At 50.5% G+C, this 57,447-nt stretch overlaps 3 protein-coding genes across 4 annotated transcripts; all 3 read right to left on the bottom strand.

Moving 5' to 3' along the window:
- Positions 1-28,007: 28,007 nt before the first annotated feature.
- LOC133340337 (centriole and centriolar satellite protein ofd1-like) lies at positions 28,008-33,665 on the bottom strand. The gene is made up of 6 exons (XM_061548480.1): positions 33,197-33,665; positions 32,637-32,787; positions 31,699-31,852; positions 30,858-31,025; positions 29,625-29,777; positions 28,008-29,172 (listed from the first exon to the last, which is right to left on the bottom strand). The coding sequence occupies exons 1-6, from the start codon at positions 33,312-33,314 to the stop codon at positions 29,053-29,055; spliced, it is 864 nt and encodes a 287-aa protein (XP_061404464.1). The 5' UTR covers positions 33,315-33,665; the 3' UTR covers positions 28,008-29,052.
- A 2,804-nt stretch (positions 33,666-36,469) lies between these two features.
- LOC133340233 (restin homolog) lies at positions 36,470-46,517 on the bottom strand. Of its 2 annotated transcripts, none has more exons than XM_061548263.1 (9): positions 46,397-46,517; positions 44,052-44,228; positions 42,410-42,694; positions 41,745-41,991; positions 41,185-41,335; positions 40,247-40,400; positions 39,406-39,573; positions 38,173-38,325; positions 36,470-37,720 (listed from the first exon to the last, which is right to left on the bottom strand). In XM_061548263.1, the coding sequence occupies exons 1-9, from the start codon at positions 46,463-46,465 to the stop codon at positions 37,601-37,603; spliced, it is 1,524 nt and encodes a 507-aa protein (XP_061404247.1). In that variant the 5' UTR covers positions 46,466-46,517; the 3' UTR covers positions 36,470-37,600. The 2 variants fall into 2 exon arrangements, with proteins under 2 accessions (XP_061404247.1, XP_061404248.1); XM_061548264.1 differs by having other exon boundaries at positions 44,052-44,222; positions 46,397-46,492.
- A 592-nt stretch (positions 46,518-47,109) lies between these two features.
- LOC133340232 (dehydrogenase/reductase SDR family member 4-like) lies at positions 47,110-56,732 on the bottom strand. Its single transcript, XM_061548262.1, has 8 exons — positions 56,491-56,732; positions 54,005-54,182; positions 52,624-52,725; positions 52,093-52,163; positions 51,232-51,283; positions 50,270-50,404; positions 49,947-50,002; positions 47,110-49,498 (listed from the first exon to the last, which is right to left on the bottom strand). Exons 1-8 carry the CDS (start codon positions 56,577-56,579, stop codon positions 49,384-49,386), a joined length of 798 nt encoding a protein of 265 aa, XP_061404246.1. The 5' UTR covers positions 56,580-56,732; the 3' UTR covers positions 47,110-49,383.
- Positions 56,733-57,447: the final 715 nt, after the last annotated feature.

The raw sequence follows: 57,447 nt of genomic DNA, 5'->3' as shown, positions 1-57,447 counted from the left end.
TTCCTCCTACAACATCAGTGGAGCGTCACATTAAATGCGCACTACAATGACAATAATTTAAAGTGATTGAAACATGTTTTATTTTCAAAATGGAAATATGTTTTGGGGGGGGGGGCAGAGCTTTGTGACGTCATATTTTGAGGGGGTCTGACTTTTGTGACGCCGTGTGACGAGAGGGGGGGGGTACATAATCGCCCAAAATCGCGTGACGTCATTTATGGACGGCCCCTAAGTCAAGATTAGTAATGTAATTACCAGCCAAACGTCGTACTCAAATTCTTAATGTGGTGGATTCACTCTTCAAACACACCGGTGGGCTGAAGAAGTAACTAATTGGCGTTTTGTTAACGTGACACATTTTTTACTGATTGGCCGTGTCGGGTGGTGGAGGGTTACGACACAATTATAATAACGCGATCTCACCCAAAAACCGATATGAATGACGTAACAGACATTGCAGTGGTGACGTCATTGGCTCCACCCTATGTGGGCGGAGCCAACCCTATATGGGCGGAGCCTATGGCTCGTCCTTATCGCGTCACCAAATGCCACGTGACCCCCAGGCACAGCTGCTGGACGACGGCAGTTGGTCCGAGATGCTGTCACCATGGCAACGCAAACAAGGACCACCTTGCCCAGAAAAGCTCCTTCCGACTAAAATCCTTGTTGAAACTCTCAATCTGTGATATTAAACTATGAACCTCCTTACCTACGTATCAAGCGTTCAATTTTAAAGTGAAACTTAAAAAAAAATCGTTATATATTTTTTTCTCGATATGATCACGGTATTTAATTCGTATAACTCCGATGCCGCTGAAAGGCAACAGGTGGCGCCACTCACCTCTACTGTTGACGAATTCGAAGTCTCCAGCGTCGCTTGCAACTGCTGCGCTCTCTTGAAGAACCTCATAGTTCCTGTTGGGGGCGCAAGAGATAGAAGCAGCCGCTCAGCTCGCTCGCTCTGTCGGAGTGACGTCAAAGCCGGAGGTGACGTCATTGGCCCCGTCTACTGTGGGCGGAGCCAGATCACGTGAACCCCGCCCCCCCCCCAGGCACCCAATGGGGGCAGAGGAAGCTCCCTGCGACTTGAGACTCGGAGCCTCCTCGCCACGTGTCGAGAGTTCAATGTCGCAGTGAAATTCACTCACGAGGCGACTGTCTCTGATCTTGGTGTGCTCCTTTGACTGTCGGTGTTTTGCCGTCTTGCCCAAGCTTGGATATGATGTTGACAAATCTACAGGGAGGTATGTGCTGCACAGTTTGTTTTTGCACTACATATTTATTTGTGACTTGATTACATTTCATCACTATGGGAACCTCATTTGCCAGTAAAAATATGATAATTGTTTTTTTACCCTTCTATCTGGCAACAAAACTGACACCTTTTTACAAGGAGTCATGTTTGCATGGACCGCAATACCTGCAGTCATAATACGAAAGACATAACTCTGATAATGTGCACTGTCCTTGAAGTTGATTGGTCCACACCCGAGACAGCTTTCCTTAGAGCCTAGTCTCACTCGCTAATGCCCCCCCGCGCGCGTTCACATTTCTCGTCGAAACCATACGAGGCTACGATTAGTTAATGATTTATTATCCGCTACCTACGAATTGCTGTTAAATCAGTGTGGATCGACAAGGCTGGCCTACGCTAACGCCCGAGGGTCTATTCCCGGTTTACATAATTCGATACGCTCTAAGCGGGTTTGGATACTCTTTCACCTCTTTACTCACGGTTGGATGTGCTCGGCGTTCCGTTGGTCTCCTCTCCGCTCACCTCGACACATCGCACGGATGTTCAGGTGGTCGAGCTGGTAGCCGTCTCGAGCGCTGACTTTTTGCAGTAAGAGCACGTTTACCTCTCTGCGTCCCCTTTTTATCCCCCATCTACATCAAAGAATGCCAACCCGAGCGCCTTCTCTGCCAATCAGGTCGTCACGCTCGTTCAGCCCCATTCCCGATTGCTCTAACAATGAGCCCGTCCACACCCGCGGCGCCTTTTGTTATGCCAATCAGCAGTGGCTTCCGTAACAAAGGCTCGCTGTGGGCGGCTTCGCGCCGGCGGTTCCCGAGCACATCGTCCCCGCTAATCAGCCGCATTCCAAGGTTTCCCTAACAATGGGTTTGTTGGCTTGACTGCGGCGCTGGTGGCGGTCCATGGCGCCTTTGTTCTGCCAATCAGCCGCCACCCCCCCCTTCCCGGCTTCTCCCTTCTTTCGTGGCTGTGGGCCCCTGTCTGCCTTGTCGATATGTGTGTGTGGGGGGGTGCGTTTCAACCTCGTCGTGACCATGTAATTTCTCCTCGAGTCACGATGCCACGGTGTGCGTTAGCGTCGGAGGAGACCGTCTTATTCCCTGGCCGCAGGAAACCATGAAGATTATCCCTATACGAGGGCTTCCGGGTTAAAACCTGTCAGCCAGGGGATCTCTTCTCACGCTCTATGTGTGGGGGGAATGCATGAGTGTGTGTTTAGGTGGGGGGTGGTGAAGGGGAAGCAGCATCGGCCTCGCCGCTCGGGGCGGCGAGATCGTAGGGTGGGGGCACCCGCCGATCGGCTCCGTGGCGGTGGTATCACATAGCCCCCCGAGGTGCCAGTCCCCGTCCTGGGTTGACTGGAACACCTCGCCTGGGCCGCACCCACGAGGGAGCGCTACTTGGTCCGGGGGATCTGTCCGGACCTCGTGGCTGGTCTCGGGTTGGGTGGCTCTGTCCTCTGGGGTTCCTGCGGCGGTCTTCTCCTCCACTCGAACGGCTCTCCCCATCCCTCTGCACCTGCGGGCTGGGGCACAAACTCGGCAGCAGAAAGGCCGCCGTCCCCTGGCGGGGCTGGAACGCCTCTGGGCCGGGGGTTCAGCGGGGCCCATGTAGCGCGCGAGGCCCCCGAGCCCGGGTGGTGTGGGGGCCCCGTGGGTTCGCGGTACTCGGGCGGCGGGGTTCTCCCCCGCCGGGGCTGCCCTCCATGGTTTTAAGCGGCGGACGTTGACCACCGTTTCTCGGCCCCTCTCTCCACCCTGAATTAATACCGTCCAGGGGGAGATCTGCCGCACCACGGTCCAGGGTCCCCGCCAGTAGGTCGTTAGCTTCCCCACCAGTCCGGCCCCGACGCGATGGGTGTGTAGCCACACCTTTTCGCCTGTCGAGAAGAGGGGGGGCTCCACGCGGGGTCGGGTGCCCTGCTCCTGTCGCCGATGCGCGGCCTCCCCTTGCGGGTAGGCCCGGTCCCGGGCCCCTCGTAGGGTCTCCATCAGATGTTCCACAGGGCAGCTCTCTTCCTCCGTTTGGGGTGGGGGACCGCCGAACAGCAGGTCTGCGGGTAAAAGAGACTCACGACCAAACATCATTAGGAACGGGGTTTGTCCCGTCGATGTGTGTACAGTGGTGGCATAGGCGAACAGGGCGTAGGGGAGGTGTTCGTCCCAATGCTGTTGATTTGTGGCCGCCATACGTTTGAGCTTCCCCGCTAAGGTCTGATTCATGCGCTCCACCATACCGTTCGCTTGGGGGTGGTACGCTGTGGTTCGGTCCTTCTGGATTCCGAACTCTCGGCACAGCGCCTGGAACAGCTCGGCCTCGAACTTGCTACCCTGGTCGGTGAGGACTCGTTCCGGGATCCCATGCTTAAGTACGTAATGCTCCACGAAGGCCCGGGCCACTACAAGGGCCGTTTTATCGGGGATGGCTACCGCCACGGGGTAGCGGGTGAAGTATTCGACTGCTGCTACGAGGATTTCGCGGTTGCCCTGGTGCGATCGTGGAAACGACCCCTGGAGATCGATGCCGACCAACTGGTTCGTCCGACTGACGCGGAACGGCCTTAGGGGTACCTGGTATCGTGCCGGTTTTGGCCCGCATTGTTGACAAGCGCGTCAGCCTTGTACCCAGGCGGCCACGTCTTGTGCCAATTTGGGCCAGAGATACTGGCGACGCAGGGTCTCCCGAGTGCGCCGTTCCCCGTCATGGCCCCCGAGCGGGTGGTCGTGCACCAGCCGCAGCAGCTGGGGTCGCACCTGGGCGGGAACACAGATGCACCCCGGCTGGCCGGCCTCGGTTAACTCTCATACCGCCCCGTTCTGCATACACAACCGGGCATACAAACCGCTCCAGGGCCCTGGTAGGGTGCTCTTCCCCTCCCGCAGGGCCGCTTCCACCGTCGCCAGATCCGGATCTCGCTGCTGGGTCTGTCTCAGCTGCTCGTCGTTCAGGCCCGGGAAGGTGCAGCCGACGTCCTCCTGGATCTGCCGGGTCCCGAGTCATGGGTTCCGCGCTTGCCGGGCGGTCGACTGGATCCTCGGCTCCACCTGTGAGGGTCTCCGTGGCGCATACCGCATTCTCTCTCGCCGGGGGGGGGGGGGGGGTCAGGCTCAGCGGGTTCCCGGGAGTCCGTTGTCTGTCGGCAACGTCCCCCCGTGAAGTACGGGCAGGCCTCCTCCGCCCTCGTCTCGGCACACACCGCGGGTCGCCTCGATAAGGCGTTTGTGTGCGTCCGCCCGGCCCGGTACTCGATCTGCAAGTTGTATTCCTGCAGCTGCGCCAGCCACCTGGCCATCTGTCCCCACGGCTGCTTGAAGGTGAGGAGGAACTGCAGAGCATAATGTTCTGTGCGCACTCGACATTTCCGGCCGTACAAATATGGTCGGAACTGTTTACACGCGAAGATCACAGCGTACAATTCCTGACGGGTCACGCAGTAGTTCAGCTCGGCCCCGCTCAGGGTCCGGCTGGTGTACGCAATAACCCGTTCTGTCCCTTCCTGCACCTGCGACAACACCGCGCCCAGTCCGCTGCTGCAGGCGTCGGTGTCCAAAATAAAATCGGTGGTAAAATCGGGGAAAGCCAGGGTGGGGGCGTGGGTGAGGTGGTCTTTGAGAGTGGTGTAGGCCATCTGGCAGACCCCTGTCCACTGATAGGGGTTCTTAGGGGAAGTGAGTTGGGTGAGGGGGCGTGCAATCTCGCTGAATCCCTTTACATATCGACGATAATAGGTGGCGAGCCCCAAAAATGATCTGATCTCCACCAGGTTCCTTGGCCGTGGCCAATTCACTATGGCGCGTACCTTGTCCGGATCGGTGCGCACCCCTGCCTCGCTGACGCGATGCCCGAGGTACCCCACCTCGCGCTGTGCGATGTAACACTTACGCGGCTTGAGCCTGAGATGAGCCGCTGGCAGTCGCTGGAACACCTCCCGTAACCTGGACCAGTGCTCAGACAGAGATCTACTGAACACTATCACATTATCCAGGTAAATCAGGCATTGTTCCCATTGCAAGCCCCGCATCACCAACTCCATCAGCCGCTGGAACGTCGCGGGCGCGCTGGTGAGTCCGAACGGGAGTACTCGAAACTCGAATAGTCCCATTGGGGTGGTGAATGTGGTTTTCGGCCGATCCTCCTCCGCCATCTCCACCTGCCAGTACCCGGACGCAAGATCGAGGGTGGAAAAATATCGCGCTCCGGCGAGGCTGTCAAAAGTGTCGTCGATGCGGGGTATGGGGAAGGCGTCGCCGAGGGTGACTGCGTTCAATTTACGGTAATCGACGCAGAACCGGGTTGACCCATCCTTTTTCGTTACTAGTGTAATAAAGGACTCTGCAGGCGATGTAAGTCTCCGTCCTTTATTTGGGTTCTTGTTCTCCGCACCCCGCTGGCCTCCTCCTCGGACCAGCGTCATCTCTCACGCACCCCGCGCACTCCCTGCTCGCCCCTCCGCTAGCCCCGTGCACCCCGCATGCTTCGCTAGCCACTCCGCTAGCCCCGTGCACCCCGCACGCTCCGCTAGCCACTCCGCCAGCTCCGTGTGCCCCGCACACTCCGCTAGCCACCCCGCTAGCCCCGTGTGCCCCGCACACTCTTCTCTCGCTCCGCACACCCTGGCCGACGGTGCGCCAAGCCCTCATCAGCCACGTGGCTGATGGCGTGGTGGCCACCCAACGTGGTCCCACCTCTTCACTCCATCGACTGGCCTCGATCCCTTCCGGGCTCCCCTCTCTAACCCCTCTCTCACGTGACCCTGACTCCTCCCTTCCAGATCGTCAGATCCGCTCTTCTCTTACTGCCCTGCTGGCTCCACCTCCAATACCCCGGGTCGTGTGATTGGGCTAGAATCCAGCAGCAACCTCATTCACGCTCGCATTACACTAGTACCACCGGGGCCAACCAGGGGCTCGCCGAGGGCTGAATTATGTTATCCCGGAGCATGTCCCCAACCGCCTCTTTAATCTGGGTGCGTTCGGGTGCGCTCACTCGGTACGCAGGGAGTTTTATGGGTCGGGCGGCACCGGTGTCGATTTGGTGCTTAACGAGATCTATCCGACCCACGTCCGAGTCGTGTTCACTGAACACGTCGGCGTACTCCCGCAGTAACCCGCGTAGCTGATCGGACTCCCCCCTCGGTAAATCCGGCCAAGGTACGTGCAATGCGTCAATAGGCCGCTGTCGGTAGCCTAAAAGAGGCCTAGAAATAGGGTTTCGTTCCACCAAGTGGGGCACTACCTACTTTTTATATTTAACATCATAAATATATAGAGATTCCTTAGGAAAAAGTTCTCCGCACACAACCTTGCAAAAATTATGCTAAAGGTGCCCATTTTGAAAAAAAGGGAAACCATAGGGAATTTCGCACTTTCAAACCTGTTTATCATATAAACCCAAAAATGCAGAATTACCACTTGAAGTACAAAATTAACCAGTTTGAAATGTGTGATATACCTGAAGTTGCTATCTATGCACAGTAAACATGATAAGATTATCAAGAAAACTTCTACTGTAGCATTAACATCCCAATTGCTTCTCATTATGTTGTTCCAATTCAAAGGTAATATTTGAGGTAAAATCTGAATAACAAATAGAATTAAGCCAAAATATAATATATAAAAAAACACTTTTTAAAATAACACATTTAATGGTGAATTGTCAATTCGCATACACGAGCAGTAACTGCACTACATGTGTAGTATCTTGAAGGAGACGGAGACTTCTTCAGAGGCCACAAGCTTTTTATTCAATAACAGCTAGACATTCTGACGCACTGGGGAATAGCCTAACCACACAACCTAGGGAGATACAGCCTCCGATCTATTCTAACTACTCTCCTTCCCTTACCCTACGGCTCCTTAGCCTAGGGAAGCTTAACGCCCCACCCGCAGCCCACTCAGTCCCGGCTCGGCGGCATCCTCAGGGCTTGGGGTCCAGGATCTCCGGCGGCACCTTCCTTCAGCTTCAGATGAGATGGACTGACTCCCGCTCTCCGGGAGCCGTCTTATATATCCCCTCTCTGAGGGGCGGGGGTGTCTCGGGGCCCCGGCTCTCGCCAGCCCCCTCCCCTCAGAGCGGTTCCAACCGCCTCTCTGCCCGACCGGTCTGGACCAGTCCAAACCGGTACGTACCCCTCCCCTAGGTTGTGTAACCTGTGTCAACCTTGACCACCACATCACCCCCCCCCCCTATACAGCACGCAGCCGTCCCGGCTGCATCACTATTCACAACCCCAACCTTAATCGCAAACCAGGAACTCGGAACGCGACGGTAACAATGCGTGAGCCTCAACACAACAATAACAATCCAACACAAGAACAACAAGAACAAACCCCAATAATTTACCCCAACCCCCCTGTACATAAGAACACTGCGGACACACCACACCCAAGAACAGGGTGAACCGAACACCCACGCCCCGAGAGGAGGCAGTGTATATGCGTCAGGTCTCAAGAGAACCTGAGACCCTTCGAACGAGTCCGTGTTCCCTGCGGAGGGTCAGGAGGGGCCAGACGATGGGCGTCCGGCACGTCCCGAGGGGCCGGGGACAAAGCCCGTGAGCCGTCTTCCTGCAGGCCAGGTGGTCGGGCAGCTCCCCGCTCCTCCGGTGGCCACCCTTGGTGGACTCACACCTGCAGCATCCGAAAGAGTGGCAGGGGGTTGCGGAACAACAACGGGATCAGGAGACCCCTCCTCCAGCCTGCCGGACACATCACGCGGCCTGCCCCTGCGAGATGAAGATGTATGAGTGCGCGGTGCGACATAGGGTTTCAGGCACGAGGGGTGAACGTACCAAGAGCGCCGTCCGCACGCGACCCTAACACACTGGTCCCAAACGACCCGAACAATGTCGACCGGGCCCCGCCAGGGCCTGAGCAATTTGGATGACGTCGACAGCAGCACCTGCGGGCAGTGCAGCCACGCCTTATCCCCTACTGCCCATTTGTGCACCGCAACCCGGCGATCATACAGACGCTCATTCGCCCGTTGCCTTGCCCCGGAATTTTCCTGCGCGGCTACCCTCGCCTCGACCAACTTTCGAATATTGAACTGAACGTGTTCGGACAGTTTCGAGCGCGACGCCGCAGTCTTGACCCGCAATTGCACCTCCAGGTATCCGCAGGTCCCAATCCAATTGTGTGTCATTTACCTAATGGCACAACATTGAGGTAATGGTACGGTGTAGACGCTCGACCATACCATCAGTCTGCGGGTGGTAGGGGGAAGTTCGGACCTTCTGCGTACCCAAAAGGTCACAAACCTTCCGCAGAAGATTGGACGAAAAGTTCTTTCCCTGGTCGGTCAGCAGCCGTTCCGGGGCGCCCTTATCCAGGATGTAGCCCTGGAGAAATGCCTCCGCAACGGCTGCTGCCGACTGGTTGGGGAGGGGCCAGGCCATAGGCCAACGGGTGAAATACTCAACCCCAACCAGCTGGTACTTGTTACCCTGAGCGGTGACAGGGAAAGGACCCAGAATGTCAAGTGCCACCAACTCGTTAACCCGGGACACCTGAATTGACTGAAGGGGCGGGCAAGCCGCCCTACCCAGGTGTTTCCGGCGCGCACACTGCGTACAACTATTCAACAGGTTGGCGACATCGCGCGCCATTCTAGGCCAAAAAAAATTCAATTGCAGGGTAGCGAGCGTTTTGTGAATGCCCAAATGCAGGATGCGTTCGTGCGCCGCCCACACGGCTCTGCCCCGCAGAGCGGTGGGGACGACGATTTTGTAACGCCGTGAGCTGGCGTCCCATGACATGAGACCTTCCCGCAACATGACAGTACCAACACCCTCCTGGCAATTTCCCCCTCGCTCCACACGACGGCGTAACCTAAGGAGGGAACTGTCCTCCATCTGAAACCGTCCCCATTCATCCAGGGGCAGATCGAGGAGCGAGTCGCGAGCGACCGACTCCTGCGAGTCCCCCACGGGGATAGGTTCCACGTCGACCTCCCCTGTCGCCGCCGCCATGGGAGAAGCCGGTGCAGTCCCCGTGCCCGATTTGCATCTCCCCGAGCCCATAAAACACGCACACCCATCACCCGGAGGAAGGCGCGACAAGCCATCCGCGTTTGAATGTTGCGTACCCTTCCGGTACGTCACCGTGAACGTGTAGTCCTGTAGGACCTTGAGCCATCGTGACAGCTGGCCGGATGGCTGGTCTATTTTTAGCGCATACTGCAGCGCCGCATGATCGGAACGAACCGTAAAATGCCTGCAGTACAGGTACGAACGATATTGTTGAACAAATATGACAATAGCGAGCAGTTCACGGCGAGTGACGCAATAACGTTGTTCCGCCGGAGATAGGACTCTACTGCCGTAGGCAACGACCCGTTCGACCCCGTTGACAACCTGTGAAAGCACCGCGCCGATGCCGGTATTGCTGGCATCGGTGTCCAGGATGACGCAAAGCCTATAAAGCTGCGGACTTCCCCTACAGACGTGGGCATGGCCCACGTTCTAACACAGTCAATTTTAGCGGGGTCGGTGGCTATACCCGTAGAACTGACAACGTGCCCGAGGTACCGCACCGATTCCCGCAACAGGAAACACTTCTGGGGTTTGAATTTAAGGTTAGCGGACCGCACCCTAAGAAACACAGCCCTCAGTCTGTCCAGATGTTCATCAAACGTACGGCTGAAAATAATTACGTCGTCCAAATAGATAAGACAGGAGTCCCACTGCAAGCCAGCGAGGACCAGCTCCATCAACCTCTGGAACGTCGCTGGAGCTGAGTACAATCCCATGCGTAACCGATTAAATTGATAAAGGCCCTGTGGTGTACGGAACGCGGTCTTAGGTTTGGATGCCTCATCAAAGGGCAGTTGCCAAAACCCGGATAAAAGGTCCAAGGTGGAAAAGTACCGCGCCCCTGCCAAGGCATCGAGCGACTCGTCCATGCGAGGAAGCGGATACGCGTCCACCAGCGAAACCTTGTTGAGTTTTCGAAAATCCATACAAAATCTCAAACTGCCATCATGCTTTTTAACGAGCACAATCGGCGCATCCCATGGGCTGTTGGAGGGAGCCACAATGTCCGCGGCAAGCATGTCGTTCACCGTCAACCGGACATGTTCTTTCTCTGCCGGACTCAATCGGAACGGATTTTGCCGAATGGGAGCGGAATCTTCCGTATCAATGTGGTGTTTCAATAGATTAGTGCACCCAACATCAAATTTGTGCTTGCTAAAAACATCAGGGAATTCACGAAGTAACATGCGCAGTTTTAATCGCTGGGACTCGGAAAGATTTTCAGCCCCTGAACAGAGAGAATCTATCCAACCCTCATCGACACCCGACTGCGTCCCGGACCCCGGCGCATCACTGACATGAGCCGCAACGGAGTCAGTGTGGAGCGGCAACGACGCATGTGCAATTACAGCCCCTTGGTGCACGACCTTCATCCGCAACCCTGCATTCAACACCTGAATGAAGGGCTGCCCCTCCGTAGGCACCAGCGTTTGTGCCCCCACCAGCTCCAACCCTCGTACGGCCGTATTAGAGGGAGCCAGTAAAACCCCCGACGTAGTGTCTGCCCCCAGTGGTTTCCGTAACTGAAGCGGAATTAGCATTTGCGCACCCAGCGGAATTCGCACGGTTTGAGACGCCATAGCCGGAACAGTTGCGCAAGCCGTGCGCAGCCGGGTTAGTGAGGGCAGGAATGCCATCCGGCGACCCGAAGGGAGCTCAATGCAGCCTTTGTCGATTAAAATTTTGATGGGCATTCTTCCCCAGCAAACAGGGAACGGCAAGGGCTTCGGAGACCAAATTGGGACCCGTTAATTTAATGTCGCCAATGGAAATTTGCGCGGATATTTGCCCATTAATCCCCAAGGAACCCCCATTCGCCGCAAAGCAAGAGACGGAGACCGGTGCGAGCGCCTGACATCTCTTGGGCAGCACGTTGTATATGAGGTCCGAAATTATAGTAGCCGAAGCACCCGTATCGACCAACAATCGAAATTCAACCCCCTCAATGACCCCGATAATAACCGACGAGCCCATAGCCGCGGCAACGACCCTGTGGGCCAACTCCGACCACTGAACCCTGTGGAGCGGCCCCCGAACGTCAACCCCCTCCCGGCTCAGACCGCTTGACGCAACGCAACTGAGCGGCGCGCGAATCCGCGGTGTATGAGATGCGGGCAGGGATCGTGTGCGTGAGGTGTCGCGACATGCCTGGGGTTCTTGTGGAGCGGCAGGCGGACGGGTGGACGATGGCGGTCGACCCGGAGCACGGCGTCGGGGTGCTGGGCAGCCCGATGCCAGGTGACCCTGCTGGCCACAGTTGTAACACGTCACGCGGGCCCACGCCCGCGGGGATCCGTGTCTCCGCCGGGGTTCACATTGGCGAGGCCGGTCGGCCCCCCTCCTAATGGCGGCCCGCTGCGACGCGAAGGCCTGGTTATCCAGGACCTCGTCTTCCCTTGCAGTGACCCGCGTGGCACATGCCGCCACCTGCCCATCCCGCTGGAGGAGCAACTCCGTGTGCAGATAATGGGCAGCGCCCAGCGAGGAAAGGTTTGCTTCGTCTTTAACGTGGACGGCGATTCTCAGCTCTCGAGCCAGCAGCAGCAACTTCTCGAGTACGATGGAGTCCAGGCCCACATCGTCCATTCGAGGGAGGCCGCTTGAGCCAACGCCATCAGCGCGCTCTGATAGGCAAGGGGTGTCACGTCCGCTTCCCTCCGACTTGCGAAACGATGTCTTGTTTCTGATGGAGGCCCATACACCAAGGCCATCCGATCGAGGGCCTCCTGCAAAGTGGAGCGAGCCTTCTGTGGAATAAGGAGGAACGTAGCCAGAGCCACGTCGTCCAAGGCGGAAGGCAAGGCTCGGAGAGCGATGTCTGCAGACCACCCCGCAGTCTCGGCGTTGGCCACGAAACGTCGTGAAAAAGCAGCCCAGTCCCACCCCTTTGCCGCGAAAACTTGCAGAGATGGTAAGTGCTGTTGCAGTGCCGGGATGTAGTCTCCCCCTGAAGCCAGCAGTGTCCCGAGTTTTGCATTCGAAGCGTCGTCCGGTGACAGAATGTCCGCCTGAAGCGGCGGTCGCCTTTCTGAAGACGCCGCTGCTCCTGGTAGAAGACCTCCGATGCCGGAAGTGATGCGCGCCTCCTGGGCCCCGTGACTTCCTGGTCGGTTGACTTTATTTCCCCCAGAAGCGGCGAAACCCCCGGCGGAAGTGACGTCATCTCCGGCGGCAGCATTCCCGGCGGAAGTGATGTCCCCCTCCCGGAGGTGACGTCAAAATTTTGCACGGGAATCCTGCGTTTTTCGGTGGGAACGGCTCCCATCCTCCGGCCTGGTCCTCCAGTCGCCGCTCCCGCTCCCCCCAGCGTGAGCTCGTCGAGGATGGAGGCAGCGGCATGGAGGAGATCAGCCAGCCGGGCGTGGGCCGATTGGATCGCCCATCCCGACGATGGCGGACTCCTGGAGGGGCCCGGAGAACCCGAGCCCGCCGCCGCGGACCCGTCCCCCGGAAATGGCGATCCCTCCTCCGGCTCAATGTCGCCCTCAACGTCTTTGTCCTGGCCCCTGGTGAGCGCCTTTTGTCTGGTTTCCATATCGGCGAGATTCTTTGGCCGCTTCTGACACCAGTTGTAGTATCTTGAAGGAGACGGAGACTTCTTTAGAGCCTCCGATCTATCTCCGATCTATTCTAACTACTCTCCTTCCCTTACCCTACGGCTCCTTAGCCTAGGGAAGCTTAACGCCCCACCCGCAGCCCACTCAGTCCCGGCTCGGCGGCATCCTCGGGGCTTGGGGTCCAGGATCTCCGGCGGCACCTTCCTTCAGCTTCAGATGAGATGGACTGACTCCCGCTCTCCGGGAGTCGTCTTATATCCCTCTCTAAGGGGCGGGAGTGTCTCGGGGCCCCGGCTCTTGCCAGCCCCCTCCCCTCAGAGCGGTTCCAACCGCCTCCCCTATGTTGTGTTACCTGTGTCAACCTTGACCACCACACATGTACATATTCACAGGAATGATTATTGTAAACAAGATTTAATTTTGATAGATTTATACTAAATATATATGTCCTATATTAATTTTATTATCATATACACATCACTAAATATCAAGATCACTGTCCTCACTATCAGATTCACATGAAACAATATCCTCAGTTAATCTCACATTGTCACAATGAACACATTTACATAGGTCAGTGCAGGCCAGGTCAGCCTTGTGGCATGAGCACCTTCTACCTGTACAAGTACCAGACTTACACCCACAGTGGAGTGACCCCAAAATCTGTTGAGGAGATGGATCTTTAGTCATCCATGATATGATGAGATCATCATCCTTGACAATCCATCCAAAGCCGTCTGGACTGGGAGCATTTATAAAAGGATCCAATGCTCTCCTGTGGATTGCAGCTTGGTAGTTAGCACCAGAGGTGGGACAAAGTCATTGTTATGCAAGTCCAAGTCGAGTCTGAAGTCATCAAATTCATGACTCGAGTCTGACTCGAGTCCAAGTCACATGACTCGAGTCCACACCTCTGAGGTGGGACAAAGTCATTGTTATGCAAGTCCAAGTCGAGTCTGAAGTCATCAAATTCATGACTCGAGTCTGACTCGAGTCCAAGTCACATGACTCGAGTCCACACCTCTGGTTAGCACGCTTGAAGTGTTCTGTAAGTGCATCTTTTGTTGGAGGTAATGCCTGTTCGGAAGAGGCCTGGACACAGAACCTATTGTATCTGGCCAAATTAACTTTTCTCCATACAGTTCACACACAAAACGTTCTATGGTCACAAATGTGGTGCTGTCCATTTCAAATTGCCTCCCAAGAGCAACAAATGCACTGATGTACTCTGCATTTCCAGACACTATATTTAGTGGTTTCTCTTCTCCTTTCCCATAAAAGGAACTAGTTGAGTCACAGCCAGTTAATGTGTGTAGTCCTATCAGTGCCTCTATTAGTGAAGGACCCAAAGCAGAACCAATAGCCTGGAGATCTGACATTCTTTGCCTGTCTTTTGTTCCTGTCAGAAAGTACATCTTTGCTGAGGGAAGCTTAGCAATTATTGAAAGTGAAATGATAGCAACATCAGTGTCAGGACTCTGGATGATTATCTTATTATAAAGTTCACTCCAGGCATGTTTTGCATGAAGTAGGAGCCTCGTGTCAGCTTCTTCATGGTCACAAGTCAAAGATTCTACCTCTTTGACAAACATAATGCCATCTTTAAGAGTGAGTTGATGACATACATTTTTGTGTGCTACAAAGATAGCTATGTCTTTTCCAGCTGCTTGTAAAGGCACAGTTCTCCATGTCTCAAAGAGGAAGTCTGTCAAGGCTTCTTTATTTTCATCACTGGCTAGAAACTTGGTCCACTGACTTGGAGTCTTCTGCTTGATGCTGTATATTTGCAGTAATTGTTGTCCAGCAACAGCACGTCTTGATCGTGAAGCATTTTTGATGCTCACTGTCGGGTCGCGATCAATGACAAAATCGACCCTTGGACAACTGAACTTTCTACCCATCGTAATCATAAGTTGAAGAAGATCATCAGCAAGCTCACCGAATGTGTCTGGTATATTCTTGAGACTCCTGATCAATGCCATGCCATCTATCAATAGGGCACCATTATCACCAACAGTCTTGTTCACATGACAGTCCTTGTTCTTTGATTCTAAACAAGCTAGAAGAGCAGCCTTATTTGTTTTGGCTAATGAACCATTAGTGCTTGCTAGCAGGGATGAAATATTGCCAAGTGAATATGTCAGAATTTCTTTCAAGTTTACAGACCGGCATTGACTTATCACTAACAGTCGTGCCAAGAGTCTCCTGTCATTTTTTAGAATGACTTGATTTCCATCTTTTGTCTTGGATGATTTCTTCATTTGATCCCCAAACGTAGTGAGCTTCAAGGACTTTATTGGAGAGAAGAAGTCTGTTTTTGATGACTGGACTCGATCTTGGATGAAAATTTTCAGAGCTGTTTCATCTTTATCACAAGCACTTTGTATGTCATCTCTGACAGTCTTTGTAGCAACAACACCAGAGCTAATACATATGTAATGCGAGCAAGGACAGGGTGGGTGCTGCCTCCGTGCCACTCACACGGGCCGGAGTATTGGGGAGACGGAGCCTGGTCGACGGGGTGAGTGGGAGGAGCCACTGCTCACCTCGGCTCCAATGGGGGTCGGGGTGAGTAGGGGCGGAGATAGGGGCAGTTCGGGAAGGAGGAGTCAGGGTCACGTGAGAAGAAGGATATAGGGCGAGAGCCGGAAGAGATCTGGGAATCGGGAGAGAGTGGAAATAGGGGAGAGCCACGCTGGGTGGTGGCGGGAGAAGTGGCGCCATTTGCCACGTGGTCGGAGTCACGGCACCGTCGGCCAGCGGTGTACGTGGAGTAGCAGTAGCTAGCGGAGTGTGTGGAGCTAGCGGGGAGTGAGGAGATAGAAGAGTGTGCGGGGCACACAGAGCAGCAGTGTGGCTGCAGAGTGTGCGGGGCACACGGAGCAACAGTGTGGCTGCAGAGTGTGCGGGGCACACGGAGCAGCGGTGTGGCTGCGGGGTGTGTGGAGCACGCGACATGTGCGCGGGGCGCACGACAGAAGAGGCGCGGGTTCAAAACGAGGACATCGCGGGGTGCGAGACAAGAACCCAAATAAAGGACAAATGGAGACCTACATCGCCTAAAGAGTCCTTTATTACACATACAAGATCTTCACGAGGCAGGAAGGGATTGATCATAGACTCAACCGCTGAAACCAAAGATATAACAGCAGCATTGTCTTTTGCAATTCTTGTTGCATCCAACTCTTTATGACCTCTCTCTTCATGTTGCATTCCAGCCATCATTTCACACTGCCTTGTGATTGCAGAACCTTCAGGATGAGACAGTATCCATCGCTGGACGGCACCTCTGTTCAATGTTATCCTAGTTATGCCGCCTTTGGTCTTTGAATCACGGTTGCAGGTTTGTTCTATTGCTTGGTCACAAGCTATGGATGAGAACCTGTTAGCATCCTTACGCTGTACTGTCCAGTTTCCTTTTGCAGTAACTTCTTCATAGCAGTGTGGATGAGTCTTTGGAAGATTGATCATCTCGACCCAATATGCTGATAGGTACCTTGCATAATTTTGGCGGTCATATGCAAAATACCATGCCAGCATACGTCTCACTGTTGCTAAGTGAAGGCTCCAGTCAGAGTCTCTGGTTGCTCTAATGAAACTCAGTAACAGTTGAACCATTTCAATGTATGAGCTCCAAAGTCCAAAGGTGGGATTAACAGAGTTCATCTCATGTACATATCTATCATAGCAGGACAGCATATTTGATAATATGTCAGACACTGAGTTAGATGAAATTCCTGCCTCAGACTTATACTCTCGTACTAGATCTTCTATGGCTGATATGTAACGAGTGTGCTGTTGCTCAGGAAGGGACTGAAGAAATTACCTCAACCGCAAGATAAGCATTGCCTCAAATAGGAGTTTGTGTGCACGAATGCTACGGTTGTAGTGATGTCCACTAATGACTCAATTTATTGAACCAACAGCTACCACATTTGATTCAATCAGCATATCCTGTAGTCCTGCTTCTTTGAAACGTTTGCCTATCATTGCCATAAAGGACATGGCTGTGTGGAACTCACCTAGTCTTGGGATGATACGCTGCATCAGATTTTGGTCTTTTCACCTTATTTGCTGCGCTTTAGCGTATATAGCCTGGTCATACACAGTGACAATACTCTCCAACTCTAGTCGATCAGCAATTTCCACACTTCTAGTGAGTATGGTGTTTACAGTGGTCATTTCTGTAGGGGAAGCCTCTATAACTGGTAGATAGTAGAGAGCAGATTTTGGCAGTGAGCTAGTCTGAATAGAACAATTAAACCCAGTGCATCCTGGAAGAGAAGTGTCTGCTACTGCATGACAGCTATATTTTAGCAGCACATAGATTGTATCAGTTTTTTGTGCCAGCTCCATAGATGGGACAGTATTATACTCCAGCAGAGGAACATTTAGCTCTTGAGGGCCCTGTCTCTTGGTATGAATGTATAGGTCCAGAACACTCTTTTGTGGTTGCAGTGTCCTCACACCTTTTATGATGAACACAGTCCTCCTATGGTTTTCGCTTTTCATTTTACTCTGAACCATTATACCATTGGTGTGGTGGATAGTACCTCGTCCAGACATGATCTCCTCCCCAAAGTCAATGTTATCCCACACCAAAACGTTTGGATGCTGCTTTGACATACACTTTGGTATATCTGTTCCGGTAGCCAGCTGATATTCGGCTAAGGCTGTCTCAAAACCAATGGTACTTGATGTTGATATGCAGTGTCCAAGTCTGCTCAGAATATCTAACAATTGGGAAGAGCCGGTTAAGTGCCTAACGGTCAGTCCTAATGCAAGGGATTTAGGTGTAGGCTTTTTACCACTTGATGCCAGGTATACTATGTCTTGGCAGATGGACAGTAATCTCCTGTTGGTATCCTCAGGCAACTGTACTTTCTTATCAAACATAGGTTCATCTGATGCTCCAGTACACCAGGCAATCAGATTGTACAGCTCCACAGGTACCATGGTATCTGCTGCATAAATATTCAGATCTGTTGACAGTGGTGGCCATGGAATTGTCATACCAGAAGTACCTCGCATAGCTTGTTGCACTAGGATGCCAGCAGAGAACAAAGTATGCTTTCTGTCTGAACTGTAGACCTCATGTGTTGTGTAAGGTGCAGTGTCACGAGAGAGTTCACCGATATCTTCTGCACTGTCACTATCTTTTTCAGTCTCAGTACTTGAGGTCGACATTGGCTCCATAAAGTCTGTAGCTGACTGTCCTTCACAAAACACCATCTCGCTGAGATTCCGTCTCACAGGTTTATGGAAGAGTATTTGTGGATAATCTCGCTGTAGGAAACGCTTCAGCAGATCGGACCTGTAAAATAGAGATACCGTTTTAGTGACTTAATTGTGGGTGAATAAAATATTTTTCAATTTCACATTTAACCAGGAGCACGAGATACGAGGTATAAGAGTTTTTGTCATAGAAGAAAACAATACAACAATTCATAATTTCACAGAAAACAAATCACTGTTCTAACTTGGGTTTTTATAGCCAACATTTATGTGGGAACACAAACTTCACAATTGTATAATTATTACCTGTGTAGTAAGTTGCAGGAGGCTCGGACGACGTCGTTGGAGGCACACGTATTTATTAACACCAACGTATTTACAGAGCCGGGGATACACAACACTTGAAGGGGTATCGGCCCCTTCACCCGTCTAACAGGGAGGCCCCACGTCTACCCCGGCTAGCCTGCTCCCAGGTCCTCCACTACAGAACTAAGGGAGGCTATCTATCCCAGCCCTGGTCAAGCTGGGATTCCCGGCACCCTGAGTCTCCAGACCGGCTCTTATAAGAACATCAGTCTGGGCTCTCGGGGCCACGCCACCGGCTTTCCCTGGTCGGTCCTGACAAGGACAGCGAGCCAGGGGAGTTCCGGGGCCTACTCTAGCTGGTCTTCACTCTTCGCTGGTTAAAGCTAACACTCGACCTCGAGCCCTCCGGCTCACCACCTTTTATAGCAATCGCCCCCCCCCTCCCGGGGGGGGCCGTGGCGGATGCAGGTGCGGACGTCGGTGTGAGCACCTTTTCTGTGTACGGCCATAACCCCGCCCCTTGTGTTTGTTACCCATTCGCGCCAATACACCTTTACAATTACACCTCTACAGCTGTATGATCTAACGTCATATCCTTCTTCTTTTATAGCCTTACAAAACAACTGCACACGCCTCGTCATCTGGAGAATTTCTTGCTTCTCGATTAGGCAATCCTCAATCACTGTTTTGCAGAATGCTTTGTAGCCTCTCTGATACTGCAGGACATTTGAGTAACGTGCTCTGAAATAGGAAAACAGAAAGTCATAATGAGTCACCTGCAAAGCAACTATTCTCTGATAGGCAAATGAAAACATGTACAATATGTCAGGATGAATGAGTTTGTGTGTTTTAGAGTGTGAGTGCGGGTAAACAGATGCAAATTAGTCCATGAATACAATCCGTGTGGCGTGTTTACATGTGTAGTTGGTTCCAGGAGACTTGGACGACGTAGTTGGAGGCACACTTATTTATTAAACACAAAGTACATAACAGGCCGAGATGTACAACACTCGAAGGGGTATCGGCCCCTTCACCCGTCTAACAGGGAGATCAACAACCTATGTCACAGCTAGCCTACTCCTAGGTCCTCCACTACAGGGCTAGGGGAGGCTAGCTAACCCAGCTCTGGTTAAGCTGGGATTACGGCACCCTGAGTCCCCAGACCGGCTCTTGCAAGAGCATCGGCTCTGGGCTCTTGGGGCCACGCCACTGGCTTGCCCTGGTCGGTCCTGAGAAGGACAGCGATCCAGGGGAGTCCCAGGGCCTATATAGCAGGTCTTCTTGCTTCGCTGGTTAAGGCTGAACACTGAACCCCGAGCCCTCTGGCTCACCGCCTTATATAGCAACTCCCCCATTGAGGGGTGGGGCCGTGGGGGATCCCAGCGCCGTGTTAGCCCCCCAGGCTAAACGGTGCGGACGTGGATGTAAGCACCTCTCGGCATACGGGCATAATCACGCCCAGTGTGTTTGCCCTCCGTAACACCTCTACACATGCATGAGTCTGATGTATGTTAACCTCTTAACCCCCACCTGAACCGAGCACATTTTCTCCAGTTTGGCCACCCAAAACATAAAAGCTTAAAAAAAAGCATCAAAATAACGACGAAAAACAGGATGAAAACTGCAGCAAAAAAGTGACAAAAACAAGGCGAAAACATGACAAAAAAGCAATGAAAATAAGCAATGAAAAAGCAACAAAAAAACGACAAACATGACAAAAAGCCACAAAAAAGTGACACAAAAACGTGACGAAAACGCAACAAAAATGTGACAAAAACGCGGCAACAATGTGACAACAAAGTAACAATCACTTTAGTAGGTCATAGCTTGCAAATGAGGCATTACGCTGAGAGTGCCTTGGTTTCTATGTTTTTTGAGGCATTACACTGTTGCTCTCCAGTGAGAAGATTTTAGATTTGGGTAAAGCCAAAATGGAAAAAATGCACTCGGTTCAGGCAGGGGGTAAGAGATTAATTAACATGCATTGTCACGACCAAACAAACAAGTAATTAATTAAATTTGAATATCAGATGTCACTGAAATTTAATTTGAAATAGTCTTGGTCCTTTTATATGTATAGAAAAATGTGAAGGGCACCAAGAGCATTAGATAGGACATGTATATTTAAAGCCCTACCTTCTATAGAGAAATAATTTGAATTATGGAATTACATTACATTCACACGCAATATGTAAATGTAATTGGAGTGACCCTACAGATTTGTGAACAAACATTTTTTTTGTACCTACCTATCTGTTTTTCAGTTTTGCTGAGAAATCTTGTGTAATCTCGATAGCAGGATTTGTGGTATCGGACCTCGATTGCAAAACAGTCTTTCCCACGAATGTGTGTCAGAATGCTCTCATCTGATTTCATTTGAGCTGCCTCACGAAGAAGTCCTATATTAAAGATATGAAGAATAAATTATAAACCCAGTTGGCAATATATTAGCTTGCATAACATTCAATTCAAGTGAGTAAACATACCTGCATTTTCTGTCTCGGACTGCACCAACTTGTCAAGCTGGCGCTTTCTGTTGATTGTAATAAACCGATCAAACATTTTGCAAATTATGCACAATTTAGGCAGAACAGAACATGCTGGCTTGTTGATGGCTTTGAAGAAGTGGTTGTTGTGGTAGGGGTAACCTTCATCAAGCTGTACTTGGAACGCAGCGTCTTTGGCGAAACTGTTTCAGAGCTTTCAACCGGCGTTACAAGTCTTTTCAACCGTTCAGTCTTATCTTGACGCTTTAGTGCACAAGTCAAGCGTTTTTTGTCTATAAAACGCCGATAGCAGGCCGGGTGAAACCCGTAGTTTGTTGGGACATCAGAGACCGGTTTGTCCAGGAGAGCAACATGTTTATTAGCAATAGCTAGCTCCGTAGTGTCCGACGTTTTGAGCCATTCCTTCGCACATTGCTTGATTTTTTTCCATCGGACTTCAGTAAAGGGCTGCAGACCTTTCCCACCATCTTTTCCGACATGAAGAATACACTTTACGGGTGTTAATCGAGCTTGATCGCCGCTATCAGATGAAGCTGCGCTGCTTACGTCCTCCTCCATGTTTACATGTGCGTAGTGATATTGGCTTGATCTTGGCTCTGACCTACTTACATTTTCGATGCTGATTGGTTGAAACTCTAACTCGACAGTTTTATATTTCTCAATATGCAGTCAATATAGTGTGCCAATAAATTACACTTTTCTCATTAACTGCAGGATAATGCGTGGAGAACTTTTTGCTTGGATACCTTTTATTAACGTTGAACATATTGAGCAAAAGAAAAAGTAGTGCCCCGTTTGTCGGAACGAAACTGTCTTGAGCAATGCGACCTCAATAAAACTAGGACAGGTGGACATTTTAATTAGCACAAGGGGACAAACAGGGGTTGGAGTCATGTTCTTCGTATGGCCGACATTGATGTAGAGCAAAAACTATATTGCATTGAGGTAGTTGAGCCAGATAATTACATAAGGAGTAGAGGAGTGGTGCATCGCTGTGATGATGCCTCCTTCGAATTTGAATCGGAAATTGAATTATCATATGTTCCATAGTCTGTTCAGGCTTTGAGTTAGGGATAGGGCTACAGATTCGCTGCAGAAATATTTTTCAGAGCGTCAGTGTTTAGCACTACATGTAGAGCATATTAGGCAAACATGACAATTTGAGCATCATCCTAATTTTATATATGTATATGGGATATCATTATGAAGGTAATTATTGCTTCATAAATTAATTCGATCTAAATCTCATGGTTGAAATACTTTGTCCAAGGTGAAGTAACTGTTCGATTATGGGAATGAGTATCCACGTTTGCCTGAGATCGTGGAACCGCTCTCCAGCGCCGCCGCTCACATCAGGGGACGCAGGAACGACGATGGTTCCTGGTTCCACTGTGGCCAACTAGTTTATTCATGGACATCTCCTCCTCCTGACCATCCTAAATTGCCACAACCATCCCCACCTCCACAACCTTGTGCTTGTCGCCCCCTACGCAAGCTGTGCAAACCCCTTGGAGGGCTGGCATTTCCGAAGGAACACAGAACTCTGCCTCACATGTGGTTTCTAGAAGCTCCGCAACAGCCACACTGTGGACTTAGCCCTTAGCATGGGAAATGTGAGCCGTTCGCGTGTCCCAGACATTCAAAAGCATTGAGACGAGGAGATACTATTAAATACAAACCTTTATTATGTAAACGCAACGCCCTGTAAGGAAGAAGGGGAGGTGCTGGTGGGGGTGGGTGGTGATAATCTATATATATAAAAGGGAAATTTGTGAATACGTGTGTCTGTTCGAAATATTCTTAGGTTTTTTTTTCGGTAAAGTCACGTAACTTTACCAAAAAAACCTAAGAATATGAATCATTGCAGTCACGAAAGCTTCAAATCTGTTAGAAATGTTTAACATACTTCCCAATATGCAAAACTTGAAATTTGGCACGTGGGTAGTGTGGGGGCCGTTGGCCCCCGGGGTCTCCCCCGCCTCCATCTCCGGGCTTGTTTGCGTTACTGCACCGCCCTGCCCTTCACCGAGAAAAGAGAACTCTCCCCGGGGTCCCCGCCAGCATCTCCGGGCTCATTTGCATTACCGCACCGCCCTGCGCAGCACTCACACGCTGCGAGCGCACGTACACCCAGCACCGCGCGCGTTCACACTTCTCGTCGAAACCGCACGAGGCTACGATTACTTGTTAATGATTTATTATCCGCTACCTGTGATTTGCTGTTAAATCAGTGTGGATCGACAAGGCTGACCTACGCTAACGCCCAAGGGTCTATTCCCGGTTTACCTAATTCGATACGCTCTAAGCGGATTTGGATACTCTTTCACATCTTTACTCACGGTTGGATGCGCTCGGCGTTCCGTTGGTCTCCTCGCCGCTCACCTCGACGCGTCGCACGGACGTTCGGGTGGCCGAGCTGGTAGCCATCTCGAGCGCTGACTTTTTGGAGTAAGAGCACGTTTACCTCTCTGCGTCCCCTTTTTATCCCCCATCTACATCAAAGAATGCCGACCCGAGCGCCTTCTCGGCCAATCAGGTCGTCACGCTCGTTCAGCCCCATTCCCGATTGCTCTAACAATGAGCCCGTCCACGCCCGCGGCGCCTTTTGTTATGCCAATCAGCCGCGGCTTCCGTAACAAAGGTTCGGTGTGGGCGGCTTCGTGCCGGCGGTTCCCGAGCACAACGTACCCGCTAATCAGCTGGCTTGACTGGGGCGCTGGCGGCGGTCCATGGCGCCTTTGTTCTGCTAATCAGCCGCCCCCCACCTCCCCCCTGGCTTCTCCCTTCTTTCGTGGCTGCGCGCACCTGTCTGCCTTGTCGATATGTGTGTGTGGGGGGTGCGTTTCAACCGTGGTGGCGGGACAGCCCCGTCGTGATCATGTAATTTCCACTCGAGTCACGACGCCGCGGTGTGCGTTAGCGTCGGAGGAGACCGTCTAATTCCCTGGCCGCAGGAAACCGTGAAGATTATCCCTATACCAGGGCTTCCGGGTTAAAACCTGTCAGCCAGGGGATCTCTTCTCGCGCTCTATGTGTGGGGGGAATGCGTGAGTGTGTGTTTAGGTGGGAGGTGGTGAGGGGGAAGCAGCGTCGCCCTCGCCGCTCGGGGCGGCGAGATCGTAGGAGGGGGCACCCGCCGATCGACTCCGTAGTGGTGGCATCACAGTAGCTTCCCGACTGTACACAATGAAAAAATATTAAAATAGACTTTTGTATTTTTTTTGGGGGGGGGGTGGGCGCAATAATGGATATATTTTGCACGGCAAGTCAGCGGTGACGTCACATCTGTGATGTCACCCACATGCGAAAGCGTTACACAGTGTGACTGCTGACGTCATGCATCCACGCCCCCCAACCCTCCGCGTAGGCCAGTGTATTAATCCAAGACAAGAATCCAAGTCTCGGGCGATGCTGGGTAGTAAAGCTTGTACTGGTAGGAACCTCCTTGTTACACCAGCCCACAAGGGATTATTGTGTCCGTCCGTCCAAAAATGGTAGGGGTGGGGCTGGGTGGAGAGGGGAGGGTGGGGAGGGGCTGGGTGGGACTGGGTGGAGGGTGGGCCAAATTTACGGAATACACCACGCCGCCGTTGACCCTGGCCATTGACCGAGCAACCCAACGTTCTTACCAGCTCCCTCCACAGGAATATGTTTATTAAACCGCAACGCCCTGTTAGGAAGAAGGGGAGGTGCTGGTGGGGGTGGGTTGTGATAATACCTTGGAAATCTAAAAATATTTTAGTTTGTATGCTGACAACTAATATTTCGAAAATTGGTCAGTCTTAATATATTTATTATTGTGTCTAAGTTCTTGTCTGCGTGTGAGTCCATGTGCGTGTCTGCCACCATGTGTGTGTGTCTCAGTCGATGTGTGTGCCAGTCGATGTGTGTGTGTTAAATCTCGATTTGAAGTTTTAGTGACTGCAGGGATCTTTGGTTATTTCGGTAAAGTCACGTAGGTATAAAATAAAATAAATAAAATCATGACGTTTCGGGCGCAAGACAAGCGTCCGTCATCAGGTGGGACAACCACAGCAAGAAACAATTGCTGAAGTGGGCAAAAGGGCTGTCGTGACAAGAGGCTATATAGGTAAGAGAGTGGGGAGGAGCCAGGGAGGAGAGATAGAGAGGGGGGTGTGGGGTAGGGGAAGTGGAGCGCTGCTAGAGGGATTAGGAGCAAGGAAAAAAATGCCAGGGTTGGGAGGGGAAGTGGGCGGGGCTCGGAGTGGGAGGATTAGAAAATTGGAGATGCGGATATGAAGGCAGGCCAAAAGCAGTTATGGTTTTACCTGGTTAATAACATCCTTCCAATGATTGCTCAATCTGTATCCATCTTCCTGGTTGAAGTTATGTCTATGTTTATATATCTGGATGGCTTCATGAACAAACCTTTGATAGTTGCCCGAAGGTTTGCAGAGCACCTTGGTCTCGGAAAAAACAATATCATGAGAGCCCACAGCGTTATAGCAATGGTCAGCCACGGCGGAGGTATTAGTTGGTGTTTCAGATTTGCCTTGTGCTCGCGAACATGGTCCGAGACATGACGTTTCGTTTCCCCATCACCACAGGTACAACTTATGATAATTGGTTCTTTACCCTTCTATCTGGCAACAAAACTGACACCTTTTTGCAAGGAGTCATGTTTGCATAGACCGCAATACCTGCAGTCATAATACAAACAAAAGAACATAACTCTGATAATGTGCACTGTCCCTGAAGTTGATTGGTCCACACCCGAGACAGCTTTCCTTCGAGCCTAGTCTCATATGGGTTGGACCAGATGACGCCAAAAGGCGTCATCAGATAGGAATCACACAGATAGAAGGGTAAAGAACCAATTATCATATTTTTATTGGCAAATGAGGTCCCCATAGGTACAACTTAGTTTGTAGACTCCAGGATATTGCATGTCAGGAATGGCATCCTTCACAGATGGGATTAGATCACGAATTTTGTTTACTGTCCTGAATCGGACCTAGATCTTGTGTTTTTTTAAGATTTTGGAAATGGTTTTGGTAACGCCTGCTATGTATGGTAACGTGATGGTTTTGATCGGCGTCTCAGGGGGTTGTTTCTCCATGGTTGGAGAAACAGCTTTGCAGATAATGCGGTCCGAATATCCATTCATCTTAAGGACCTGGTGTACGTGTTCCAGTTCACTGGCTAGGTGGTGTTGGTCAGAAATGCAGTGGGCCCTATGGTGTAGTGTTTTGATGAGGGAATTCTTCTGTGCCAGATGGTGGTGGAAATCAGGTTTCAGATAGGAATCACACAGATTTCACTCGTCGGGACAAGGGGGCTCTCTAGTCGGGGGCAACGATCGATTGGTCAATGCAGGGGTGGCCAAACTCGCGCACGCAATGGTGACAGCTGGCATGCAGAGTGGCACGTCGGTTATCGTCGGGCGTGTACAAGGGGTGGACGTTCGGGTTCTGGTTGACACGGGCGCCTCGGCTACTATCATATCGGAGGTTGTTTTCGAAACGTTGCCTTTTGCAAATCGTCGTGCGGCGCCGGTGGTTGACGTGTGCGTGGCGGCGTACGGGAGAAGTATGGGTGTTGTAGGTCAAATAGATGCTCACATTTCATTGGGGGAGATTGAGATACCAGGGCCAGTATTAATTTAGAAAACATTAGCGGTTCCCTGCCTTTTGGGCACGGATTTCTTTTAGTAGGATGCCCCTACTGATTTTCACCGAACAGGTTTGTGTTCAGATGCCGTCAGGGCGGCGGTTTTTTTTTGTATTCCCCACATAGACGCGAAATACAGGGGTTGTCGGTCCAGGCTCTGGTTAAGGAAATTTTGGAGAGTCCGCCCAGTACTCAAGATTTGGTCTCGCTGCGTTACCGTAGACGGTTGGACCTGTCTGACCTGGAGGCAGGTGTCCTCCTTATCCCGTCTAAGGCGGTATCCCGGGGGCTTACATTGGTGGGTGCGTTGACGCTGTGGGGAGGCGGTCAGGAGCTGTTCTTACAAGTCCTTAATGTTGGGGTGGAGCCGGTGGTGGTTCAGGCGGGAACGGTGTTAGCCCATGCGACGTTGACGCAGGCAACAGTACAGGCCTTACCTGCACGGTAGGGAATTCGTGGTCCACACGGACCACGCGGCTCTTCAATACTCCTTGCGTGTGGATCGACCTTCGGGCCAACTGTCACGTTGGTTGGAGATATTACAGGAATTTTAATTTTAGGTGATTTAACGAAAAGGGTTGCGGCATAGTAATGCAGACACATTATCCCGAATGCCGACGGGGGAGGGCTGTGCTTGTTCAACGGGCGCAGGACGATGTAAGCCACGGGGCGCAAAGCCATCCGGGGTAGTGACGTCAGTGGAGAGCGCAGCACCCATTGGTAACTTTGCGCCGGTAGATGGAACGCTGGGCCTCACGCTTGCCGAATGGGGTCGGTTGCAAACGGATGACGCGTCCTTGTTGCGACTCCGGGGGCGTGCGGAGCAGAAACGAACGAACCCTAGCTCGGCGAAGTCCTCAAAGATTGTGCTGAGGGACGGGTTGCTTATGAGATGGAATGAGGGGTTTCAACACTACGGCCTGGTGGTTCTTACGGTTTTACGGGGTGCGTTGACTCGAGAGGTACACGAAACCAAATTATTACATCTCGGCGTTCGGAAGCCGTTATTGACGTTGCAAAGGGGGGGTGTTGTAATGACAGTGCGGGGCGATAGCGGACGGTGGGGCTCCCCGGGACCATAGTTACTAATGGAAGGGTTACCGGGACCATGGTTGCTAATGAGTTCATGAGCATTCACGCGACGAGAGCCAATGGTAGGGAAGGACGAGTTAATAAGCATTCCTTAGATGGGAACCAATTGGATTAAGGCATAGGGTGTGGTCGGGCCCGGTGAGGATAAGTAGCAGTGTGAGTGAAGGTTCAGGGCACTGCTTGGTGTGGGGGAACTACGCCGTCGTGATCTGGGACCAGGCCGTCTTCATCGTCCGCGAGTTGTCTTACAAGAAGAGGTTATGTTATCCCAGAATCGTGTCGTGTGAAACACCCATGTGTATATAGTCACTCGCAGTTGCACATTGAGTTATTGGTTGATATTTATTTGATAATAAACAAACAGAAGAGAGACGCCGTCTCTGCGAGCAATATTACATGTGTCAGTCGATATGTGTGTACGTCGATGTGTATGTGTGTGTGATGAGTCCATATGTGTGCGAGTCGATGTGTGTGTGTACGTTTACGTGTGTGTGTGGGGAGCGGTAGTGTAGTGGTTAGCGCGCTGCGCTGTGAACCCGGCGACCCGAGTTCGATTCCCGCTCATGGCCAACACCGGTGACGGTTATCAGAACCGGTCCTTGGCCTCCCCTAGGTCGACTCAGCCTAAAATGAGTACCTGGTGCGGTGTGTAAACATCGCCACTAGGGAGACAAAGGCGGCCAGGCGTGGTGTTGGCCACCCAACCCCTCGTGTGCCGTGCCTGCCTTCATAGGTGCTCGCTAACAGCACTTGCCCCTACAGTCTGTTAAGGCTACACGGGGGATATTTGTCTATTTGTGTGGGGAGCGGTAGTGTAGCAGTTAGCTCGCTGCGCTATGAATCTGGCGACCCGGGTTCGATTCCCGCTCACGGCCAACACCAGTGACGATTATCTGAACCAGTCCTGGGCCTCCCCTAGGTCGACTCAGCCTGAAATGAGTACCTGGTGCGGTGCATAAACATCGCCACTGGGGAGACAAAGGCGGTCGGGCGTGGTGCTGGCCACCCACCCCCTCGTGTGCCGTTCCGGCCTTTATAGGTGCTCGCTAACAGCACTTACCCCTACAGTCTGTTAAGGCTATACGGGGGATCTTTGTCTTTGTGTGTATCTAAAGTCGATGTCTGTGTGTGTGAGTCCATATGTGTATGTGTGTGTAGGGCAGTGTGTGTGTGTGAGTCGATGTGTGTGTGTCAGTCTGTGTGTGTGTCAGTCGATGTGTGTGCGGGGGTCCATGTGTGTGTGTCTTAGTCGATATGTGTGTGTATAAGTCCGTATAAAATTGTGTGTGTAAGTCCATGTGTGTGTGTGAGTCGGTGTGTGTGTGTGTAAGTCCATATGTGTGTGTAAGTCCATGTGTGTTTAGGTCCATGCATGTGTGTGAGTCGATGTATATTTGTAAGTCGATATGTGTGTTTGTCAGTCGATATGTGTGTGTGTTAGTCAATGTGAGAGGCGCGGAGGGTGTTGGAGGCCTTGGGGGGCAGGTCTTGGGAGGCTTCTTGAACGCCGGGCTCCAGTGAGCAGATTGAGATGTCCTCTTCCTCAACCGTAGGAAGCTGTGGACAAACCGACCCATTATACACTACACACAACTAAGTACATATACGAGCTCAACTGGGATTACACACAACAATCAGCACCCCCTACTGGCAGACAAATGCCAATTTCACGCCAGGTGCTGAGTCACCTTGTGCCCACAGGGACATCTGTCATTGAGGGTTCCCTTTCAAACGTGTTGAGATGAGATGTGATGTAAAGCACTCTGAGATGCCCCGGTGTACAGAAAGGTGCTAAATCATTCTTATCGTTATCATTGTTTACAGCAATAATGGAATTGTGTCTATAGATAGATAATCTGTATTTGTAAATGAGGACCATGACGACTTAACGAGATGGTTAGACCAGCTCATTATCATCATACACTGAATCGTGTGTATGAATATATTATTTACGTTTAACGCAAATTATATACTTGTGTGTGTGCGACGCACGAGTGCTGTGTGCTCACCTCCACCTCGCTCTGCAGACGCTGCTGCTCTGAGTGTGTGCTCTGGCTGTTGTCGCGGTAGGGCGCCAACTCGGCGTGCAGCTCCACCACCACACGTTCATACCACTGAATCTCTGCCTGCAGAGATTCCAGCTGCCAATTCCTGTCAATGAGCTGTGTGGGCCATGGGCAAACGGCGGCAAAGAAACAGAAAAGCATTTTAACGATTGCGTGCGGTTATTGTATAACATACAGATGCAACAACAGACACATCGAATCGGAATCTTTATTTATAATTGAGCAATGTAATGAGCTATGAAGCTCTTTTACACAGATGTCCATACACCACCTATGACCAAATTACCAGAATGCACCCAATCACCTCAGATCTTGGAAGAAAAGCATGGCTGAACTTCCATAGTGCTTGGATGGACTACCACCATCCATACAACCCAAGAGAACACCTATAAAAGCCCACATATATGAATTAACCCAAAAGCTGCATTAAAATCTCAGATTAAAATGGCTTTCCAACCAAAAACAGGGAGGGAGATGCATGTAGCAGAGGGAAGCAGATGGTCTCGTAGTAGTAGGTACTTCTACTAGAGGTGGGATGGTGGATCGTAACGTGGTACAGTTCCAAAACAGAGGATGCTCAGTAACCCAGTGCGCATCCATACTGTACAATCAGTATGAAAAAGAAGTGTATACAGGCAGTCATCAACTTACGGATATCCGACTGACGAACCTGTTTCCATGAAATGTATTAATTTTCGGTTACCATTGACTTAAAATGCAAACTCGCATTTGCAAACTGAACCGTGGAACTATTTTGTTCATTGCAGCGATCCTCCATGAGATGTCATGAGTCAGCCTCGTGCTGGAAGTGAAAGTGGGTGTGCACACACACGTGTGTGTATGTGAAATTGAGTGCGTGGGGAGCGGCACTTTAGCAGTTTGCGCGCTGCGCTACGAACCCAGCGACCCGAGTTAAATTCTCACTCATGGCCAACACTAGTGACAATTTTCTGAATCGTTCCTAGGCCTCCCCTAGGTCGATTCAGCCTCAAATGAGCACCTAGACGGTGTGTAAACATCACCACTTGGGATACACAGGCAGATGGGTATGGTGCTGGTCACACATCCCCTCGCATGCTGTGCCGGCCTTCATAGGTGCTCGCTAACAGCACTTGCCCCAATAGTCTATTAAGGCTATACAGGGGATCTTTGTGACGCCAAATGCTGTGCGCTCACCTTCGCCTCGCTCTGCTGGTGCACCACTTGCAGATCCTGGAGCTGTACGTGCAAGCTCTGCAAGTTTTCGTGGGATGGCGCCAGCGCAGCATGCAGCTCCGCCACCATGCGCTGGTAGCCCAGAATCCCCGCCTGCAGGGATCCCGTCTGATTGTTGTTCTCAATGAGCTGTGTGGGCCACGGCCATAAAGCAGCAGAGGGATACGGCAAAGCATTTTAATGACTGCGTGCAGTTACTATAGAACATTCAGATACAACGAAGACATACAGAACCAGTATCTTTATTTTAAATATAGGAATCTGAACAGCTATGAAACTCTTTTTCACATATGTCCATACATCATACCACCCATGACCAAATGACCCAAAATACACCCAATATTATATTTTAGAAGAAAAGCACGGTTTAACTTTGATGGTGCTTGGATGGGCGACCACCATCCATACAACCCAAAATAACACCTATAAAAGCCCATATATATGAATCAATTAACCCAAAAGGTGCATTAAAAGGTAAAATTAAGGGATGGGATCGAGATGCACGTAGCAACAGGGAGATTGTCTAGTAGTAGTAGGTACTTCTACTAGAGGTGGGATGATGGATTGTAACGTGGTACAGTCCCTAAACGGAGGATGTTCAGTAACCCAGCGCGCATCTATACATCAGTGTGAAAAATAAGTGTATATAGGCAGTCCTCGGCTTACGAACACCGGACTTACGAACATTCGTACTTAAGAACCTGCTTCCATGAAATATATATATTTTTTAACATTGACTTTAAACGCGAACTCACGTGCACACAAATAGAGGTGTGGGACTGCAGCTTAAGCCTCTGGTTACCTGGTGCTGCAGCCCGTCGATCTGGCCGCGCATGAAATTCATCTCAGCATCCGCGTGATGAATTGTGTACTGCAGCCGCACCACTTCCTGTGCCGTCGTGGCCTCCTCTGCCCTGGAGACTCCCAGCTCGGCCTTGATGAACTCCATCTTGCCCCTGTACAACACCACAAGGAGGCAGCACGGCGTCAAGCACGGGCACTCCCACGCTCACTAACTCGCTCGCTCACTCGCACTGAGAATCCAACACCGAACCATGGAAGATCTCACACTGCACTATCCTATATATCTAATCTAATTGTATATTTATAGAGCGACTTAATTCAAAGCGTTTGACATATTTAAAAAAAGTGACAGAATTTAATCATTTAGATGGTAGGGGCATACAAGGGTTAAAGAATGAGAGACCGCGACATAGGGTACTTCGGGATCACGAATGGGTAGGGGAGGTAAAGGAAAGAGCGGGGCAAGGGGAGTGAAGAGGAAGAGAATGAGCATTCGAGAAGCGGTAAGCTGAAGGCCACGGTGCATATGTGCAGATCACCAAATCTCAGTAAAAGCAATTGCATGGCCATGGTACGACTGGTGCTACAAGAAGAGCAGCCTGGGAACTTTTTCAAACGTGGATTGTATTACAAATTGTTCCTTGATTTTCTACTTTCCCATATGTCCATCACTCAACCTCAGTTACCCTGTGTTCTGCTCTTCGGAAGCACACGCTCGCACATGCGTGATCTGAACACCTTGGACGTTGCACGTATTTGTCCTTCTCGTGCCATGACTCCTTGATGTGACTCTACCGCCATTCCACCACCGCTCACCTCTGCCACCTCGCTACGGACCGCCATTCCATCACTCCCACACCCACCGAGCACCCTCCTAAACACGCCCCCCATGCCCCCAATCTCACCGTCGCTGCCACCGGTGCCTGCGCTACGCACCTGGTGTTGTCGAGCTCTTCCTGGGCACGGCGCTTCTCATTCTGCAGCATCCGCTCGCTCTCCACCTTGTGCTCGCCTAGCCGTGCCTGCATCGCCACCAGATCTGCCTGAGACAGCTCCGCACGCTCATGCTGTTGCTTCAGAGAATTGGCTGCCGAAAGGGACACAAAACCACGGCGATGAAGACAGTATAGCCACCAGCGGCAGCAGGTGGAGAAAGAGCAGCAAGCATCAGGAGGAAGAGTAACAGCAGCGGGAGTAGTAGCAGAGACTCGGGGCTAAGAGGGATTAGGTACCTCAGACTTATTCACCAGCTTGCATTCAAACAGGGTCCAAAATAATAATACATGCACAGGAAGGACTTAGCGAGAGAGCATTTAGTAAACCCAGTGCAGTCCTACTATGTTAGGCAATGGAAGTGGTCCACGTGTGAAATGTTTCTAGGACTTAGACTCGTTCAAACTCGTGAAAATAAGTTATTGGTGCATAGTGGTCTACAAAAATGAGTGTTCAATGGGTCCGTGGATTTAGAAAGATTGGGAGCACAGGCCCCGACCCACCGGTCTCCTCGAAGCAAGTGTTGGTCTCCTGCAGCCGTTGCTGCAACTCCAGCGCTTCATCCCGCAGGGTGTCCACCTCAGTTTGCTGCACCTCTTGGTTGGCATAGAGGTCACGCATGGTCACACTCAGCTCCGCGGCCTCGGCGCCCAGCCGCTCGGCTTCAGTGCCACGCTCTCGTGCCACTTCCTGTGCCACCACCAGGTCGGCCTCAGAGCGCCGCAGCAGCTCGTCACGCTCCTTCAGCTCCTGCGGGCGGAGGACAGGCAGTATCTATATTACACATAATTACATGTAATTTGAATACATTCATAATTCTTTTCATCGCTCACCCAATATATTGAGAAAATTAAGTGGGCTTGGGCAGGATACATTGCTCAAGGGGATGACGGATGGTCAGCCTGGGAATGGAGCGATGGAATCTGATTGTGTGCAGGTACTAAGTGGATTGTTATCATTGCAAGATTGTGAGAGGTGGTGGTGGCTTAAGGGAGACCTTCATCCAGCAATGAATATGCCTTGGCCAATTATGAAAAGAGCTCTAAGTGATTATGTGGCTTATCAAGTATTTTCCAGGACACCAATCAATGGCCCCGAATGACAAGGGAGCTAGAGTGTGGGTAGGGGGAGGGTAGGGGGGTGGCTGTTGCGAGAGTGGAGGGGGGTGTGGGGTAGGGGAAGTGGAGCGCTGCTAGAGGGATTAGGAGCAAGGAAAAAAATGCCAGGGTTGGGAGGGGAAGTGGGCGGGGCTCGGAGTGGGAGGATTAGAAAATTGGAGATGCGGATATGAAGGCAGGCCAAAAGCAGTTATGGTTTTACCTGGTTAATAACATCCTTCCAATGATTGCTCAATCTGTATCCATCTTCCTGGTTGAAGTTATGTCTATGTTTATATATCTGGATGGCTTCATGAACAAACCTTTGATAGTTGCCCGAAGGTTTGCAGAGCACCTTGGTCTCGGAAAAAACAATATCATGAGAGCCCACAGCGTTATAGCAATGGTCAGCCACGGCGGAGGTATTAGTTGGTGTTTCAGATTTGCCTTGTGCTCGCGAACATGGTCCGAGACATGACGTTTCGTTTCCCCATCACCACAGGTACAACTTAGTTTGTAGACTCCAGGATATTGCATGTCAGGAATGGCATCCTTCACAGATGGGATTAGATCACGAATTTTGTTTACTGTCCTGAATCGGACCTAGATCTTGTGTTTTTTTAAGATTTTGGAAATGGTTTTGGTAACGCCTGCTATGTATGGTAACGTGATGGTTTTGATCGGCGTCTCAGGGGGTTGTTTCTCCATGGTTGGAGAAACAGCTTTGCAGATAATGCGGTCCGAATATCCATTCATCTTAAGGACCTGGTGTACGTGTTCCAGTTCACTGGCTAGGCGGTGTTGGTCAGAAATGCAGTGGGCCCTATGGTGTAGTGTTTTGATGAGGGAATTCTTCTGTGCCAGATGGTGGTGGAAATCAGGTTTCAGATAGGAATCACACAGATTTCACTCGTCGGGACAAGGGGGCTCTCTAGTCGGGGGCAACGATCGATTGGTCAATGCAGGGGTGGCCAAACTCGCGCACGCAATGGTGACAGCTGGCATGCAGAGTGGCACGTCGGTTATCGTCGGGCGTGTACAAGGGGTGGACGTTCGGGTTCTGGTTGACACGGGCGCCTCGGCTACTATCATATCGGAGGTTGTTTTCGAAACGTTGCCTTTTGCAAATCGTCGTGCGGCGCCGGTGGTTGACGTGTGCGTGGCGGCGTACGGGAGAAGTATGGGTGTTGTAGGTCAAATAGATGCTCACATTTCATTGGGGGAGATTGAGATACCAGGGCCAGTATTAATTTAGAAAACATTAGCGGTTCCCTGCCTTTTGGGCACGGATTTCTTTTAGTAGGATGCCCCTACTGATTTTCACCGAACAGGTTTGTGTTCAGATGCCGTCAGGGCGGCGGTTTTTTTTGTATTCCCCACATAGACGCGAAATACAGGGGTTGTCGGTCCAGGCTCTGGTTAAGGAAATTTTGGAGAGTCCGCCCAGTACTCAAGATTTGGTCTCGCTGCGTTACCGTAGACGGTTGGACCTGTCTGACCTGGAGGCAGGTGTCCTCCTTATCCCGTCTAAGGCGGTATCCCGGGGGCTTACATTGGTGGGTGCGTTGACGCTGTGGGGAGGCGGTCAGGAGCTGTTCTTACAAGTCCTTAATGTTGGGGTGGAGCCGGTGGTGGTTCAGGCGGGAACGGTGTTAGCCCATGCGACGTTGACGCAGGCAACAGTACAGGCCTTACCTGCACGGTAGGGAATTCGTGGTCCACACGGACCACGCGGCCCTTCAATACTCCTTGCGTGTGGATCGACCTTCGGGCCAACTGTCACGTTGGTTGGAGATATTACAGGAATTTTTATTTTAGGTGATTTAACGAAAAGGGTTGCGGCATAGTAATGCAGACACATTATCCCGAATGCCGACGGGGGAGGGCTGTGCTTGTTCAACGGGCGCAGGACGATGTAAGCCACGGGGCGCAAAGCCATCCGGGGTAGTGACGTCAGTGGAGAGCGCAGCACCCATTGGTAACTTTGCGCCGGTAGATGGAACGCTGGGCCTCACGCTTGCCGAATGGGGTCGGTTGCAAACGGATGACGCGTCCTTGTTGCGACTCCGGGGGCGTGCGGAGCAGAAACGAACGAACCCTAGCTCGGCGAAGTCCTCAAAGATTGTGCTGAGGGACGGGTTGCTTATGAGATGGAATGAGGGGTTTCAACACTACGGCCTGGTGGTTCTTACGGTTTTACGGGGTGCGTTGACTCGAGAGGTACACGAAACCAAATTATTACATCTCGGCGTTCGGAAGCCGTTATTGACGTTGCAAAGGGGGGGTGTTGTAATGACAGTGCGGGGCGATAGCGGACGGTGGGGCTCCCCGGGACCATAGTTACTAATGGAAGGGTTACCGGGACCATGGTTGCTAATGAGTTCATGAGCATTCACGCGACGAGAGCCAATGGTAGGGAAGGACGAGTTAATAAGCATTCCTTAGATGGGAACCAATTGGATTAAGGCATAGGGTGTGGTCGGGCCCGGTGAGGATAAGTAGCAGTGTGAGTGAAGGTTCAGGGCACTGCTTGGTGTGGGGGAACTACGCCGTCGTGATCTGGGACCAGGCCGTCTTCATCGTCCGCGAGTTGTCTTACAAGAAGAGGTTATGTTATCCCAGAATCGTGTCGTGTGAAACACCCATGTGTATATAGTCACTCGCAGTTGCACATTGAGTTATTGGTTGATATTTATTTGATAATAAACAAACAGAAGAGAGACGCCGTCTCTGCGAGCAATATTACATGTGTCAGTCGATATGTGTGTACGTCGATGTGTATGTGTGTGTGATGAGTCCATATGTGTGCGAGTCGATGTGTGTGTGTACGTTTACGTGTGTGTGAGTGTGTGGGGAGCGGTAGTGTAGTGGTTAGCGCGCTGCGCTGTGAACCCGGCGACCCGAGTTCGATTCCCGCTCATGGCCAACACCGGTGACGGTTATCAGAACCGGTCCTTGGCCTCCCCTAGGTCGACTCAGCCTAAAATGAGTACCTGGTGCGGTGTGTAAACATCGCCACTAGGGAGACAAAGGCGGCCAGGCGTGGTGTTGGCCACCCAACCCCTCGTGTGCCGTGCCTGCCTTCATAGGTGCTCGCTAACAGCACTTGCCCCTACAGTCTGTTAAGGCTACACGGGGGATATTTGTCTATTTGTGTGGGGAGCGGTAGTGTAGCAGTTAGCTCGCTGCGCTATGAATCTGGCGACCCGGGTTCGATTCCCGCTCACGGCCAACACCAGTGACGATTATCTGAACCAGTCCTGGGCCTCCCCTAGGTCGACTCAGCCTGAAATGAGTACCTGGTGCGGTGCATAAACATCGCCACTGGGGAGACAAAGGCGGTCGGGCGTGGTGCTGGCCACCCACCCCCTCGTGTGCCGTTCCGGCCTTTATAGGTGCTCGCTAACAGCACTTACCCCTACAGTCTGTTAAGGCTATACGGGGGATCTTTGTCTTTGTGTGTATCTAAAGTCGATGTCTGTGTGTGTGAGTCCATATGTGTATGTGTGTGTAGGGCAGTGTGTGTGTGTGAGTCGATGTGTGTGTGTCAGTCTGTGTGTGTGTCAGTCGATGTGTGTGCGGGGGTCCATGTGTGTGTGTAGTCCACGTGTGTGTGTCTTAGTCGATATGTGTGTGTATAAGTCCGTATAAAATTGTGTGTGTAAGTCCATGTGTGTGTGTGAGTCGGTGTGTGTGTGTGTAAGTCCATATGTGTGTGTAAGTCCATGTGTGTTTAGGTCCATGCATGTGTGTGAGTCGATGTATATTTGTAAGTCGATATGTGTGTTTGTCAGTCGATATGTGTGTGTGTTAGTCAATGTGAGAGGCGCGGAGGGTGTTGGAGGCCTTGGGGGGCAGGTCTTGGGAGGCTTCTTGAACGCCGGGCTCCAGTGAGCAGATTGAGATGTCCTCTTCCTCAACCGTAGGAAGCTGTGGACAAACCGACCCATTATACACTACACACAACTAAGTACATATACGAGCTCAACTGGGATTACACACAACAATCAGCACCCCCTACTGGCAGACAAATGCCAATTTCACGCCAGGTGCTGAGTCACCTTGTGCCCACAGGGACATCTGTCATTGAGGGTTCCCTTTCAAACACTCTGAGATGAGATGTGATGTAAAGCACTCTGAGATGCCCCGGTGTACAGAAAGGTGCTAAATCATTCTTATCGTTATCATTGTTTACAGCAATAATGGAATTGTGTCTATAGATAGATAATCTGTATTTGTAAATGAGGACCATGACGACTTAACGAGATGGTTAGACCAGCTCATTATCATCATACACTGAATCGTGTGTATGAATATATTATTTACGTTTAACGCAAATTATATACTTGTGTGTGTGCGACGCACGAGTGCTGTGTGCTCACCTCCACCTCGCTCTGCAGACGCTGCTGCTCTGAGTGTGTGCTCTGGCTGTTGTCGCGGTAGGGCGCCAACTCGGCGTGCAGCTCCACCACCACACGTTCATACCACTGAATCTCTGCCTGCAGAGATTCCAGCTGCCAATTCCTGTCAATGAGCTGTGTGGGCCATGGGCAAACGGCGGCAAAGAAACAGAAAAGCATTTTAACGATTGCGTGCGGTTATTGTATAACATACAGATGCAACAACAGACACATCGAATCGGAATCTTTATTTATAATTGAGCAATGTAATGAGCTATGAAGCTCTTTTACACAGATGTCCATACACCACCTATGACCAAATTACCAGAATGCACCCAATCACCTCAGATCTTGGAAGAAAAGCATGGCTGAACTTCCATAGTGCTTGGATGGACTACCACCATCCATACAACCCAAGAGAACACCTATAAAAGCCCACATATATGAATTAACCCAAAAGCTGCATTAAAATCTCAGATTAAAATGGCTTTCCAACCAAAAACAGGGAGGGAGATGCATGTAGCAGAGGGAAGCAGATGGTCTCGTAGTAGTAGGTACTTCTACTAGAGGTGGGATGGTGGATCGTAACGTGGTACAGTTCCAAAACAGAGGATGCTCAGTAACCCAGTGCGCATCCATACTGTACAATCAGTATGAAAAAGAAGTGTATACAGGCAGTCATCAACTTACGGATATCCGACTGACGAACCTGTTTCCATGAAATGTATTAATTTTCGGTTACCATTGACTTAAAATGCAAACTCGCATTTGCAAACTGAACCGTGGAACTATTTTGTTCATTGCAGCGATCCTCCATGAGATGTCATGAGTCAGCCTCGTGCTGGAAGTGAAAGTGGGTGTGCACACACACGTGTGTGTATGTGAAATTGAGTGCGTGGGGAGCGGCACTTTAGCAGTTTGCGCGCTGCGCTACGAACCCAGCGACCCGAGTTAAATTCTCACTCATGGCCAACACTAGTGACAATTTTCTGAATCGTTCCTAGGCCTCCCCTAGGTCGATTCAGCCTCAAATGAGCACCTAGACGGTGTGTAAACATCACCACTTGGGATACACAGGCAGATGGGTATGGTGCTGGTCACACATCCCCTCGCATGCTGTGCCGGCCTTCATAGGTGCTCGCTAACAGCACTTGCCCCAATAGTCTATTAAGGCTATACAGGGGATCTTTGTGACGCCAAATGCTGTGCGCTCACCTTCGCCTCGCTCTGCTGGTGCACCACTTGCAGATCCTGGAGCTGTACGTGCAAGCTCTGCAAGTTTTCGTGGGATGGCGCCAGCGCAGCATGCAGCTCCGCCACCATGCGCTGGTAGCCCAGAATCCCCGCCTGCAGGGATCCCGTCTGATTGTTGTTCTCAATGAGCTGTGTGGGCCACGGCCATAAAGCAGCAGAGGGATACGGCAAAGCATTTTAATGACTGCGTGCAGTTACTATAGAACATTCAGATACAACGAAGACATACAGAACCAGTATCTTTATTTTAAATATAGGAATCTGAACAGCTATGAAACTCTTTTTCACATATGTCCATACATCATACCACCCATGACCAAATGACCCAAAATACACCCAATATTATATTTTAGAAGAAAAGCACGGTTTAACTTTGATGGTGCTTGGATGGGCGACCACCATCCATACAACCCAAAATAACACCTATAAAAGCCCATATATATGAATCAATTAACCCAAAAGGTGCATTAAAAGGTAAAATTAAGGGATGGGATCGAGATGCACGTAGCAACAGGGAGATTGTCTAGTAGTAGTAGGTACTTCTACTAGAGGTGGGATGATGGATTGTAACGTGGTACAGTCCCTAAACGGAGGATGTTCAGTAACCCAGCGCGCATCTATACATCAGTGTGAAAAATAAGTGTATATAGGCAGTCCTCGGCTTACGAACACCGGACTTACGAACATTCGTACTTAAGAACCTGCTTCCATGAAATATATATATTTTTTAACATTGACTTTAAACGCGAACTCACGTGCACACAAATAGAGGTGTGGGACTGCAGCTTAAGCCTCTGGTTACCTGGTGCTGCAGCCCGTCGATCTGGCCGCGCATGAAATTCATCTCAGCATCCGCGTGATGAATTGTGTACTGCAGCCGCACCACTTCCTGTGCCGTCGTGGCCTCCTCTGCCCTGGAGACTCCCAGCTCGGCCTTGATGAACTCCATCTTGCCCCTGTACAACACCACAAGGAGGCAGCACGGCGTCAAGCACGGGCACTCCCACGCTCACTAACTCGCTCGCTCACTCGCACTGAGAATCCAACACCGAACCATGGAAGATCTCACACTGCACTATCCTATATATCTAATCTAATTGTATATTTATAGAGCGACTTAATTCAAAGCGTTTGACATATTTAAAAAAAGTGACAGAATTTAATCATTTAGATGGTAGGGGCATACAAGGGTTAAAGAATGAGAGACCGCGACATAGGGTACTTCGGGATCACGAATGGGTAGGGGAGGTAAAGGAAAGAGCGGGGCAAGGGGAGTGAAGAGGAAGAGAATGAGCATTCGAGAAGCGGTAAGCTGAAGGCCACGGTGCATATGTGCAGATCACCAAATCTCAGTAAAAGCAATTGCATGGCCATGGTACGACTGGTGCTACAAGAAGAGCAGCCTGGGAACTTTTTCAAACGTGGATTGTATTACAAATTGTTCCTTGATTTTCTACTTTCCCATATGTCCATCACTCAACCTCAGTTACCCTGTGTTCTGCTCTTCGGAAGCACACGCTCGCACATGCGTGATCTGAACACCTTGGACGTTGCACGTATTTGTCCTTCTCGTGCCATGACTCCTTGATGTGACTCTACCGCCATTCCACCACCGCTCACCTCTGCCACCTCGCTACGGACCGCCATTCCATCACTCCCACACCCACCGAGCACCCTCCTAAACACGCCCCCCATGCCCCCAATCTCACCGTCGCTGCCACCGGTGCCTGCGCTACGCACCTGGTGTTGTCGAGCTCTTCCTGGGCACGGCGCTTCTCATTCTGCAGCATCCGCTCGCTCTCCACCTTGTGCTCGCCTAGCCGTGCCTGCATCGCCACCAGATCTGCCTGAGACAGCTCCGCACGCTCATGCTGTTGCTTCAGAGAATTGGCTGCCGAAAGGGACACAAAACCACGGCGATGAAGACAGTATAGCCACCAGCGGCAGCAGGTGGAGAAAGAGCAGCAAGCATCAGGAGGAAGAGTAACAGCAGCGGGAGTAGTAGCAGCAGACTCGGGGCTAGAGGGATTAGGTACCTCAGACTTATTCACCAGCTTGCATTCAAACAGGGTCCAAAATAATAATACATGCACAGGAAGGACTTAGCGAGAGAGCATTTAGTAAACCCAGTGCAGTCCTACTATGTTAGGCAATGGAAGTGGTCCACGTGTGAAATGTTTCTAGGACTTAGACTCGTTCAAACTCGTGAAAATAAGTTATTGGTGCATAGTGGTCTACAAAAATGAGTGTTCAATGGGTCCGTGGATTTAGAAAGATTGGGAGCACAGGCCCCGACCCACCGGTCTCCTCGAAGCAAGTGTTGGTCTCCTGCAGCCGTTGCTGCAACTCCAGCGCTTCATCCCGCAGGGTGTCCACCTCAGTTTGCTGCACCTCTTGGTTGGCATAGAGGTCACGCATGGTCACACTCAGCTCCGCGGCCTCGGCGCCCAGCCGCTCGGCTTCAGTGCCACGCTCTCGTGCCACTTCCTGTGCCACCACCAGGTCGGCCTCAGAGCGCCGCAGCAGCTCGTCACGCTCCTTCAGCTCCTGCGGGCGGAGGACAGGCAGTATCTATATTACACATGATTACATGTAATTTGAATACATTCATAATTCTTTTCATCGCTCACCCAATATATTGAGAAAATTAAGTGGGCTTGGGCAGGATACATTGCTCAAGGGGATGACGGATGGTCAGCCTGGGAATGGAGCGATGGAATCTGATTGTGTGCAGGTACTAAGTGAATTGTTATCATTGCAAGATTGTGAGAGGTGGTGGTGGCTTAAGGGAGACCTTCATCCAGCAATGAATGAGCCTTGGCCAATTATGAAAAGAGCTCTAAGTGATTATGTGGCTTATCAAGTATTTTCCAGGACACCAATCAATGGCCCCGAATGACAAGGGAGCTAGAGTGTGGGTAGGGGGAGGGTAGGGGGGTGGCTGTTGCGAGAGTGGAGGCCTCACCTTCTGCAGGACCGCGATGTGCACGACGTGAGCGTCGTACTCTGAGTCGGCGTGCGTGTGCGATGCACGATATTCGGCCAGCTCCATGCGTGCCAGATTCAGAGTCTCCTCGTGCTCATGTCTCAGCTGCTCCTGAAGCCGCTCAGTCCTAAGCGTGAACTCTGCCAGCTCCGATGACGCGGCTTTGGCGTCGTGCACGGAACGCTCCTCGGCCTCCTGCTCACCCCGCCGCGCTGCCTCCAACTCCGCCTGCAGGCTGTCGATGGCCTGCGAGTGCGCCCGTAGCTGCTCACGGACAGATGGGCACAGTGGCACAGGCACGTGTATGCATAGGTGGGCAACCCCTCATCACAGACACGTGCAGCGTGCAGATGAGGACAGGTAGAGACATACTGATACACGCAGTATGTAGTTGTACAGAGAAATAGAGACAGAGACACAGGCAGGAGACACACGAAAAGAAATAGAGAAATGACAAACATACAGAGACATGTACACGCAATGACACAAGCAAGTCACATGTAAAAAATTGGACACATGTACGGAAAGTCACAGTGCATATGGAGAGACATGTACATAGCCACAGGCATTACATGTACAGGGAGACAACGTACGCATGCAGAGACACAGAGATCGAGTACAGAGACGCACATGTGCCCATATAGGTGGCACTCACGCAGATGGGTACGCACACATGCAATGGATGCTTTTCAAAATGAAAAGAGAAGAAGTTTTGATTATATTGTGAACAATACGACCACGGGTTAAACACCCATGGTCGTAATGAACATACCACAATCACGTTTAAAGAGAATATAAAATATTTCGAATACTAAAAGAAATGCCGAAAATATAACCATGATATATCAACCATTGGTAAGCATGCATACAACATGGAAACGCTCTTCATCATTAGATTATGAAGAAATTCCGAGCACCCAAATGATCGTCTTCAAATGGAGTCAATATTCAGAACAACTCAATGCCATGTCGGTCATGGGGATGTGTTTTACTATACTTCCCCATGCTGGTCAGCCCCATACAGGTGTATTAATCAGTAAAATATACTACATGCACATTCTGTGGGGAGATGCTATGATACAAAAATTGTGTTTGATCTGCTTTTTTTCATTTTCAACAGTATTAGGATTCAAATTTAGCCAAATTAAGTACAGAACCAAAATATTATTCGTTGGGTTTATTTGTGCACTCATTGGCGGCCAGGCTGAGACCACCAACTCATTACGCTTGGGAACCCGGTTAAATCACTGCGGTTGGGTGGCTGTAATCTGGATTTGATCCTGGCATCTCAGCAGTGCTGGCACAGCATCTCTGACCCCTGGGGCACCCAGCCACCTCCCAGAATGCACTTATTTAATGGCCCATTTCCTTGACGTTTAGATCGCACTCTGAATAAAAACTCAACACATTCATCAAAAACGAAATGGTGACGTTTCAGGCAATGGCCCTTTTTTAGAGCAGATAACTCAAAGCAATATTCATTGCAGTCTTATTGACGAATATGTTGAGGTTTTGTTATCCCTGCTTGTGCACCACGCAGCTTCACAACGAAAACACGTTTAATTTTAGCCGCGCTCCGGGCAACAAGGGGACGGGGAGGGGTTGGCGGCGGCCACGGTACCTCCTCAGCACGGTGGATCTCTAGTTGGTGCAGCATCTCGTGGAGGCTCTTATCCTTCTGGCTCAGTGCACGACGCAGGGTGTTGAAATGCGCTCGTGCCCTGCCCAGGTTGGCCCGCAGGTTCGACACCTCCTGAGACAGCTGGTGCATTTCGTTCTCCGGCATTGGCAACTGCGACTGGAGCAAGGGCACATGGCATGGGCACGTTAGCTCCTCCCTGTAAATCCTGCCTTCATTAGCATCGTGACGGACGCCATTTGACTTCGGATGGTGGAGACAACACCATGGCACATGGCAAGTGAAGTACCTCATATACAGGTAGACACATATAGGACAGATACGCTGACACCCACACACCCACGCAAGACAACACTATTCCCCACACAGCCTAAACACCGTGGTAGAACGCGCAGCAGCGTTGGTCTCAGAGAAACGCACCCACCGCCATCTCTGTTTACATTCGCTCAGCCAGTGAGAGTGACGAACGCTCTGGGGCAACCAGCAACTAACCCCCACGATTCAATTATGACGCTGTATGGTCACGAGTATAATTTTGTCAATGTTGTTACAATATTTGTTATTCAGTTTAATCACAGTACGCTTTGAGCCACGCAGCGCTCGCCAGTTTTTAAAAGACACCCTGGTCCGCCGACGTGTTTGCTCTTTCTTGGTCTCTCTTTGCCCCCAAATGTCTGGAAAGAGGCCTGCAAATGTGTTAGTGCTGGAAATGAGACCAACAGGTCAAGGAAAAGTATCACTTAGAATGGTAACATGCAAGTGATAAGGTCGTTCGAGTGGGTGAGCATCAGGCGAGTACATTACATAATACTTATTGATAATACAAAGATATATTTGTTTTGATATAATGTTTACTATCTGTTTTATTACTGTAATTAAATTGCGCTGATACTGACACCCCAATGAAGCCCTCGTTTATTGTGCATAAGAGACAACGCTGTAGGGAAGGCATCCCCATATGTACAATGGTATAACCCTTCAAGCGCTGATTCGATGAATGCCTTTATTATGATGAATGTTCACTTCTCCACCTACGCATCTTGAGCGCTAAGCGAGGACTGCCTGTATTAATTCCATACAGATTTCTAGCGGTGGCCTCCACTCCAGCCTAGCTTTGTCTCCCCTCTCTTGCCAAGTACAACTCTGCCATCAAAACATTCTGTGAAATGAATATGTGATTGTTATAATTGTACTCTCCATTTTGCTTCGTTCTACTGCACAGTTTCAAGTAATTTTTTAGTTATAATTACTTTTAAAATTTTATAATCCTAAGAGAATTTCAATGTAATATTCTGAACATCTGCAGTTTTAGTTGGACGTTGAATATTTTCAAGTGAATTTTATGCTAAATTTCAGCTTTCCAACACCTTTTTAATACATACTTTCTCCTACAATATCAAAGTGTAGCGCCACATTAAATGCGCACTACAATGACGATAGTTTAAAGTGATTTGAAGCATGTTTTATTTTCAAAATGGAAATATGGGGGCAGAGCTTTGTGACGTCATATTTGAGGGGGTCTGACTTTTGGTGACGCCGTGTGACGAGGGGGGGGGTTAAAAATCGCCCAAAATTGCGTGACGTCATTTATGGACGGCCCCTAAGTCAAGATTAGTAATGTAATTACCAGCGAAACGTCGTACTCAAATTCTAAATGTTGTGGATTCACTCTTCAAACACACCGGTGGGCTGAAGAAGTAACTAATTGGCGTTTTGTTAACGTGACACATTTTTTACTGATTGGCCGTGTCGGGTGGTGGAGGGTTGCGACACATTTATAATAACGCGATCTCACCCAAAAACCGATATGAATGACGTAACAGACATCACCTGATGATGATTGCTTGTGTTGCAATCGAAACGTCGTATGCTAGTATTTAATTTAATTTATTATTTTATCTTTATACGTGACTTAACCGAAAGAACCAAAGACATCACAGTGGTGACGTCATTGGCTCCACGCTATGTGGGCGGAGCCAACCCTATATGGGCGGAGTCTACGGCTCGTCCTTATCGCGTCATCCAAATGCCACGTGACCCCCAGGCACAGCTGCTGGACAACGGCAGTTGGTCCGAGATGCTGTCACCATGGCAACGCAAACAAGGCCCACCTTGCCCAGAGAAAGCTCCTTCCGACTAAAATCCTTGATGAAACCCTCAATCTGTGATATTAAACTATGAACCTCCTTACCTACGTATCAAGCGTTCAATTTTAAAGTTAAACTTAAATAACAAAAAAAAATCGATTTTTTTTCTCTCGATGTGATCACGGTATTTATTTCGTATAACTCCGATGCCGCTGAAAGGCAACAGGTGGCGCCACTCACCTCCACTGTTGACGAATTCGAAGTCTCCAGCGTCGCTTGCAACTGCTGCGCTCTCTTGAAGAACCTCATAGTTCCTGTTGGGGGCGCAAGAGAGAAGCAGCCGCTCAGCTCGCTCGCCCTGTCGGAGTGACGTCAAAGCCGGAGGTGACGTCATTGGCCCCGCCTACTGTGGGCGGAGCCAGAGCACGTGAACCCCCCCCCCCCCCGGCACGCGCGGTTACCTGCCCTCTATGTAGCAGAAACGAATAATTGACGATAATTCACGATGTATTGAGTACTTTATTCATTGTTTTGTCACAAATCAAACATCGAGCATAGCAACAAATATCGTGCAACACTCGCACGCGACTTGGTCCTGAGAAGGGCACCTCCCTTACCGACCTCACCTCGCCCTCCTCACCCCTCACCTCGCTCCTGACACGGCCACGAACACGCCCATGGCAACTTCACTAGGGCACGACACACCGACTTATAACACATTCCTGCAGAGAGAGCTGGTAGTAACGTTGGGTTGCTCGGTCAATGGCCAGGGTCAACGGCGGCGTGGTGTATTCCGCAAATATGCCCGAATGTGAGGGTGGGCACAAGCCGGCGTGAGTAGGTTAAACGTTGAGTTTTATAAGGGCACCACGGGGTGACCAGCCCCTCCCCACCCAGCCCCCACCCTCCCCACCTAGCCCCACCCTCCCAGTCCCTCCCCACCCTCCCCTCTCCACCCAGCCCCACCCCTCCCATTTTTGGATGCACGACGGACGGACACAATAATCCCCTGTGGGCTGGTGTAACCAGGAGGTTCCTACCAGCATCACCCTCATTTATACCTCCACGTTTAACGGCCTCGTTCTAATCGTTCTATCGTGACGGCCAAGACGCTGGACGTCTGTGAGAAAGAGCTGCATAGCTCATCGGATTCCTCCAGTGTACAAATAAATATTCCGGTTCTGATCGCTTTACAGCGCCGGAGTGGCGTTCATAACTCGCGTCCCCGTACCACGACTACGGCGCCCTCTATTGGACCCCGTGTGTCATCAACATTGTTGCCTGTGATGATACAGGTTGTCCTCTACTTACGATGGAGATGCGTTACGACGACCCACATCGTAAGTCAAAAATATCGTAAGTCGAAGATGGCCTTGCCTACCCAGGAGTCTTAAAAAATGGTGATAATTTTGCAAAACAGAGCAATTTACAGTGGCGTACTGTAAAAACTATATACTGTATGTATTTATTAATTACAATACTGTATTGCACAGTAAAAAACAAGGTAAATTATGAGCCTACCTATATGAACTGCAATTTAATAGGAAGTTTTTTTCAGGAAACAATCCTATCTGCATCACACAAGGCGGGAGATGCATACATCTCGGCAGCGCCCCAACGTACAGCATCGTACCTCGTACGCTGCTGCGTTTGTCTGCCGCGCGAAATTCAAAATATTTAACAATTTTGTCGTATCGCCATCGTAAGATTGAAATATCGTAAGTCGGACCATCGTAACTCGGGGACTATCTGTATTACTCAACACAACGTTGTGTGTGATTACACTCAACACAACATTGTGTGTAATCAACAGTGTTTTAATTATACTGTACTCATTAAAACGTGTGTGATCAACATTGTTGTGTGTAATTACACAACATTCTGATTACACTCAACACAACTTTGTTGCGTGTGATTACTCAACACAACGTTGTTGTGATTGCATTCAACACAACGTTGTGTGTAATCAACATTGTTGTAATTACGCTCAATAAAACGTGGTGTAATCAACATTGTTGCGTGTAATTACACTCAATACAACATTGTTGTGTGGAATCAACATTGTTGTATAATTACTCAACGCAATGTTGTTGTGCGTAATCACTCACACATGTTGAGTGATTACACACTCGACATGTGTATCTGTCACAGTAGTGCGTTCGCCGTTTGTCGCGGAGGTTTGCGGTTCTAATCCAGCGGCCGCCCTGTTTAATGCTACAAGCGTGTTCACCGCAAAGACACCACGTGCCGTCTGCTTCCGAGCGGATGTTGAAGGTCCCAGCATAATGGACCAGATTTTAATAAAATTGCCCGCAAATTACTCAGTTGGAATATACTGTGCATAGCAATCATCGCTGGGAAATCCTGGCAGGACTCTCCTGAAAAGTCATGAGACTCAGTGTGGCTATCCTGGGTAAAACTGACCACCCACGCCCCTCATATAACTTGCTGGCCTAAAAAAGTGCTCTAACAGCACTTGCTTGCCCCACAAACTGTTAAACGCCATGTGGAGGGACTGCGTCTTCGTTCGAGTCTGTTACTGTGTAACCTGGTACAAAATAATGGCGCCACGGTGGTGAAATGTTAACTCCCTCACCTAGTTTGCAGGAGGTCGTGGGTTCGATCCGGACCGTGACACCTGAATATTTGGAGTTTGCATGTCTCTCTCCCTCCCCGTGGTTGCGAGGATTGTTCTCCAGGTTATCTGGTTTTTCCCTCTACATTTAGAAACATGCGTTTAGAGTATTTTTCTGCAATACATTTCTACAAGATAAGCCACTCCGTTGAACTATCATTTGTGGCCAGATTGCTTCTAAAAAGAGTTATATAAGTAATTTACCTGGTGAAATAAAAAGTTATAGTTTGAATAATTACCACGGGAATGCTTTACCCACACGCCCTTGAGGCAACGTGCAGAACGCGGCATGCAGTGGAGTCAGCCGGGTGGTGCAGGGAGGAGCTGCTACCACAGAGAGACGGGTGAAGCGTGCCGATTGCAGGGTGCTGGTAAATGGGGTGCACTGTGCAGGAAGCGAGCTAGGTCTACGAAGCAGAGGGCTGGGTTGCAGGCTGTATTGTGCAAGGTGCAGTGAGATTGGATACGTTGTGAAGAAAGCATCATGCAGGATGCTTTGTGCACTGCGCAGGATGTAGGGTGCATCATGTGGAGAGCAGGGTAGAGACGGTAGATTGTATCGCGCAGGGTGTAGGCTGCGTTGTGCAGGGCGCTAGAGGCGCGAGATGCCCCCTCCATCCACCACCATCGTCTGCCCCGTGATGTAGCCGGCATCCCGGGAGCACAGGAACGAGACGAGGGACGCCACCTCCTCGGGGGAGCCAGCCCTGCAAAGTCAAACCCAACGCCATCTCCACTGCTGGACAGTCACGCAGCTAATCGAGTGTGCAGGCCATGCAACTGCACAGGAGCGCACAGAGGCCCATGCAGGCACCGGGCCACGAGGCCAGGAGGTAGCAGGGCAAGTTGGGACAGCGGGCTCCATTATCACACCTTGCAACCAGGGCCCAAGCCAACCACGCTTTACCACCAAGTCCCAGATGCACGCAGACACTCATAGACTAGTGTCGTGCTTGGTCATGTATAGCTATTGAGTGTGCAGGACGTGCAACTGCCTCGGTGCTTGCACCACAGGGCTCATGACAACCACGCCACTGCCCCCCAAGGCAGTGGGTGGGAATTCCAATTTACCATTATGGGTAATAAGAATAAGGTCGTCAGGCCTCGGTTTAGGGATGAGAGTTGTGTAGATCTCAGCCGGACGTTAAGACTCACCTGGGAATGGCGGTAACTTTTCTGAACATCTCCATCATCTTCTCATCCTTTACCAGCTGCACGCACCGCACACACCAAAATGTGACTACACACCACGTCCGCACTGGCCACACCACCACAGCCACCTTCGCCACACTGTGATCACATCATGTTACAACACTATATCACAAAGACAAAGATCCCCCATGGAACCTACATGGATTGTTGGAGCAAGTGGTGTTAGCGAGTCTGCACCTCCCCGGTCAAGCTTGCACGTCCCTGGGCGAGTCTACACATTCCCAGGCAAGTCTGCACCTCCCGTGTAAGTTCTGGGAGTCACTCACGCCGGCGCTGAAGCCGGTCTCGATGAGCCCGGGCGCCACGTTGTTCACGCGGATGTTCATGGCGGCAAGCGACCGCGACAGGGCTTTGGTGAGGCCCAGCAGAGCCGTCTTGCTCACGCAGTAGGGGCCTATGTCCTGCACGCGGCACCACCGAGCGAGCCCCCTGTTAGCGAGCACCGATTAAAAGTCGGCACCGCAACCCTCAAAGGGATGGCCAGTGAGCGCGGTGGGGATGGTGATCGTGGTGAGCATGGTACGGTAAGCATTGTGGGAGTGGGTGAGCGTGGTAAGGTCCGTGCTCGTGGTGAGGGTGGGTAAGCTTGGTCAAGGTGGTGAAGGAGATGATTGTGGTGAGGGTGGTGAGCACGAAGGTGCATACCTCCAGTTTTACAAGAATTGGGGGGTAGCAGCCCCCTACTTCCATGTTTCGATGTTATGCTGCCGATGCTAAATCACTTGGCAAACCTTTAGAGTTGGCAGCGTCTTAATTACCACCACCATCGTTTATCATTGTCATCCTCTAATGTCCAACCACTGCTGAAAGGGAGCAAGGAATCGATCGAGAGGGTCCTTACCCCCCTGCCAGGGGAATGCAGCTTGGGACCCCCGAGTAGGTCATGCGATGTTAACGACCTTGCCTGGAATGCAGGAGGTCGTGGGTTCGCTCCCAACCCTGACACCTGTGTTATGTTTGGAGTTGGCATGTTTTAAATCTGCATGGTCACGCGGATTTTTCTCCGGGTCCTCCAGTTTTTTCCCTCCACATTTAGAATCAACGTGTGTTTAGAATATTCGGCCGCGATACATTTCCACGTGATAAGCCACTTAATTGAGCTATCTTTGGTGGCTAGATAGGTTCTGAAAAAGCCGTATAGCTCAATGGGCCTTACCTGGTAAAATAACAATTGTTCATGGTTTTTATTTTAACCTGGCCTTGAGCCCTGAAGCCTTGACCCCCTTACCTCGTTTGGGAAGTAAGCGGTGACAGACGAGATGAATACAACCGCACCTTCCCTAAACCACACGACCGGGGGGGGGAGGTGGTGGGGGGGAGGTGGTGGGGGGGGGGGGAGGTGGGGAGGTGCTGATATGAGAGACCCCCCTGGTTAATCTGCCAGCTATACGCAGCAGGTGCCAGGTGTATGCCGCGAGTGGTTGGCGGTGCCCGCTCCGTGTGCGTCATCTCACGCCATGCCACACGGAATCCATCCTTAAACACCGATGCGTGCTTTTGCCGACATCTTCGATTTGTCACGTGATGACGCATTTGCTTTTGCACTGATTTCTATTTGCTTCATTTGCTATGATTTCACTTTATTTGTTTTACTGTTGTCATTTTGGTGATGCATGTCAGTCCACTCTTGCAAACGAGACTCAGTTTGTTCCCTTGAGTTCTCACCACGTGAAGCCAGGGGTCGGCAACATGCGGTTCCGGAGCCGCATGCAGCTCTTTGAGGACTGCAGTGTGGCTCTTGACATTCTAAAACAATGTTTCTTGTTATTTTGCTTGCTGACCCTTGACCATGGAAGTCCAGTTTACCATGGGCGGAGGTTATCAACCTTTGGCTCCGGAGCTTCATGTGGCTCATTAACAACTGTTTCGTGACGTTATTTATTAAGGGCCACCATCTCGTATGCACATACATTGCAGTTCTTGAAATATTTTGTTTTTTACCGAATTCGAAAAAAATGGCCCTTGTCTTTTTTGGTTGCCGAATCCTAGGTTAAGCAAATCAACTTGATCCGACTGTATTCCCTCCCTCGCTCCCCCCCAATCCCCCTCATTTCTCCCCCACCTCCTCTTTCCCACGCCCGTCACTCACCCTCGCTCCTTCATGTGAGGAGCGGCCTCCTTCACCAAGAGGAACGGGGCTTTTAAATTCACATCCAGCACCTGTGCGGTCACATATAAAATAACAAATTATCACGTCAGCCAATTAATGAATACATACATTTACTAATTAAATTAACCAATAAAATAGCCCAGCAATTAACCAATTAACCCACCAACCCGTCAGAATATTTCAGTATGACAATATTTATTCATACAGATGTCCAATAACTGCACCTAAGAGGAAGCATGGGATTGTGAAAATCACTGCCGACTGACTATGAATAGTAGAAATAATAATGAAAATAAGAATAGGCAATAAAACATGATTAGATACCATTTGCATGAAATCAAGTCTGCATTAACCACACGTACTTGTGGCAAAACATGCAAACAAACATACTCAGATAATAATGCACACATTGTCTTTGAAACTGATTGGCCTACACCAGAGACCACCTTCTTCATGGGCTTGCAGTGTTCGCCTTTTAGCGTTCTCGGGTCGAACTCTGGAGCCTCTCACCTTATCCCAGATCTCCGCGGTGGCGTTGAGGAGGGGTCCGACGTACGGGTTCACTGCCGCGTTGAGCACGAGGATGTCCAGCCCTCCCAGCTTGCTCACAGTCTGCAAGGGCGCACACATTTATGATGGCATTTACACGGTTGCATAGCCAGGACAAAGTACATCTTTCACAACTATTCTGTGGATAAGTTGCAACCGAATTGCGCAACTCACGGAGTGGCGTGTGCGTTTCGGCAAAAGATGTGAATGACTGATTATTGCCGATTAATTATTGTCATTATGACTGATGTCTACTGATGAATAACCGATGATAATCATTACGGATCATTTTAGATGTAGGTATGGTAGTTGATTGGATTTATATATGTAGCCAATTGTGCTAATCGGAGGTGATTACGATAGGTAAGTGATGATTGTGATGATGGTGATGACGAATGATTGGCGATATATTAATTTGCTTCGCGAACTTGTACATAACACTTGTTTTGCTTATTTTATATTGAGCAATACTTTTGTAGCCTCCTTTATCGGCCCGGGTCAAACATTTTCTGCAATCCATTTTAATTGGTTGTTAGCATTTTTACATGTGAAACGAATCAGAATATTATGCACATTGTGAGGTGTAGTCCCCGTGCAAAACAATAACCAACCAAACGTGACGTATAGCTTTCAAACTATTTATGAAATATTGTTTCTGTTGCAGCAGTACAAGTTTAATGAGTTCCATTGGTGAACCAGGGCCTCACTGCACCCCGGGTTCCCAGATACCCTCATGATCTCTGTGTACCACACACTCACTGATCCTAAATCAGCTCAAAGCTCCCGTTAATCACGTGAATTATGTGTGGCTACCCCCACTCTGAATGCCTCCCCTCTCCCTGACGCCCTCCATGCAGCTCACTTCTGCTTGCTCATCCCTTCCCTCTTTTCCCTCTTCCCTCCCCTCTCATCATCACCACACTCTCATCTCCGACATCTCGGCACGTTCATTCCTTCTCCCCCTCCTACTCCCTCTCCTACTCCCCTTCCTGCACCGGTGCTGTTCTTTCGCTCTCCCTGCTGCTCATCTTGAGCCGTGCCCTCTTCTTTGTCTGCCTTGAGGACTTCTGTCCCGGCATCCCTTACATTTCCCACTGATCTTTCCTGCCTGTCTGCTGCCCTTTTTGCGCAATCGACTCCACTCCCTACGCCATGGTATGGGGCCACAGGTACAAAGTTTCATTGAATGTGTGTTTGTAATATTTTTTAAATTTCAACCTTGAAGTTTGAGTTTGCGATGAAGATGCGCGTCAGCGGTGGGCATGGTAACTGCTGCTGGAACCTCCCGTCGCGGCAGGCAGGGGTCACGCTCATGGTGCAAAGTTCAGGGTCATGGCCCCACCTCTTTGATGAGCCTTGTGCGCTGAGCGGCATCCCCCACGTGGCACACGATGCCCGTGGCGTTCAGGCCCTCGGCGTTGAGTTCCTCGGCAGCGTGGGCCACGTGTTCCTCGGTACGACTGCTCACGACCACGTGGGCGCCATGCTGGGCCAACCTGCGCGCTATGGCCAGCCCGATCCTGGACGCGACACACATCATATGTTCGTGCAGTTAACCCATATATTTCACTGATTACAGTGATCGTATTCGTTCGCTCATTGATTCATTCACCAGAGGGTTGGGAGGTCCTGAAATCTGATCCTGTTTTTGTCTCTTAAGAAAAAAAATAAATATCGATACAAAATATATGTTAAAAACAAGTTTTTCAATGTTCACACTTTTATTTGTACACAAAAATAGAGAATAAATTCTATTTCACTCGATATTTATCGCAATGTTACTCGGATGGTTTGGATGTCGGGATTATCGGTGTAAAGCACTATACTATTCTAGATCACAAGTTACACGTGTGGATAATTTTCCTTTATCAACGTACCCTATATCGCTATAATTAGATCAATCGTTTCATGGAAACTTTGTGCCAAAATTATTACCGGAGCAAGCGTTGCAACCTCCAAGATGAACAGTGATGCGTGGAGGAGCAACACTCACAGCAACGAGGGCAGCACCGTGCGGTTGGGGAGCTCAGTTGGTGCCAGTCATCTCAATCAACCCGTAACACCTGGGTCTGTCTCGGGACCTCTTTCCAGCAGCGAGCCTTCCACAATTCACGTAGCCTCAAAGTGCACCTAGCCTGGCACGTCGCCACCACTTGTTGTCTGTGGTATGAATTCAACCCCGTTTACACAAAGTTGACCTTGCAAACTTTGTCTACGATAACCCCTCCCGCGTCACTCAGCCTGACCCCCGTAGAACCACCCTGAGCAGTATTGATATTAAAGCCCCTTTGACCGCTTAGGTCATGGGCAGGGTTTGGCAACCAAAACAACAAGAGCCTTTTTTTCGAATTCGGTAAAAAAAACTCAATATTTCAAGCGCCGCAATGCATTTGAATACAAGACGGTCCTTAATGAGTGACATCACGAAGCAGTCCTTAAAGAGTTGCATGCGACTCAGGATCCGAGCCTCAGGTTACAGACCCCTGATCATGGAGGTTTGTTGACCACACATCACCACCCTGGTCAGTGCGAGTTGGTGGAGTGCAGCGGAACCCAAGACCAACTCGTCACTGATCTTGGTCGTGGCCAGGAATGGAACCCAGGGGGGCCAGGTTTGTAACGCAGCAGTGCGCGAACCACTTCATCACCATTCCTGGCCCGATCCCTCGGAACGCACTGGATCACATCACCGCTCAGAAGTTGGGCAGCTGTTGAGCCTGGATCGTGCTTTGCCGATGGGTGATCACTCAGCACGCAGTGGGTGTTTTGTAGGCGTTCCGTGTGTCCTCATCCAGCAGTGGACGAACCGGGCAGTTCATGCGCATTCGCCCATCCCCACTCCTCCTTTACCCCTCCTCTCAATAAAGGAATTGTTTCCCCCATTATCATCACTGCTCTAAGATTTCACTGGAACGCAATTGATATTTAGATCTCACTCCTGTGTTTTCGAGTTGTAATAACATCTTTGGGTTTTTCTGTAAAGTCGCGTAGGTAAAACAATCAATAAAATAAATAAATAATCAAGGGCAAATAATGCCCTCTATGGGGAGAAATTTCTGTTCGAGATTTTAACAGACAACGAGACAAAAAGTCAGTTGCATTTATTTTATTTTATTGATTGTTTTACCGACGTGACTTTACCGAAAAAAACAAAGAGTAATCCTTGCAGTCACGAAAGCTTCAAATCTAGAATTGTAATAACATGTCCTACTGCTCGTTGTTCGGCACAATTCCCGACGGGAGCTTCTCCAGTAACTAAAATAAGTTCACTTCTCGTCTTGTCTAATTACTACTCGCACTGGCTGGCCATTGTGCGTTTTGTCCATCTCGTGAAGTTCAGTCCAGTTCCGAAATATCTTCCAGCACGCGGAGGGGCGAAACGTCGGACATGATGCCAGAATAACACGCGGTGATACAACCCTAAATAAACAAATCGATCGGAGAACTTGTACAGAACTGCGTGAACCGATGCATCAGCTGTGCTATCACTCGATGCATCCGCACTCGACCTTGCCTAGTACAGGCAGTCCCCGAGATAAAACGTCGGACTTGCAATCACACGCACTTACGAATGTTCATTCGCCTTAAAATTTAATGTTTAACCATCCGAACGTTCAGTCATACTTACTTGTTCGAGTCCCAGCATCCAACGACTGAACCGTTGGACTCAAAGTACGTGAAAGTAAAGCTAATTTAGTTTTCATTATTTTCATGTTACCTTAAAAAAATGTTTTATTCACTTTACTGCATTAGGTTCTCACCTGGAGGCAGGGACCGCATCCACCACCACCGACACCACCAACACCCCCCCAACCGCTCGGCACTCACCCGTACGTGGAGCCCGTGACCACGGCTATTTTGCCGGCGAGCGGCTGATGTCTGGCAGGGCCACCATCTGCAGCAGCAGCAGCAGCCATCTGAACCCAGCCACGTCGCGAGGGCGCAATTGGCAGAGGCGCACGTGGGTTATAGTTGAGTCAGATGAGGCTGAGAGAGGGCGAGGGTTGTAGAGCGAGGGCTGGGATGAGGGTGGTGGATCGGAGGAGAAAGTGGGGTTATGACTGCATTGTGTGGGTGGTGGGGGGAGGTGGGTAAACGAGGAAGGTCGAAGGTCAGTGGGAGATGGGCAAGGCGGGCGGGTGGGAGTGTAGGGGGCGGGTTGAATGGCTGTACGGGTGAGTGAAGTGATGGTTCGATTGGTTGTGCATGGGGAGGAGTGGGGTTGGTAGAGTGATGTGGTACAGGAGGATATGGAGCTGAGCAGGGCTTGCCAATGACTGGTACCAGCGGTGTCAAGAAGGGCCTCTGTGGAGGAGGAGGCTCGTGAAGGACGATGCTGCTACTGGGCAGGTGGAGGCAGTCGCCCTCCAATAACGGAGGGCAGAGGAGCGACGCTCACAACAACGAGCGAAGCGAATAAAACGCAGCAAGTTGGCACAGGTGGTGCATCTCGGTCAACCCGTAACACCTGGGACTTTCTTCGTGACCTGCCAGCGGGTTAAAGTGCACCTAGCCTGGCACAAGCGCCGTGGTGACGTCACCGCCACTTAGTGGTGAATGACGACTGTTGCTGTAGGGGATGGTACGGGGAAGGTGGTGGGGGCAACCCATAAACAGCGGTGGCTATATAATGTAGGCATTGTCCTTGAATCTGATTGGTTTCCACCACAGACAACCCCTTTTATTATCGCTTTATCTCACCAGTGCTGGTGGACCAAAGGGCGAATAGTCCCAAGGACGATGCAAACGCCAAAACATTCACAGCACGGTTTTTACCCTTTTAAC

Source organism: Lethenteron reissneri, chromosome 9, assembly GCF_015708825.2.
Source record: "Lethenteron reissneri isolate LAM-NWPU_2019-01 chromosome 9, ASM1570882v1, whole genome shotgun sequence".
NCBI lineage: Eukaryota > Metazoa > Chordata > Hyperoartia > Petromyzontiformes > Petromyzontidae > Lethenteron > Lethenteron reissneri.
Note: the sequence above shows the minus strand (reverse complement) of the source record. Positions and strands in the feature narration are given on the sequence as shown.

Coding starts and splice junctions, on each gene's coding strand:
- LOC133340337 (XM_061548480.1), bottom strand. CDS start 33,314: ATGCGTGACCTCTATGCCAACCAAGAGGTGCAGCAAACTGAGGTGGAC. Junction 31,853..32,636: donor GAAGAGCTCGACAACACCAG/GTGCGTAGCGCA, acceptor GGTGTTGTACAG/GGGCAAGATGGAGTTCATCA. Junction 31,026..31,698: donor TCGACGGGCTGCAGCACCAG/GTAACCAGAGGC, acceptor TGGCCCACACAG/CTCATTGAGAACAACAATCA.
- LOC133340233 (XM_061548263.1), bottom strand. CDS start 46,465: ATGAGGTTCTTCAAGAGAGCGCAGCAGTTGCAAGCGACGCTGGAGACT. Junction 39,574..40,246: donor TCGACGGGCTGCAGCACCAG/GTAACCAGAGGC, acceptor TGGCCCACACAG/CTCATTGAGAACAACAATCA. Junction 37,721..38,172: donor GTCTGCAGAGCGAGGTGGAG/GTGAGCACACAG, acceptor GTTTGTCCACAG/CTTCCTACGGTTGAGGAAGA.
- LOC133340232 (XM_061548262.1), bottom strand. CDS start 56,579: ATGGCTGCTGCTGCTGCTGCAGATGGTGGCCCTGCCAGACATCAGCCG. Junction 54,183..56,490: donor GTCACGGGCTCCACGTACGG/GTGAGTGCCGAG, acceptor TGTCGCGTCCAG/GATCGGGCTGGCCATAGCGC. Junction 49,499..49,946: donor AAAGTTACCGCCATTCCCAG/GTGAGTCTTAAC, acceptor TTGACTTTGCAG/GGCTGGCTCCCCCGAGGAGG.